A 72,089-nucleotide genomic window follows, 5' to 3' on the forward strand; every position below is an offset into this window, starting at 1 on the left:
ATGTCATAATCGGTGGCAAATTAGGTGTCTGAATCGTGAAAATGTCATATTCGGTGTCAAGATCGGTATCTAATCTGTCACTGCCGCTGTTACGGCCTGGGTATAGTGACACAGATTGCTTTTGTCGCAATCTTAACCCGCCTCTAACCCGCCGACCCTTGTTTAAGCGAGTCGGCCCTCCAAAAAATGTCAAGATTGGTTTCTAAATTGTCTAAATCGTAAAAATGTCATAATCGGTGGCAAATTAGGTGTCTGAATCGTGAAAATGTCATATTCGGTGTCAAGATCGGTATCTAATCTGTCACTGCCGCTGTTACGGCCTGGGTATAGTGACACAGATTGCTTTTGTCGCAATCTTAACCCGCCTCTAACCCGCCGACCCTTGTTTAAGCGAGTCGGCCCTCCAAAAAATGTCAAGATTGGTTTCTAAATTGTCTAAATCGTAAAAATGTCATAATCGGTGGCAAATTAGGTGTCTGAATCGTGAAAATGTCATATTCGGTGTCAAGATCGGTATCTAATCTGTTACTGCCGCTGTTACGGCCTGGGTATAGTGACACAGATTGCTTTTGTCGCAATCTTAACCCGCCTCTAACCCGCCGACCCTTGTTTAAGCGAGTCGGCCCTCCAAAAAATGTCAAGATTGGTTTCTAAATTGTCTAAATCGTAAAAATGTCATAATCGGTGGCAAATTAGGTGTCTGAATCGTGAAAATGTCATATTCGGTGTCAAGATCGGTATCTAATCTGTTACTGCCGCTGTTACGGCCTGGGTATAGTGACACAGATTGCTTTTGTCGCAATCTTAACCCGCCTCTAACCCGCCGACCCTTGTTTAAGCGAGTCGGCCCTCCAAAAAATGTCAAGATTGGTTTCTAAATTGTCTAAATCGTAAAAATGTCATAATCGGTGGCAAATTAGGTGTCTGAATCGTGAAAATGTCATATTCGGTGTCAAGATCGGTATCTAATCTGTTACTGCCGCTGTTACGGCCTGGGTATAGTGACACAGATTGCTTTTGTCGCAATCTTAACCCGCCTCTAACCCGCCGACCCTTGTTTAAGCGAGTCGGCCCTCCAAAAAATGTCAAGATTGGTTTCTAAATTGTCTAAATCGTAAAAATGTCATAATCGGTGGCAAATTAGGTGTCTGAATCGTGAAAATGTCATATTCGGTGTCAAGATCGGTATCTAATCTGTTACTGCCGCTGTTACGGCCTGGGTATAGTGACACAGATTGCTTTTGTCGCAATCTTAACCCGCCTCTAACCCGCCGACCCTTGTTTAAGCGAGTCGGCCCTCCAAAAAATGTCAAGATTGGTTTCTAAATTGTCTAAATCGTAAAAATGTCATAATCGGTGGCAAATTAGGTGTCTGAATCGTGAAAATGTCATATTCGGTGTCAAGATCGGTATCTAATCTGTTACTGCCGCTGTTACGGCCTGGGTATAGTGACACAGATTGCTTTTGTCGCAATCTTAACCCGCCTCTAACCCGCCGACCCTTGTTTAAGCGAGTCGGCCCTCCAAAAAATGTCAAGATTGGTTTCTAAATTGTCTAAATCGTAAAAATGTCATAATCGGTGGCAAATTAGGTGTCTGAATCGTGAAAATGTCATATTCGGTGTCAAGATCGGTATCTAATCTGTTACTGCCGCTGTTACGGCCTGGGTATAGTGACACAGATTGCTTTTGTCGCAATCTTAACCCGCCTCTAACCCGCCGACCCTTGTTTAAGCGAGTCGGCCCTCCAAAAAATGTCAAGATTGGTTTCTAAATTGTCTAAATCGTAAAAATGTCATAATCGGTGGCAAATTAGGTGTCTGAATCGTGAAAATGTCATATTCGGTGTCAAGATCGGTATCTAATCTGTTACTGCCGCTGTTACGGCCTGGGTATAGTGACACAGATTGCTTTTGTCGCAATCTTAACCCGCCTCTAACCCGCCGACCCTTGTTTAAGCGAGTCGGCCCTCCAAAAAATGTCAAGATTGGTTTCTAAATTGTCTAAATCGTAAAAATGTCATAATCGGTGGCAAATTAGGTGTCTGAATCGTGAAAATGTCATATTCGGTGTCAAGATCGGTATCTAATCTGTTACTGCCGCTGTTACGGCCTGGGTATAGTGACACAGATTGCTTTTGTCGCAATCTTAACCCGCCTCTAACCCGCCGACCCTTGTTTAAGCGAGTCGGCCCTCCAAAAAATGTCAAGATTGGTTCTCTAAATTGTCTAAATCGTAAAAATGTCATAATCGGTGGCAATTCGGCAGAATTCTATAAACAACATGATTATAGAATTCTGTCTAGGAATAGAATCATAATAGAAAAAATGAGTAAGATAAAAATTACATAAAATATGAAAGGCAACGAGATATACTGAGTAATCAGCTAAAACACTCGCAACAATTCTGTAATGTATTAAGTAATTTGCATTGAATAGATCGGATTGACAGGATAAGACAATGCACAATGTAAGCATCTGCCAAAAGGGATGGACTTCTATGAGAAACTGGCCTCCATTTATCTATTATTTAACTATATTGTTTAACTATTGTTTAACTATATTGAAAGTAGTCACGAGTGGCATTGTGGAGATTGAAATTGTAATTTTAACAACAGTTTCTGGTATTAAAGGTCTTTAGCTTAATTTACTAGCGTTAGTATAGCAAGGGGAAAACAATAAGAAAAACCTTGCCGTCTTATATCTAGGTTAGTAATAAAGAAAATAAACCAATCGTCTCTCCTCCTCCTCCTCCACGGTTGGTCGCATCACTAGGGGTTGCGAAACCATAAAGGAATAATAATGCGCTGCCTCCGAGCTGAAGTGAGCAGCCTATTTAAGGTTTGCTCCACAGGTTCCGATTTGCACCTGGGAAATCTATAGGCTGGAAATTCAGCCAGAAAGTGGGTGAGCCTGCGCAACTTCTCCACCGGCGTCTCGTCCGGCTCACGTGGGTGGTGTAGAACGAAGAGGTTCTCGCCCACCACGTGTTTAGCGAAGTGCACAGTGTCCCACAACGCGTACTTCGTCAAGTCTTCGGGGGGTTCCGAATGCCACTCATCACCGAACGGATCGTACGGCCGGGGATGGAGTTCCTCCTGCACCCTATTGTGCAGGTCCCAGAGACGAAAAACGTCTCCGAACTCCATCCCGTCGACCGGACCGATCCCGTCCGGTTCGGCAAAGAATGTCTCTGCCAGAACCAGGAGTGATGAGAGATCCGTAATGACCCCGTGATCCGACGAACTTGGCAAAATATTGCCACCCCCTTCCTCGAACCGAGAATCTCCCAGCAGGGAAACCAGAACCGAGGAAACGCGCACCGACTCCTCGCTTTCCGTCGGAAGGGTGATCTCGCGGATACCCTTGACGGAAAGAGAGTCGTCGCCAGGCTCCTTTCCTCTGCGGAATCGCCCCCTCAAGTTCCGCCACCAACTCCTCACTTTCTCCATCATCTTCACCCTGCAACAAACAAAAATTAAATTACGTTGTTAATCAATGCAATATAATTTGTATTGCAATTTCAAGCAAGTTGGTTGTCTCAATCTTTCTTGTTTTGCACAATTTCTATATAATCAAGGTTTTAATATACAGGGGAGGGATGCAAAAGTATGTGTACAGTTGTTGTTATGGAAAAAACCATACAGGGAGAATATAGGAAGAAAAAACATTTCTTTTTATGTACAAATTAAATCACAAGTAAATAAGGAATACGAACTAATAAAAGATAATAATACTGAAAACCAAACATTTATATTTCTCAGATTCTCTATTTGTGCATCCCCCCGTCGTGCAATCAATTAAATGGTAAAACGTTTAATGAGAGAAGAAATATACGTAATAATTTAGCCATTATTAAAATAATTTTCTATTAATTTAAGAACAGAAATTCGTTTAAAGGTATTTGAAATGAAGTTGACCAATCGTCCAGTTCTAAATTCGACCGAAACGGATATTTTACGTAATTGTCTCGAGAATTAAATCTTACGTCACGGATTACGTATACATAATAACGAAATAAATTCGAAAATGTAAAAAGGAACGAAATTCCGTTCGCCGCTCTCTCGTAATATTTATTTAATCGAATATTCGATTAATTATGATATTAATTACGATTGGCTTCAAACGAAAATTAGAACATGAAACGGCTAATTGCGAGTTAAGCCTAATTGGAACGGAGCCCCTTTCGGTGGTTTGAATCTTTGCGGATAACCCCGGAACGGACGGCCGCCATATTGAATAAATAAAGGATGCTTACCTGAAGAACAAAAACGGTCTCGAGCAAAAAAAGCAAACAGGCTCCGAAAAGGCACCAGAACACAAGAGCAAAGCGCAGGCACGTCCGCACCCAAGAAAACTGAAACAACAACTGCGACGTTTGCCATTGTCATGTGTTGTAACAATACTTTTTTTCTATTGTTAAGGAAAAAAATAATTTTTTTTAATTTTAAAATAAAATTTTTTAATTAAAAATTGAAAAAACGCTCCGCGAGCGGGAAGGGGGTGCTCTTTCGTTCAGTTAGAATGGGGAAAAAAAAAAAACTCAGCACTGGCAGAAGGCCGGAATTTTCGAAAATTATCGGAGACATTGCGACTATCTATCTCCTTCCCAGCAATATTAGTTAATTATAACAATATACCTGAATTTTATTTGCCGAGTTTTTCTCTTTATTTCGAACGTTTTCAACCTATTTTGATAGGCCATTCTCAGGTTATCATTCATCGTTCCAAAATAGAACCTTCTGTTCGAATTCATCTCATTTGAATTTTTAAAAGCAATGTCAACAAAATTTTTTGTATATTACATAAAATAAAATAAAATAAATATTATTAAACATGCTGTTAACTTAACACAATTACATAACCAATTACACGAGTCTAATATTATTAATAAATTATAACATATAAGTTCCAGTTCATTCCTTATAGATTATTAAAACCCAGTTTTTTCGATCTTGTATTTCCATGCTGTTGGTAAAGCATTGGCATCCTTTGCATTCAGGCAGCGGTTCCTTATTTTACTTTTGTATATCTCTATTTTTTCCATTTCCATCGCAATGGATGGCGAGTGTATCGTTCTGACGATCTTCGCTTCATCCCATTTAACCATTGCTCCGTCTGACTGTGCCATGCTTGCCAGGATCGTCTTATTGAGTCCTTTATTAACACTGTATTTGCGCTCCTTTACACGTACCGCTAGGTTTCTTTTGGTCACCCCTACATATTCTTTATAGACCCCTATTTGTTGGTTTTCAAATGGAATTCTGTACACTCCCGCTTGCTCCTCCACCCTTATTTTGTCCTTATCGTTACCAATATATATAGTATATATATTGGGCGCTCGCTTGTAAATTATTTTTGCGTTCCGATGTATATAGTTTATTAAGCAATGATTAGCCGTTTTATGTTCTAATTTTCGTTTGAAGCCAATCGTAATTAATATTATAATTAATCGAATATTCGATTAAATAAATATTACGAGAGAGCGGCGAACGGAATTTCGTTCCTTTTTACATTTTCGAATTTATTTCGTTATTATGTATACGTAATCCGTGACGTAAGATTTAATTCTCGAGCAGTGGCGTGCCGTCATTGGAAGCGGTGGAAGCGCCGCATCCACCTTCCAATGACCTTCCCTTGTATTTTCTAAAATATAAATTTTCATATTTTGACGTACAAAGTACGTTAAAATATGAAAATTTAGAATTATAATAGTTTGAATTAATTAAAATTAATATTTTATTATAACTGCATTATGTATCTTATTAAAAAATTCTATACTATATGTGAAAAAACGATAACATTGCTATTGTATATTCGAATGTCAGTGGCGGAATGGAAGCGCTTCCGAGACAGCTTTCAAGGCGAGAATAACTGAATGGTGTAAAGCAGCCAGAGGGCATTGGCGCATGCGCTTTACAGAGCACCAACTTCGACCGGTTTAGCTGGTGGAAACTACCCACATGTAACGCTTCCAACGATTCTATCCCTTAGCCACTGGCAGGAAATTATCTGACTAAGTGAATTGGTTAAGATTTAAAAAGTAAAGAGTATTTAATGTAATTTTTATGTACTTTTTTTTGCAAAATTATATTTAATTACAGTATAATTTTTAAAAAATTATAATTATGTTGACAGATTTTCAGACATAAAATCTTTAGAATTTTTATCATTTAGATGTTTTTCATAATATTAAAATTATTAACGATTTTTCCAAGCGTGTTTTAATTCTTTAACTTAATTAAATTTCATGGAAAAATTTTTGATTTATCTAAATTACGTAGCGAATCGCTATATTCGTGTCCGGACTATATTGACAAGTAACTCTTAAACATAAAACATATTATAATTAATATCTATCCGAACAAAGACGCACTAAAAGAATTATATGATTTAATATCATTAATTGATTTAATATCATTTAATTAAAGAATAACCATCTACCAGTGGGTCTGCTGAGCGCAGTTTTTCGACCACGGAACAAATTCATACATTGGCCAGAAACACTCGGTGGGAGGAAAAATTGTCGCTAGCGTTGCTTTCGATAGAAAAAGTGGTTTTAAATACGTCGATGGAGTCGACGACCAGCGACTTTTATGATAAAGTAATTAACGACTTTGCGGAAAAAATCGCCGAATAGAGTTAATTTATAAAAAATTAAAAAACAAGTTTTTCTATCATTGTTTGTATCATATCAATTTATATTAGGTATGTATTACTTGTACTTTAGAACTAAAATACATAAATTGTTTATTTTTGTCATTTCCAGTATTTGTTTAAAACTTTTATGGAAATGTGATGTACCGGACAGGTCTGACCCGTCACGAAAGACGCGAAAAAACGGTTAATTTAGAGAAAAATTTATTAGTTTAAAAAAACAGGTAAAAGTTGTTTGTATCAGACACCCATTGTTTATATCAAACTGCAAGGCAGAAACCATAAATCGCGGAAGGAAGTCGTCCTATGATCGGTGGAATATCGAATTCATCTTCGATTTTGACTTTTCTCACTCTCCAGGTAAGAGTCTCGTTACGTTTAGTAACCAGGGACCAACCACTCGGGAAGCGTGATTAAGGAAGAACGACCAATCAAAATGGATGAAAGAACGGAGATTGATATAATCTCTGACAATCGAGGACATCTCACACTCGGTTAACGTTCCGAATAACCAAAACGCCGTGTGTCAACGCGCAAAAAAAAAAAAAAAAAAAAAAAAAAAAAATACCATTTCTCGTCTATTGTGCCAACCTGTAACCCGGGCCACTTCGGACTTAGACTGTGTCCCCGACTCCAACGGACGAAGTCTCCCCGTGCCTTACAGACTCGTCAACGCCACGTCCCGGGGCCACCTTCGATCGACCATCGAAGAACCACATCGACGCTCGGGACGTCCGAACGGCTGATTGTCCTAAAGCAAACTATTTTGTACATAGTGTGTGTTTATTTTATGTTAAAATAAACGGTTTTTGTCAGATACTTGTAGTCTTTGTCTCTACAGCCACCACCCATGTACGAATGGACCCCAGACCATTACTGACGCGCAATTAACTGATTGCCCCTGGAAGTCGGCTTCTTACAGAAACACAGCTTCCCTCTCATCAAATGTCACGGCACGCCACTGTTCTCGAGACAATTACGTAAAATATCCGTTTCGGTCGAATTTAGAACTGGACGATTGGTCAACTTCATTTCAAATACCTTTAAACGAATTTCTGTTCTTAAATTAATAGAAAATTATTTTAATAATGGCTAAATTATTACGTATATTTCTTCTCTCATTAAACGTTTTACCATTTAATTGATTGCACGACAGGGGATGCAAAAGTAGAGAATCTGAGAAATACAAATGTTTGGTTTTCAGTATTATTATCTTTTATTAGTTCGTATTCCTTATTTACTTGTGATTTAATTTGTACATAAAAAGAAATGTTTTTTCTTCCTATTTTCTCCCTGTATGGTTTTTTCCATAACAACAACTGTACACATACTTTTGCATCCCTCCCCTGTATATTAAAACCTTGATTATATCGAAATTGTGCAAAAGAAGCAAGATTGAGATAACCAACTTCGGAGATACTATAGATTACCACCTATGGAATTTTGGATCTTTGAGTATATATCTGAACTCAGGAGACCAAGACGAGTTCGACGATACCCTACTTTTGGACCGGAGACGAAAAATAATAAAGTTATCATACTTTTTTCCGGCGATCGCGCGATGATAGGAAGTCGCGTCGCTTTCTCCGCTAAGTCGGCTTCGCTATCGCAATCGGGAGTCGCGTCGCTTTCTCCGCTAAGTCGACTTCGCTATCGCAATCGGGAGTCGCGTCGCTTGCCGTTAAAATTGACTTTAGTAGACGTTTCCCCCTTTTTTTTACTTTGTTCAAGAACTACCGTGAATCAATAACTAGTGACGTTTAGCACATGGCGGCCTGCCGGCGGCTCCCCTCCGGGAGGTCAGTCGGGAGCACGAACAGTGGGAACAGTCGCCATGTTCGCTGCCATAAGTAACATTAACCTTGAAGTGAACTCACTCAGCAAAATTAAATCACAAACAACCAAACACCTTGAGTTGCTGAGAAAAATTTAATAAATAACAAACGTTTTCAGCCAAATCTGTTGGCCATCATCAGGTTAAACAAATTCGAATGCAAATACAAAAAGGAACAAAAAATATTTAAATACAAATAAATAAAATAACGGATAAAATATACATATAAGAAAGTAAAAATTAAATATAAATAACAAAAATATATAAAAAATATGTATAGGTTAAATAATAAACTACACGAAACTCTAATAAATGCAAGAAGTGCATTTATCAATAAATTATACGAAATTCTGACAAATACAAGATATGCAGTGATAACACATATCTTGTATTTGTCAGAATTTCGTATAATTTATTGATAAATGCACTTCTTGCATTTATTAGAGTTTCGTGTAGTTTATTATTTAACCTATACATATTTTTTATATATTTTTGTTATTTATATTTAATTTTTACTTTCTTATATGTATATTTTATCCGTTATTTTATTTATTTGTATTTAAATATTTTTTGTTCCTTTTTGTATTTGCATTCGAATTTGTTTAACCTGATGATGGCCAACAGATTTGGCTGAAAACGTTTGTTATTTATTAAATTTTTCTCAGCAACTTAAGGTGTTTGGTTGTTTGTAACATTAACCGAAATGGCGATCGCGCGATGATCGGAAGTCGCGTCGCTCTCTCCGCTCTCGTATCGCGTGTTTAACCCTACTGGAGATGACCATAGTCCGACGTCATGGTTTGCAGACTTTACCGCAAGATGGCAGTACTAGCAACTATGGTGCCGTCTTCATGAAAGCATTAAAAAAGTATGGTAACTTAAAAAGCATGATAATTTTTTTATTTTTCGTCTCCGGTCCAAAAATAGGGTACCGTTGAACTCGTCTCGGTCCCGAGTTCAAATATATAATCAAAGTCCTGAAATTCCATAGGTGGTAATCTATAGTACACCTCCAACTTCTTGCTTGAAATTGCAATACAAATTATATTGCATTGATTAACAACATAATTTAATTTTTGTTTCTTGCAGGGTGAAGATGCTGGAGAAGGTGAGGAGTTGGTGGCGGAACTTGAGGGTGGAAAGGAGAAGAGGAAAGGAGCCTGGCGACGACTCTCTTTCCGTCAAGGGTATCCGCGAGATCACCCTTCCGACGGAAAGCGAGGAGTCGGTGCGCGTTTCCTCGGTTCTGGTTTCTCTGCTGGAAGATTCTCGGTTCGAAGAAGGGGATGACAATATTTTGCCAAGTTCGTCGGATCACGGGGTCATTACGGATCGAATTTTGGATAATGGTGTTTGAGTTGCTGTTAATAATAAGTGGTATTGAATTAAATCCTGGTCCGGTTGATCGTACTCCGCCGCATTCACAGATCCAATCACCGATATCTACTGTGAAGCGACGTCGTTCTCCGAGCGAACCTTCCTTGAAGTCGGCGAAACTGGAGGATTTTTTCTCTTCAAAGACAGATTCAAGTAAGTCCATTCCTAGGGAGATTATTTCATATTTGGACGACCGGTTTGATAAGCTTTTTTCGACTCTAAATGAAGTTGTTACGAGGATTGACTGGTTGGTTAATTTGCATAATGAACACGACCAACGATTAACTCAGTTGGAGGTTAAATTAGAAGAAATTTTTAAAATTAAAGATGATATGCAGCGAAAAAACAGTTTGATTTTGCATTCTATAGACAAGGTGTCGAATGAAATGAGAAAGAAAAATATTTTGATAAAGGGTTTAACAGACGACAATTCCGATTTGAATAGGAAAGTGCAAAACCTGTTTTCTAAACTGATAGGCGAATCAAGGTCAATTTCAACAGTTAAGATAGTGAAATTTAACCGATCAGATACTGTATTGGTGAAATTGCAATCATTTACAGACAAGAAATTAATTTTCGGTAACGTTAGAAAGATAAAGGCACATGATGCATTGAAGAATATACAAATATTTGATGATTTATGTTGGCGTTCAAGACTGAGACGGAAGAAGCTTCTGCCTTTTCTACACGATTATAAGCTGCAAGGCAGGAGAGTTCGACTGTTGGCTGATGTTTTGCAGGTTGGCGATGAGAGATATACTTACGACCTAGATAAAGGAGAATTATTGAAATTTTTTAGTGGAAAATCGATTGGCAAATTCTCAAAATCTTCATTCTCCGATCCGAGCAAGTGTACAGTTGGATTGAAAGTTTCAACATGGAATTCTCAGGGTACCCTCCTGACTAATCTAAGTAATAGTGGTTTTGTTAAACATATTTCTGAAACTGATATTTTGGGATTAACCGAGACTTGGTCTACAGCCCCACTGTGTTCGAGATTTAAAAGCCTTAACTGTAGATTAAAAGTTTTTGAGGTAATGGCTACTAAAAGTTTAGGAAGAGGTAGACCTTCCGGCGGGTTGCTTCTAGGTATAAATGAAGATTTGGGAGAAGTAAATTTGCTGCTGTCATGGCAAAATATAATGGTTGTTAGAGTGAAGTTTAACCGGAAGAGAAATAAAGAACTACGAGAAATGATGGTTATATTGGTATATCTTCATATTCCTATCTTTGAAACTTTAATTGCAAAATTGGAGGATTTGATTTCTGATTATACTCCAGATTATGATCTTCTGCTGATGGGTGATTTTAATGCACGAATTGGTTTGAGTATGGACACTATTTATCATGGGGATGAGATTTCAAACATCCGACTATCAAATGATAAAATTTGTAATAAAAGAGGAAACTTACTTATTGAACTAGTGAAAACTTATAATTTATACATAATAAATGGTCGATATCCTTCTGAATCACTAGCAGACTTTACTTACATTTCCAAACTGGGTGCTTCAGTAATTGATTTAGTGATCCTGAGCGAGAGTCTGGTAGAGAAATTGAATAAATTTTTTATCTCTGAAGATTATATGTCTGACCATCATTTGGTCATTTCTGAAATCTTGATAGACACTGACGAGGATAGAAAATCTAACTTGATTGACAAGAAAAAAGGATTAATCTGGAAAGAAGACAAAGCCAGTTTATATTCTGAAACAGTTTCGGCCAGATATGTAGGTATTGTCTTAAGTGGTGGAATAGAGGACAGTTATTCAGCTATTCTGGATTTGATCAAGTCATCAGCTGAACAATGTAGAATGATAACATACCTGGGAACGACAAAATTACCGTCTTCAGTTTGGTTTGACAGAGACTGTAGAACAGCGAAGAAAATGAAGAACAAGACGCTGAGGAGGTTTCGAATGTCCCGTAGTAATGAAGATCTAATAAAATACTGTGATTCTAGAGCAATCTTTCGTTCTTTATGTAAGACTAAAAAGAAGAACTTTTGGTCAAATATTAGTAGACGGTTGCAGTCTGCGCGATCTTCTGTACGAGCGGCCGGATGGCCGTGCGTCAAGTGGCAGCCTACCGTTCTGGGGACCCGGGATCGAATCCGAACGGGTCGAAAAATCCCCAGGAATTTTTCGGGGTGGTCCGTTCGATATGTCGGGCCCGTCCCTCACCACCGGTCGCCCCATTGTGGGCCTGGCCGAACCCATAATGGGCCTACTAAAAGAGGCCCTCTTAGTGCCCACAGGGCGGAAAGAGTTAAAAAAAACAGGAGAAAGGAATCCGATAATCAAATTCCTCTTCACGACTGGGAACGTTTTTTAGAATATAACTTTTGCCACCCAAGTTCTGATTCAATTCTTGATTTTGATCATGATAATTTCTCTCCTATTTTAGATGATCCAATTTCACTCTCTGAGTTAAAAACTTCAATTCGCAAACTAAAAAGAAAATCAGCCCCTGGTATGGATGGTATAAAAAATGAATTTATTATGCACCTACCTGATGAAATATGTTTAGAATTACTTAAACTTTTTAACAAGATTAAGGAAACATCAAAATTTCCCGAGCATTGGAAAAATGTGTTGTTGCAGATGATTTACAAGAAAGGAGACAAACTAAATCCTCAAAACTATCGTCCAATAGCGTTGTTAAATACCTTTAGAAAGTTGTTTACCGGAATTTTGGCAGATCGGTTGAATCAATGGATAATAGAATTTAATGTTATTTCCCAGTTTCAAGGAGCATTCGTTAGAGGAAGAGGGACTATGTACAACGTCTTTATACTTAATGGTTTAATACAGTATGTTTTGTCAAGAAAAAGACGTAAAATCTATTCGATATTTGTGGATTTGGAAAAGGCTTTCGATAGAATTAATTTAAATATTTTATGGAAAAAGTTACATTTATTAGGAGTCTCAACTCCGTTCATTAAGCTACTAAAAAATTTATTTTGTAACACAAGATATCATGTGAGAGGCAATCTGGCAAATACTAAAGGTGTCATTTCCGGTAGTGGGTTGCCTCAGGGGGAACCTTTAAGCCCCCTGTTGTTTATATTATTTATTAACGATTTACCACAATTGTTTTATACCTTTGAAACTTCGGAATTTGCTCTTGGAGAATCTGTTGATCTGCATTGCTTAATGTACGCTGATGATGTAGTTCTGCTAGCAGATTCAAAAACGGGTTTGCAACGAAAACTTTCTCTGCTAGTTAATTATGCTAAAAGAAATGATCTTACAGTTAACTTACAAAAAACGAAGGGAATGGTTTTTCGCAACGGAAGCAGACTACTTAAATCTGATAAGATATTTGTGAATAATACTGAAATTAGTTTTGTGCCATATTTTAAGTATCTAGGAATACATTTTTCTTCGTCAGGTGCGTATAATCATCATTTCGATTTAATAGCCAAAGACATACAGAATAAAACAGGCTATATGCTTACTCTACAAAAACGAATGAAGCTAAGTTCTGTAAATAGTATCTTTAAACTTTTTGACACCTTTATTGGTTCTAAGATGACTTATTTATTCCCGGTCTGGGGATTGGAGTTTCTGTCTAAACTAGAAAAAGTACAGATGAAATATTTTAAGAGACTTTTTAAAATAGAGCGTTCAGCTTCAAGCTCTGCAGTTCGTCTTGAATTGGGAAGACTTCCATTGGAATTGAAATTCGTCAAGACTATTCTTCTGTTTTGGTCAAAAGTTATGGAGTTACCCTCATATGACTTGCGCCAAATTACTTATAATGTTTTGCTAACAACAGTCAAACCTGATAAGAAAAGTTGGCCTGCTTCAGTTAAGAATATTTTTGATAGCTTGGGCTACTCCTTTTTGTTTTCAACACGATCAGCCTCAATGTTGAGAACTTAAATGAATGTTTTGAAAGGTACTAAATTGAAAGGAAAGATATTAGGATTTCATAAATAGTACTTTTTTTAACTCTTTCCGCCCTGTGGGCACTAAGAAGGCCTCATATAGACGGCCCATTATGGGTTCGGCCAGGCCCGCAATGGGGCGACCGGGTGGTGAGGGACGGGGCCCGACATATCCGAACGGACCACCCCCGAAAAATTCCTGGGGATTATTCGGACCCGTTCGGATTCGATTCCGGGTCCCCCACAGCGGTAGGCTACCACCTTGACCGCTCGGCCATCCGGCCGTTTCATAAATAGTACTAGGAAAATGGTGTTGGGTATCTTGGTACTGGAACAAGTAAAAAGATATTAGATTAGTACAAAAGTACTAGGTGAAACAACACTGGTGCTGCCTTTGTAGCCCCGATTCTGTTACCCGGCGTCGCCGCTAGAGGCGCCTCAATCTAGTTTCGCCGTTCCTTCCACTAGCTCTATTGTGTGACACCACGTGTTTTGTGCCGTCGTTCCTAGTTTACACGTGTGCGAGGTATGGAGTTGGAATCCAAAAAGAATCCTGCACATCTTCACGCGAGAAGGAGAAAAGAGTTTTATTAATAATTTTTTTATCTATAGAAAATAAATAAAGTTTTGTTTTAGTTGTGTATCCTGTCCTTTCGTTATTCAAGCACACTCGCGTGATCTAATACTCGTACATGTAGGTTTAACATTTTACATTGGAGACTATGAATAAATAGTCTCGAGCAAGTTAAATTCCTCCTGATACGCTAACAGCTACTGTTGAGAACACAGTACAGTAATAATACCTCGACTTACGCGAACCCGGAGTTACGCGATTTTTAAATTTTGTCGATTCGTCTTTTGTTTGAGCGCCACGCAACTCTTGATTACTCACTCCCCACACCAATGTTTTTCAACCGGGGTGCCACGGCGCCGCGATTGAGGTTTCGCAAAAGGACCTTTAGGCATTTTCTTGGAAATTTACTTAAGTGTAGTTCAAGATAACTCGTTGTCAGTATTTCGACGAAATTCAATGGACTTAAATTTTGATTTTGAACACGCAGAAACACTATTTTTGCATTAAAATGCTACTTCAAACTGTCAATTCTTAAAAATATTTTCCCGGGGCGGGAGTCCCCTCCCCGGACTCCACCCCAACGTTGTACATAATATTCGTTTTCGCAAAAAATTCATTTGCCCTCCATTAAGCTCCCTTATTCAGATTCTAGATCCGCCACCGGTCAAGGGTGCCGCGACTTTTTATTTTTCAATCAGGGGTGCCATTCAATGAAAAAGGTTGAAAAACACTGCCCCACACTTGTTCAGGTTACATGTTTGGACGTGTCGCGCGGAATCGACGCATAGCTACAATTTATTTTGCGTTATTTATTTCTGTGTTTGTTATATCTACGGTGACTTGAGAGACTCTGTGTCATCCAAACGAAGTAGAACTGATTCTTCTGCATCAAACAAGAATAGAAAAACTTTATCTTTGAAATGTAAAGTTAACATTATTAAAGACTTCGATACAAAAATAAAAGGGATTACAAATTTTCGAAAAATAGACTCCAACGAAGAGCGCATTTCTTCTACAAAACGAGAAATAAAAAAATTATTAGCATGCTACGAGGAAATTTTGCGGAGAAAAAAAATCTTTGAGCCGTCAGACGAACTTGTTAGATTTTATGAAGCCTTCTACATCAAAATAACTTCGGTTTACGATTTTAATAATATAATTTGTTATACATATGTATTATCTAAGATTTTATTAACTCTGCGTTAGGCGCGCGGGGGAATCAACACGTGTGAGCGCGCGGGGTGCACCTGCACCCCGCGCGCGGATTTTTTCAGTAACAACTTTAATCGTGCCGGGTGCAGGTGCACCCGGCATGACTAAAAGTTGTTACTGAAAAAATCAAAATTTTTTTCGCGATTTTTTCGTTTTTGACGTTAGTGGGATTGTGTTTCTGATGTATTAATCAACAATACTACTTAAAATACAGTCAAACTGTTTTTATGCGGGGATAGGACCGCATAAAAGAAAATGCATAAAAAAATCGCGCGAAACTTCACGAGTGGCTATAAAAAAATAGTTTTCGCAACACAATTAAAAAATATTTTTTATGCGGTGAATAGGGACCGCATAAAAAAGTATCACGTAGAAAATAACTCGAAACCGTACGAAATAACTAGGAATTGCTTTTTAACTCCTTGGGCCTTTTTCTGCACACCTAATGGGGAAAAAATCCTCTAAGAATTTTAATTTTTATATTAATTAATTATTTCCACTTAAATACGAATCTAACATTAAAAAGTTAAAAATAATCGCTAAATAATGATTTTATTTGATAAATATAGCTGCAGGAAGTGTTATTTCATTTAACAAGGCGTGAAATTTCACACCTGCAGTCTAAGCTGGAGGGGAGCTAACTTACCGCATCTGTTCAAATATATACATAATATTTATGGTTTTTATGCTATTAAAATAAGAGGGGACCGAAATAAACGTATGAGAAAAAAATTTACTGAATAAAAAATGAAAAAAACCTGCTGATGTCAAGAAAACAACCAATAGAGTTTTTAAAATTTTACAGAGTCAATTATGTTCCAATTTGATTAAAATTTCATATATGGCACAAAAAAAATTCGCACAAAACAAATCGCACAAATAAAAATCGCACAGAAAAAGACCGCACAAAAACAGGTTTGACTGTATATTATTTTGTTTATTTATAACGAAACAAAAAAGTATTACGTTTCGCAAATTTTTCAAAGAAAAAATCGTCAACTTCAAAAGTCTATTTTTCAAACTGTAAACAAGTCTGTTGCTATCTAATCGTTGAATCGTGTTTCCGTATGTGTTTTTTAACTGTTTCAATCATTAAATGCTTTGTCACGAACCCCGGGCCAAAAATATTTCAGTATTTCCAAAAGTACACCCCCCGAAACTCTACAGCGACTAGAGATAAAAAGGCAGATTATTGCCAGATAACATCGATAGTTATCTTCTTTTACACTGTAATTGGTTACTTTCTTTGTCTGTTATTAGATCCATCAGTAAAAACAATTGTCGGTAAAATTCCCGCGAAATGCCACGCCTCCACAGACTACCACTTTGACTTATGTAAACAGTCGCTATAAAATCGCTTGTTTTAATCGTTTTTTTTTTTAACTTCTAATTTGGTAAAAAGAAATTGTTTGACGTTATTTAGACAAACATGTTTTCAAGACAATTTAGCAATAAATATTTCCAGAAACGCCACTTTTCAAACTTTCAATGCTAAGTCTATGGGACACCTTTTTTCCGTTTATTGACCTTAAAAATGTTATTTATACGCCTTCTATGCTCTTATTCGTCATTTGTATTATGACTGATTCGATATCAGGCAATGACCGTTTTTTCAGTACACTAACTCGGGTCCACCCCCTCCAGTGGTCGCGCTAAAAAAACTTCCTCCGTTAGGCGCGCGGGGTGCAGGTGCATCCCATGCATTTTGCTGTTTTTTTTATAAAATGTTTTTTTTTTCCTAGAATTTTTAACTTTTTCAGTGCGATCTTCAGTACTTTGAAGGAAGGTACTGAGGGCATCATTTTTGAGCATTCATTACCTGAAAAAATACACGCGTTTAAAAATGTTTGGGGTGCACCTGCACCCCACGCGCCTTAATGGTAGCTGCTTTTTTTGTTTGAGACTGATGTCATCTGGACAAGTTTATGTTCAATTCCAATAGTTTTGTGAGTAAAATAATGAATTATAACTGAAAATATCTTTGCATCTTTGTGATTGCTACTATCAGTTGCAATTTCTATGAATGAAATATTTTTTTAACCCTTCTACCTGTAATATCTTTTCTAATGAAAAGGATGCCAAACACCTTTAAATCGAAGCTTCTGTCTTGGTTCCGACAGAAGAAATTCGTGTTGCTACCATCGAGTCATTGAAAATTTTGGAGTTCAATTTATTTGGAATTGTGTGGTGCAATACATTTCTCAATTCGAACATTGCTTCCAGTTGATGTAATATTTTTCTTATGACGATCTTTTTCCAGATGTTGCTTTAATGATGTCTTCCCTTTATAAGCAATATTCAGAGTTTGGTTACAAATTGGTCAAAATGCTTCATTCTTGTACAGTACTGTACATAGGTCTAGGGCCTTGGTAAATCTTAGTTCTTAATTATGCCGCTACGGCGAACAGCGCCAGTCTCGGGAACTGTTAGGTTTCCATATTCTAGTATCGAGATTAAAGAAAGACGACCAGACGACAGTGGAAATTTATAGGTAATTTTTTTTTTTTTAAATTACACCCTAATAAATTTTAATATAAATTAGAAATGAAACAATTACTTTTTCTACAGATTTATTTTCAATTTAAAAATTATTTTCTAACCCAATAATTTCGTAACGAATGACGATAAACTTTACAGGAGATGGCAACACTGGTTCGTAAGTAAACGAAGGAATCACGATTCTAGTTTGTTCGTGCTCTGCCGATATTTGATGACAAAAATATATTTATTTCGGAAGAAATGGCTACGACTTCGAATCCAAACCAGTCTTTAGCATCTAAAATCGAAGGATTCGATTTTCCGTTTTGTGACGAAGTGACCAAATATGAGAAAATCGCAAAAATAGGACAAGGTACCTTCGGTGAAGTTTTCAAAGCATGTCACAGACAATCGAGAAAGATGGTTGCTTTGAAAAAAGTTTTAATGGAGAATGAGAAAGAAGGTTTCCCTATAACAGCTCTAAGAGAAATAAAGATACTTCAATTATTAAAACACGAAAATGTCGTCAGTTTATTAGAAATATGCCGAACGAGAGCCAGCAGCTTTAATCGTTTTAAAGCTACTTTCTATTTAGTATTTGACTTTTGTGAACACGATTTGGCTGGATTATTGAGCAATGTTAATGTTAAGTTTTCTCTAGGAGAAATCAAAAAAGTAATGCAGCAATTATTAAATGGACTTTATTTCATACATAGCAATAAAATACTACATAGGGATATGAAGGCAGCCAATATACTCATCACCAAAAATGGAGTGCTCAAACTGGCAGATTTTGGTCTGGCGAGAGCTTTCAGCATTAGTAAGACCGGTCAGCCAAACAGATATACTAACCGCGTGGTCACCCTCTGGTATCGGCCTCCGGAATTGTTATTGGGAGAGAGGAATTATGGCCCTCCCGTCGACATGTGGGGAGGAGGCTGCATCATGGCGGAAATGTGGACGAGGAGTCCGATCATGCAGGGAAACAGCGAGCAGCATCAGCTAACTTTGATCAGTCAATTGTGCGGTTCGATAACACCCGAAGTGTGGCCCGGTGTAGAAAAGTTAGAATTGTACAATAAGTTAGAAATTCTGAAAGGTCAGAAAAGAAGAGTCAAGGAAAGGTTGAAAGCTTACGTAAAAGATCCGTACGCTTTGGATCTTCTCGATCGGTTGTTGACTTTGGATCCGAGCAAACGAATGGACAGTGACAACGCGTTAAATCACGACTTTTTCTGGACGGATCCCATGCCTTGTGATTTAGGTAAAATGTTATCTCAGCACACGCATTCGATGTTTGAATATTCTGTCCAAAGAAGAAGAGTAGTCCAGCAACCTCATCCTGGTCAGGGACCACATCCTAAACCTCTGCAGACTTCGACAACTGATGGCCAGTACCACGATCGTGTCTTCTAATGCATTGACTTAGGTTAATTATAATAACTTAAACTGTGATAATTATGTACTACCTTATAAGCCTTTATATACATGATTATTATTAACATTAAAGTTCATGTTATAAATGTTATTTGAAGTAATTTTTCAAACTTTAATTTTGAATGAAGATTTAATTTATTGTTCCTTTTTAAATTTATTTGAAATGTAACATTCTCCTTTTATTTGCACTAAAAGTTGGGTATTTTTGATCAAACCTCAGGTCTATTTACATTTGCTAAATTAACTTTGTGAACTAGTTTTATTAAAATGTAAACTTTAAATTATCCTAATCATAACTTAGAACAATCTGAACAATTTTTCGAATAATTTCATGTATGCTAAAAGATAAAATAATAACTGAAATGTGTAATGAATATTTATTGACTGTATTGGTTTAGGAGAGAATTTAAGCAGATGATAACATTTCATTGGCTTATAAAATTTTCATTGGCTTATGAAAATAATTCATTTCATGGTACACCATGAAATGAATTATTTTCTGATTATTATGAACTAAATCAGTCTTGATGTGCAATTATAGATTGAATGTATAATTTAATTAAGAAAACTTTTTAGATTATGACTTATTTAAGTTTTGTTTTGACTATTACTACCATTTTGGATTTGCTTTTCATTCATATGAATCTGTTTACGTATGATCTAAAATGGATATGTTTTAGCAATAGATTGAGGATGTAAGACATTTCTTACAAGAAAAACAAATTTTGTAACAATTTTGTAAATTTATATTTTAACATAATCCAAAATATAAATTTTTCATTCATATTCACAAAATATTAATTAAATTTGGTAAACAAGTTGTTTCAAACAGTTCATTGTAAGTTTTGTAGATTTTTGTAGCATATGCTAGATCAGTGATGGTCAGTGGCGTAGCTAACATAACTGGCGCTCGGGGCACAACACTATTGACATCCCCTCCCCCTCCAGAAACACATATAGTTTGTCTTGGAGACTATTTGGGCACCCCTCTGCGAGTGGCACCCGGTGCATGATGCATCACCCTCGCTATACCACTGGTGATGGCGAACCCTGCCCTGACCCATGCCACAATTTCAGATACCCATATCAAATACTTAGAAAGTGTTAGGTTTTTATAAATTATAAAAAAAAAATATTTGATAGATATCAAAACTTTTCACATGTACTGTGAAAGCAGGTTGTAATCATGAAAAGTAATAGCTGTTAATCATAAACATAATAGAAAAATTATCATTAAACAAACAATAGATTTCCCATTACATAAAATATTTGTTTCTGTTATCACATTTTTTTATTGCTTAGAAGTAATACGTGACTATTGTTTTAAAAATGCTTACAAATTTTAATTTGTTTTTTTTATTACTCAAATATTTGATCCATGATTCAGAATTACTAAATTTTGGAATTCAGTTTTCACCCACCTTCAGTAAAAAGTAAAGATAAGAAAAATACTTTTTAATTAATTAGCATCTGAAGAAATTTCTAAGAAAATGGACACTTTGATAAGTTTAGATATCAAAATGATATTAACCCATAAAGACCATTTCATAAAATGTTATGCATATCACAGGACATGCTCTGTACTTCCAAATTTCTTCTTGGACCACTGGTTGGCGACCTCTGCCATAGAGGACATCTATGATGCAGTGGATGCAACTTTGCGAGAGATCATTAATCACCTCATTGATAGTATGCCTAGCCATATAGCAGCCTGTAGGGGCAATATTCATTACTGAATAAACAGGTATCTGTTGCATATCTTTGTTCTTTTAATCATTTGCATATGTCTTTTACCTCTACTGGTCCTGGAATGTGCACATTCTTTCATGGTGTTGCGATTTTGAGGTGTGTACATAAATAAATCATTAGAATGCCAGTACTTTCAAAATGTGCCATATATCATCTGCTATTCCTAGGCTTATATATATAGTAGTATTGTTCCCAATAACAAAGTTAATTATTCAATCGAAAAAAGTAAAATTTTCATATGGCTAAAAAGCATTGTAAAGATGGTTCTGGACTTCTGAACACAATACTTTTATATCTCTAAATTGTTTTTTTTACACCAAATTTGAACTTTAATACAGGAGTGGGTCCAGAAGGGGCTATAGGGATTGTCCTCCCATTGATAAAAATTAAAATTTGAACTTTGAAACATTGTTTTAAAAATATTTAGGATGGCAGATATGGTTTATTGGCCCATCTGCAATACAATTGATGACGATGTGTGATTAGGTCAAAGCTACTAGGCCATGAAGCCCCAACGAGAGTGCTACGAGCAGTTAAGATTTAGCACCATCTAGTAGTAAAATTTTTTAATTTCTGAAGGTACTTGCAAAGTTCTGAGTTATGTCGTGTTTGGTCGTCGTATATTGCAGTCCCCGATTTTACTTTATTCCTTTTGCTGTGAGCCATTGGTTGCTTTGTCCTGCATGTTAATAAAAGCTACTTATTATTCAAATATTTTTAATTTTTTAGTTATTCCCTCCTTTTGGGTTCTTCTGGATTCACTGCTGCTTTCATATACTTTCAGCTGACAAAAATTTTGAGCTATGCAATGTTCTTTCTGCTAGTTCTGCAATGTTCTGCTTTTAGTTTTGGTAATACAGGTACTCCTCACTTTACCACCAATCTGCTTAACGACCACTCGCACTTACGGCCAATCGAGTTTCAACCTGCAATTCGGGGAATCCCCTTTCTCAGCATGAGTGTCGATAAGTGGCGAATGGTGACATGAGCACTAAGCATACTATAATAGGCTTGCACATATTATAATTGTCTTATAGTACTATAAGCTAATAGCATACTATAATAGTCTTTTTATGAATAAATTTGAAGTTTGTTGCATAATTTGTATAATTATACAATGATCCTATATTCCCGGGGCAAGCTCCTCACTTATCGACCAATTCGCTTAACGACGTAGTCAACGGAACTCGGTTGTAAAGTGAGGAGTACCTGTAATCATTTTTTAAAATATATTATATAGTGCACTAATCACACCTTCTCCACTATTATAAGTTATATTTTTAAGAACAAAATATGTAATTAGACAATACAATTTCCAAAGTAATAAACAAAACTTTTCTAATATTTGGAATATTATGGAAAGAAATAATTTTTAAGATTCAGATAAAGTTAAGAATTTTGTATATATCCAATTCTTATGAAGCAGATATATTGTATGCAGAATTGTTTCATTTTGCTCATCCATATGTCTAATCTATCATTTTAAATTACTCGGGTATGGTTTTATATTTTAGTATCTCTTACAAAGATAAATATGTCCAATGTATTTAATTAACATCAGTTTAAATTATTTTAACAAAATGCCCACAACTTTATCTGATGAGAGTCCATTAGATATGGAAATGTGATTTTTTCAAATGATATATACAGGCAATCTCTGACTTTTTGACGTGATGCATGTGTAAAGATGTATATTAAGAAACATGTCTGAAAGTTTATCATATTATAAAGGAAGTTAGAAAGGTAAAAGTTCCAAAATCTCTTAAGGTAGGAAAGTTTTACTTTTCTAGTATATTATAATGCATAAAAATTATTTGAAATGAAAAAACCATAGATTACACAGAAAACAGACAAGTTAATTACAAAATGTGTTGTATAGGAGTAAAAGTTTGTCATTTTTATGATAAAATATTTTTAAATTTGAAGTTTATTTTCCCCTCTGAATTTGAGGAAAAACAAAAAATCGACTTAAATTGATTTTAACAATTTGGATAGAATGTAAATTAGTAATATAAATATTTACAAATTAGTCAATCATAACAAAAAAAAGTTTCAAATACAGTTTTCTCAAACTTCTCAGTATGTTACTGGCTGGTTTCAGAACTAGCTAAATGAATTGTTACCGTTTCAAGTGATTATTTACAAGTATTTTTTAAAATCCTATAACTTAATATTTATGGATTTCATGTATCTACAGATATTTGAATAGCTAGATATACAAGAACAAACCATTACAGATATTTATAGATATTAACTGTACATTTGACAGGATGATTATCATTATTATTTTTTTACTTTTCACTACAAAGTAATTAATTTACAGTAATAAATTAAATAAAATACAAGTATCAGTAGTTGATATTTTATTTAATGAAATTAAATAAATAATCTATTAAGACAAATATTTGTCATATTTCTCATTATTAACCACTCAGCAGTGAGGGACGTATATATACGTCGAGGGCGATCGTGTGGCAGTGGTGAGAGACGTATATATACGTTAAATTCTTTTGGGGGTATCACCAGAATCTAGCCAAAAACTACTGCAAAAAAAAAATTCACATAAAAAATGAATTATGTAACAATAAAAAAAGACTTTTCTTTACTAGACATAACTGTTTACAAATACTTTTTCTAAAACGGAAATGAGAAAAATTGCGTGAAAAAATACTTTAAAAATTTTTCGGGTATATTCTCCACTACTAAGTGATAGAACCATACCTGACTCTCCCACTGCTGAAAGGTTAATTTTATAGTAGGTGATATGTATGAAACACAAATTCTGAAAAATAAAATCTCTTTAAAGAAATAAAAATTACCGTATTTTACGGACTATAAGATGCACTTTTTTCTTCGAAAAATTGCCTCCAAAATTCAGGTGAGTCTTATAGGTATTTTTTAAAAAAATTGCTTAAAAATTAAGGTGCGTATTATAGTCTGTAACGTCTTATAGTCCATAAAATACGGTACTTACAAAATAGGAGTTATCAATTTTCTGTTTCAAAAGTTTTATTTTCATTACTAAACTTGTTTCTAATAAAATTAAATACTGAATAAATTAGGCTTACAAGCAGTGAATAGATTAACAACTGTACATAAATATGTACAAATTTTATTGTACCTATGTATAGAATGAAAACTAATTGACACTTATTTTATATTCATTTTATACAACTGATTTGAAGTAAATGTTAATCTTACAAAAATAAATAACTAATTTTATAAACTCATTTTCCTCAATATAATCCCAAACAGAATTGAGAAAAAAAATATATTTATTTAACTACTATATTATTACTTAAAACAAAATAGAAAATTTTTCAATACATTTTAATTACATTCTCATTTTTACACAGAGAAACAAAAACAATCAGTGTCCACTTTAACACTTACAACAATTTTTATCAAAAAATGTCAATTGCTTCACAGTTTACAAATAGATCGTGCTTTTTAATAATAAAATACTGCAGAACAATGATTTATCACCCATTAAAAATTTATCATTTTTTCTTAATATAGCTTTTAATGTCATTTACAAATAATTTCAGATAATGCTACATTCTATAGAAATTGGTCACAAACATTTCACTTTTTTAGAACAACATCCAAATTATGTAATGTCACAAGAAAAAATAATTTATCACAAACAGCAACTAGACAGTCAAAATAATAAACATATTCAATTTGTCGGTGCCTTGTATTATACTACTATTATAAGATCAAAGTTTATGAAATCAAATTTTTAAACAATGTTTCAGTTAAAAAATCAGCCTTGTATAATATAATTTATGGAATAAATTCAATTAAAAACATGTATGTAAGAAAGTACTACGGCCACTAATATAAAGGAATGATATTTAATAAAATTCCTGCAAATTTTCAGTCAGTGTTCGATCATTGTTAATGTCTTAAATTACATATAAATATATCAACAAATTAAGATAAACATCTTATTGGATTTACCACAAAATAGACATGTTTATCTTTCTCGGGTCACCTAAGATAGGTTGATCAATATTTGTTTTAGCAACATTATTATTATCAAAGCACCTTATCTTGTTTCTTATATGAAATTTTCCTTTAAAAAATCTTACTGGCTGAAAATAGAATTTAAAAACATTCAAATATACAGTATTGTTAGAAAAATTGTTGTGTGGAATGTTAAAGCAAGCAAGAAAGAATAAAAACTTTCTTTCAATAATTACCAATTTTATATTATATATATATAAAAAATAGAAAAATTGTAACGTTAAACAACTATTTATGATGACTAGAAAAATAATTCCAACAGTTTTATTGATTATTAATGAAACAATAATTATTGCAGTTATAAAACTGGCATATTGTATAACAAACTAGTAGTAACAAAAACTCCTTCGTGACTAATATTTTCAACAGTAACCTTTCTTCAATCTATTACTAACATTTTATTCATGAAAATTATTTGGATATATTTTGCAAACAAGTAAATTATTCTTTTAATTTGAGCCACATTTAATAGTATATTTATCATCAAATATATTTTTTTGTCAATACTGATTAAAATATTTCACATGTAAAATAAAGTGAGACATTATCAAAATTTATGAACAATTTTTATAAAAAGAAAACTAATATATGATCATTACATAGTAATTATTAAATATTCAATTTTGAGAATTAAATAAACAATTTTTAATACCCTTGTTATCAATATGAAAATATAAATTATCATCTATTAAAACAAATATATGACTTTAGTATTGAATTATCAGCTACAATTTCTCTCTTTTATTTATTCATATTTATTAATTTATACTTAAAATAATGGTGTTTTCATTTAATATTTTTGCTGGAATTAATTAAGTAAAATATTTTAATTATATCTTTAAATTTGTAACACCAGTCCAGCTGATGAAACATTATCTCCACCACCTCCTGTTTGTAGAACTTCTGTACATACAAGCACAGGAGCCACGCATATTTCTATATCGTCCTCTTCCCAACAAGCAACTGGCTTTTTAGCTTCAAATAAAATTTTTTTTGCATTTTTTCCTCTGCTTGTGGTAAAAGAATCATCCATAATGAGTTTGGCTTTGTCAGCATCAATTTCATCAGACCCACAAGTGTGGCGATGAGCTGTGAGTGCTGCTTTGGCTGCAGCAGACATGGAATTTTTCCAGGATGACTTCTTTTTGGTCATAATGGCTTGGAATGCTAATGTATGGACATGTAGTCGAGTTAATTTTCTTCTTCCATTCACTTCTTCTGTATCTTGTAACAATCTAAATAAGAATAAAATCAAAAATATGGAGTACAAAGGATAAATTTATTTCATTATATAAAGTAAGCAATTAATAATTAATATTAACAGTCAACCAAGATAAAATCAAAATTACTTGATTCTAAGAATTCTCTCATTTGTTCATGAAATAAATGTCAATTAAGAACTATTAAAGAGTTTTAATAAAAGAAAAAATATAAAATTAGAACTGTAAGTGTTTTTATTTAAATAAGAATAATCGTTAATTTATATCTAAGAAATTTAATTTCTCCTTAAATTAAAATTTTTAAATGATCATCACTTAGCTTATTAATTAAGCAGGAAAAAGGCTCAATATGTAAATTTAAGTAAACAAAATAATTTTTTTCGAAAAGAAAGTATTTTCAATTCTTGAAATCAATAAATTCAAAAACTTTGTCATCAATTTTGTTATTATTTGTTTGTAACTTGGTTTCTTTAAACAGAGAGAGATTTACTTTTTTAAAGTGATTTAAAATAAATAAATATTTTTATTTTATTTTGTAAATAAATGAAATAAAACTAAAACTAATTAGAATCATTAATAACTTTAAATTCTAGATCATTGAGAATTTGTGGCTTAATCCATTTAAAAAATTCCATAAATTTCTTCATTGCTAATGAGTCATCAATCATTTATGTATTCTTAACATATAACTATTGAAAAGTTAAATAAATAATTTTGATCTTTAATTCTGCATTGTATACTTAATTCTACTTACCTAAATACATCCCTCATTTGATCTAAAATAATAGCAACTCTTGGATAAGATTCAGAAACAAGAGTAATATTTTTGTACATAATCATGTGATATAAATTTGGAAGTTCTTGTTCATTCATACCTAAGGAATCTGACATAGGAATGATAGATTCAATTAAATCAGACATTAAAGTTTTATCAGTGAAAGATGCCATTTCAAAATGAATCCGTGTTGTTTTAGGCTGACGTGCCAACATATCTCGTACCTTCTGTAAACGGCTTTGCCTTACATCTATAAATGTAAAAAATATTTCATTCATTAACATAAGCAATTTATTAATAATCTTAACATAATGATGTTTGTTTATATATTTCACATAACACACATGCATAACAAAATACTATTTTTAAAATCATATGATAAATGCTTTATTCAGAATTAAAATTACTACATATAAATTACTTCTAAGTGATTTCAAGTTAAAGAGCTTATTTTCAGAATTTCGATAATGATGATAAAAAGTAAAAGGTTAGTTTTTTTTACTAAACTAACAAATATTTACAATTGTAGAAGTAAATATTTATAAAGAAATTAAGGATGTATTCAATCAATCATTCAAGCAAAAATAATTTGTTACTGTGATCATGGTGTTATTATGGAAACGTATCATTAAGTAAAATAACAAAGGACAATATTAATAATATACCCAAACTTTGAAAATTAAATTCAGCATAAAATAAATGGTATAAATATACTAAAGTGCAAATCTTTGTTATACATTACACTCTAGCTAGAATTACATAAATTGAATGTCCGAAATTCTCACAGAAGTTATAATCTAGAATGTCAGTTTCAGTGATATATGAAAATCCAAAAAATGAATTTAAAGAATACCATAACAAAAATTTTTCATCTAGATAATATTAGAAATTTATATTACTTCATTCTTGGGAATAACATTCATGCAAATGCAATAGAATAAGAGAGAGCAAAAATAAGTGCACTGTACACCCCACATTTATAGGAAGCACAGAACATCCAAACATTTTTACATTTTGTTTTAAATTTAAATGTAAAAATGTTTGGATGTTCTGTCATTTAAATGTTTTTTAAAATACGTTCAAAGTTCAGTTACACCTGAAGATGGCCTATTGTATTAGGTCAAAAACGTTAGTGTTTTGATTAAACATCTCTCAGCAAGAAAGGTGTATGGATGGTTTATGAAAATCTTTACTCAGGAATAAGACATCAAATGGGTAAAATTTTCTATTCCATCAAGCTATGCCAATACTTTATTTTTAGCATAAAACCCAAAGAATTGTCCAAAAAAAAATTAGCAAAATTATCAATATTCTTTTATTTTCTAAATAGCTGAAGCATATTCATTGAATTTATAAAACCTCAACATAGAAAAATGCTAGTGAAAAAATTATTTAATTATTTTTAAAATAACTTCTGTTCTTCTCACAAGAAGAAAGCACATTGAAACTCCTCTTGATTGAAAAGTATTTAGCCTTAACCTTGAAAAATGATTCATATATAATGACAGGAAATCCACAAGAATCTTCAGACTTTGATGAATATTACTGAGTCTACAGTATAAACTACTATAGACTCAATAATATTCATTAAAGGTATAAAAACATTGGTTTTGTCAATATCAACAGATAAAAATTCTTTATATTACACATTATTAATGTATAGTTCACTATTTTTCATTGAAAAATAGGATTATTTTTTATATTATAAATATAAAAATATTTATTGAAGAATTTCCCAAGATTTTTCTCATTAGTGTGCAAATATATATCTGGTATCTTTCTTCTTTTAGAAATCACACTTATCTCTGTGGGTCCATAATGTTATATTCTTATTCTTCTGTTATAAATTATATGTAAACAAGTAATTATTTTATGTGACATCATCACAATGCTGGGCTGCAATTTTTAATCATATTTTTAATTTATTTAATTTCAAAATATATGCTCCCCGCCTCAAACTAGTAGTGGCTTGTCCCTGTATATCATAGTTTTCCTTTAACAGTAGAGTTGTGCCAGTCATCTATTAACTGCTTTCAAGGGAAAAGTTTTGAATGGAAACAATGTGACTTCTGGTTTGCATCAGAAGTTCATATATAATTAATTGGGGCCTCTTACCTTTAAGGTTTCCATATCTGGTCTTGGATTTCATCTATCTAACTCCATTCTCAAGATTAAGGAAAAACAGACGGATGGACAACAGTGGAAATTTATAGCTTTGGGCTGCAATTTGATTGCAGCCCAAAAATACAAAATTATTTTCAATATATTTAATTTGTTCTAACATATTCTAACAAGTATTTAAAAAGTGAGTTTTGTTTCACTTTCTATTTATATTACAGGATAATATGCTTAAAATACTACCCACATATTTTCTTGTAGTAATATATAATTAAAACATGACTTTTCACTGATTGAGAAATGTATTATCTTAATAAAAACCAGAACTAAGCTTTCTTCAAAGATCTATATATTAGCACCTTTGCAGTGTTACTAGGAGACAAGATTCTGTTTAAAATTTTTGGTCTTTGTTAACCGATTCATTTGTTTTTAGTATACATGAAATCTAAATAGCCTAAGTAATATCAAAATGTATCTTTTTATTTTACCCGACAAGGCCTCCATTAAAGCTTTTTTATTTTTAACATTGATAAGAATATTAGCGTACTTCTACTTGTTCTTTAAGTTTCTATTTTGTCATCTACTTATAACAAGAAACATTATTTTTCAATAGAATTTTCAGATAATAAATAGATTGAAAATAAACAAGGACATTAGTATTTTATATACTCCTGCTTGTCTAAATCTGATGCTTTAAAACTACTTCAATAAATTTTTTCTGTCAAACTATAGATTTTATATTTTAATAGTATTTTCTAATTCTAAGTCCTAATTCTATTACTTAAAAAATTCATAATTAAATCTATTTAGTTCAACTTTAATATGATGATTTATACTGTTTGATTCATAATCAATTTTTTAATGGTTATGAAAGTTCTTGAAGACATATTCTAAACAGTTCAAAAATTTTTCTAATTTTAAGTAAATATAACTCTTAAGCACAAAGAATGCACTCAAAATTCCTCCATTTTCAATGCATTCTTTTTGCTAAAAAGTATTGCATAAATTCTTTTTAAATATTTAAAATGTTATATTTATTATTATATACATACCCAATGGCAATGGAAAATTATCCATCATTTGAAGACCTCCCACCACCAATAAATTAGGTTTAAATTTATCAAGTTCTGAATCAAAACTTTCTAAAGATATTAATGTGGGATTTTGATGATCATTATGAACTATAAATCTGAAAAAATTATAATCATTTAATTTTACTAATAATATTACTAAATATTTGGAAATAATTAAAAAATTTAATTGAATGTATTCAATGGTAAGATAAAATGTAATTTAAAATAATATAGAGCAAATTAATAATAGTAAACATTTATAAAATACATAGGCAGTACTTAATAAACTGCTCAAATGCTATGGCATTATCAAGCACTGAAAATTAAGTTTTCACATCTTATATTTGATAAAATATTTTAAATTTTTGAGATTTTTTTGATAATATAATAAAAAAAAAAAAAAAATATGTCCATTTTTGATTGTACCATTTTGTCTTTCTGTGTGAAATCTGCTTCTAAATGAACATTTTGTATGAATGAGTGAGTAAATCAAGCAAATGTAATTACTATATTAGATAGGAAAGTTTTCAATAAATCTCATCCTTATTACCTGTGCTTTGTTATTTGTGTGATATCTTTACTTAAATAACATTAAATTTGATGGTCTTATAAACACCTTATTTAATTTTTCTTATATATTTCTATTTCACATATATATATATCAGGTCAGTCCATAAGTCCATGAGCATTTTTATGACCTTGAGAAAAATCTTGTTTTGCTGTTAAAAATGTCAGTCTAATGTGATAATTTTTACACCGAAGTGTTAAATTGGATCTCATTCCTATAATACTGTTCAGAATTGTGAACATTTCAGTTGTTTATTTTCGTTAAAATGGAAGTAACCGACGAATATAAAAGACACGTTTTATACTTTTTATTTGGTGAGAATGCTACAAATGCAGCCAAAAAAATAAATACTGTACATAATCAAATCGTAATTAGTTCAAGGACTGCGCAGAAGTGGTTTGAAAGATTTAAAAACAACGATTTTAGTGTGGAGGATAAGGCTCGTATGGGAAGATCCATCGACTTCGACGACGATGCTCTCTCTGCAGTAGTCTGCACTGTAAAAAAGGCTATTTCTGAATATTTTGATTCAAAACCGAAATCATTTTACGAAGACAGGATTAAAAAGCTACCATCGAGATGGCAAAAAATTGTACAAAATAATGGTGAATACATTATAGATTGAAATAAAATTTAATTAAAATCTTTTGCTGCTTTTTTTGTAGATAAAAATACGCACAAACTTATGGACTGACCTGATATATGTCTTCAAACATCACTTTACATTCATTTGCATGAATGACCAAAGTAACATGACAATGATATCTTTGATCAAACATTTACATCATTGTCCGAACATATTAAGTATTTCACCAGATATAATCTTTTCAAGTGAGTATTGTTAACAATGCCAGGGCATTGACATGATAGTCAATCCTTGATTATCGTTGAATATCAACATGACAAATATGACAATGTTTTTTGTGGTTCTTTTTTTTTCTACAGCATCATACACCTATGATTAAGGACACTTATTTAGTTACATAACACAGGCATACACAATATATTTATTTTTATTTAAAAAAAGTGAATGAATGTAAGCTTAAATAAGGCATAAACTCTAGTGTAATGCCTATATTACTTTTCTATCTCCTGAAGATGATGATATAGGCCTATAAATAAGGTTATAGTCCTTTGATTAATGAATTTTTAAATCATAATTTAAATATGTATATTAAATATTTTCTGTAAATACATACAATAAGAAATTATCTATTATATTTTTGAATGTATAATTAAACAAAACAGTTCCAGTTTGTGTGTAAGTTTTTATGTATAATTAGCATTTAAGAATAAATATATATATTAATATTAATTAACAATATTTTTTGATCTTTAAAAATTTTTTTAAACAAACTTTAGAAATAGAATGCAAATATTTCCTGATAATTTTTTATTCTATCTTAAAAAATGTCCTTTCAATCTATTCTAAAAAGAACTTATTATGCTTCTAGTAATTCTACTAAACAAAACAGCTGAAAATATTAACTGTTCATTGGTACAGTATTCTTTTCTCTGTTCTGTAAATCTTATATCTTCCTCTACAACTGGTAAAATCAGTTTATCTGTTTTCATAACTGTCAAGTTAAGGTGGAAAGATCATACATTAACATTGGCTGCCATGACAGTTTACATCATTATCCAAGCAGCACTGGAGCAAGGAGTGATGACTAACATCTCTACCCTGTACTATCACATCATTGACAAACATAAATGTGTATATGTCATAAATAACTGGCTATTCACTGATTTCATATACTCACATCATTGATCATATCAAACAAAAATGTATATATCTGAAAGATATGAAATGTGAATAAAATTTCAAGTTTGATGCCAAATTTCTCATTAACTGAATCAAAAGATTCTCTGATGTATCAAATAGTTTGAAAAGTTTTTTCAAATGTCTTTTGGAATACTATCTTACTTTTATGAAAAACAAATATTCAAATTCATCTTCATTCTCATTGCATAGTTTATAAAACAACATATTGTTCAAGGAATAGACTTCTTTTTATTATTACTGGATCAAGGATCATTTCTTTATTAAAAAAGTAACCAAAGAATAACTCCTTTATGTAATATTATTAATATAGTTTTATATCTTGATCATAAAAATACTCAAAAATATAGATTTTATATTATAAACATGTATATACTGACATACATGGAAACTACACATTTTTAAAGCAAAACAAATCATCCCAAGAATAAAGTTAACTTTGTTTCAGATTATGTACTTCCTATCCTAATGTGGATACAGGTAATAGTGTTTTTGATTCATTTCTAATTAAAATATATAATTTTCTTATTTAAAGAAATATATGAAAATACTATATTATAATTATATATAATCAGTCTTAAAACAAATGTGTTTTTGAATTCTGCCACATGAGGACACACGCTCGTATGTCTTGGCAGCCATTAAGATACTGTTAATCGTTAGTATAGGTCTGCAATTTTTAATTTTTCACTGGCGACATTGCCTTATAAAATCAGTTCAGGTAGATATTGTGCAGTGGTTGGATGCCATAACAGCCAAAGAGTTCTTTATAAGTGGTTTAAAGCTGTATGCGATACACACAAAAACATGATGCATTGACTGTCAATGTATTCAACCATTCCAGTTACATTCATTTCCATGTGATGAAAATTTAAGGGAACAGGTAACCAGCCACGCATATACATCCAGCTAGATAAATAACTTTACCATCATTAGACACACAAGTCCATACAAAATGATTACTTGCAGATAGGGTTTGTGATGGTTCTACATTTATCTTAAGGACACAAATATTTTGTGACAATTTATCAATTAAAATTTCACCTATTTACCACTTTAAAAATAATTATAAGAGTCAAGACTCCTATAATTAAACATTTCTTGGTAATCATAGGCTTTACTTTTAATATGATATTCAAATATAGCTGGATATTCCAAAGGTGGCCATTCTCTTGTGTTATCATTCCACAATTTTATAATACTAATTGGTGAAAACAACTGCCCATCTGAAAATAAATTAGAAAATACAAGTTTGTAGAAGAAACTATACAAAAATCCAAATACTTTGTCTTAGACTTAATTCTATGATATTCTGTGAATATTTCGGACTACTTTATGAATTGAATGGCGATATAAATATAATCTGATAGATAATAACAGAAAAATATTAATATTATTATAAAAGCCAATTATTTTTTAGAGAGAAAAAAATTAAAAAATAGGATTTAGGTTTTCTTAATTTTATCAGGTTTAAGATATTTCCCCACTATGCAAATAACATGCTTTTTTCTTTACATTAAGGGCTGTCCATAAACGACGTCCACACTAGACGGGAGGGAGGGGTTAAACAGATATTAAAACAATTAAAAAATGTATAACTTCAAGATTTAGTAAATATAATTATTGTTATTAATTAACATAATTCATTTACAGTTTTCTTGCTTTTTTTTTTTACTTTTGCTTCTTTTACAATATCTAGTGTACAATTGAACAAAGAAATGTTAGCAATTTAAACTATTATGCTGCAAGCATATAATGATTAACATCAACTTTTAAAGCATCTGTTAATATAGATAATGAGTTTGCATTATCAGCCACTGTTAAGGCTCAGTCCAAAAAGACAGCTTAAAAATGCTTACAGAATATTTACCTGAAGATAATGTAAATAATATAATGAAGATACTATAGTTATCATTATAAGTATAATAAAAACTCTTGATATATAAAGTAATGTTTTATAAGTGTATTTTAACTTGTATGTTTTGGGACATACTAATTCTAACATTAAATGACTGATGATAATATCCATGATTACAGTAAGTGGACTCTATATTTTCTTTGCTCTTTTACAATCTTGATATCAGTAAAATTCAGAGAAGTTAGAAAAAAATCTTGAATGTGATTTTGCAGATTTTCCATTAAAAATGTTCTATAAAAAAAAAAAAAACAGAAATGACAATTACAGAAAATAAGATCTAGAGAATATTGTGGATGACAGAATTTTTCAGTCAAATTTCTTTAATTTTTTCTGAATTTTTAGCAGATTACATGGACACACATTGTACTGGTAAAAAATTATACTTTTTCTATTTGTGTGTTGGGCACTTTACAGCAGGAGTTAATCACAAATTGTCTAATTAAACAGAGTAATCTTCAGTCATTATGATTTCATAGAATTGAAACAGTTTATAATAAAGATATCCTTGCAATTTCACAAATACGTGGTATCATCATCACCTTTTGGTATAATTCAACTTTCAATATTGCTGAATGCTCATATAAAATATACATGACTGACTATGTTGCATTCATGGACATTTTTATGATATCATTATTAAAGATCCATTTTTCATATTTGTTATTAAGCAATGTCAAGCTTTTTCATTTTTCTAAATAATGAAATACACATCAACATATAATCCAATAAATTCCAACTGGGATAGCAAATATGATATCCATACATTGCATCTATTGTACTAGGTGATTGTAATTAAAGTTGTCCTGGTCAGAGGACTCTATAACTCCAACCATTAAGCTGATTAACACCAAAATTTCTGTACTGTACATGCTATTCAAAGGATGAAAAAAAGAATTTTGCAAAGAAAAATTTTGTTCCAAATTGTCCACTACAGGGCAAATGGTGCTACAGAGAAAATGGCACCATTGCCTGTTCAAAAACAGCTTTAGTCATGTCTTCAATGGTTTCTGCAGTGATAAGCTTTTACTAGGTCAAACTCCTAAGGATCTAGTTGTCTCAAATTGCATTATAATTTCCTCACAGCCTGTGGAAACATTGGTCCACAGCATTGGTCAAGTTCTTACAACGGCAATATTTGCAAACGGCAGCCACAGCATTACCCTGAATTTGGAAAAGAACTTCACAGTTAATGTACACTCCAACAAAGTGATGGCCATTATAGCTGTAGCTGATAAGAATAGCATTCACTAGTTGTCAGCATTTTTATATACAGCCTTGGCTATCAAATGTTAATAATGATATTAGCCCAGTATTTTACTGACTTCAATATTTACAAATATTATATCAATAGTCAATTATTCAATAATATTGAACACCACTAATACATCAGTAGTTAGGTCAAGCAATACAGTTTACCTCACAATACAAATTAGACAGACAATTATTACAAGAATAATATTTAAATGGGCAATTATTACAGGAAATACAGTAATTATAAATATAATGGCTTTTAAATAATACTAAATATATAAAAACTAACAATTAGTTTTACATATATTTAATGTTGTTGTAATTTCTTAATGTTAAACATTTGTCTTTTTCAATTAAAAACCAAATTTGTACACTTAAGATATATATTATTATATATCTTAAATGTACTTTTGTTCATTTTAATTGTTTAAATATACTTTCAAAACTAATTTATAAACTTGAAAATTGCTTTACTCTGTACAGAATAATGTACAGTACTTTTATACCAACTGACTGACAAATCATATATCATGCCGTCGAAAAAATCAGCATAAACTTTTTTGGGGCAATTAATACATTTAATGAAATTATTTAATGATATAGTACTGATGTTTCAATAAAAAAAATGTTTTATTTGCTTTATTATTTATTATAAAATTTTTATTTACAGAAATAAAACTTGAAACAATGTAATTTATTATTTAAAAATTAATAGGGGATATAAATACAGGTAGCCCTCAGTTTACGCTGCAGTTCCATTCCTACAAAAGCTGGCGCAAATCAAATTGACGTAAAATGAACCCATATTTACAATGAGGTATAGGGTTAGGTTCTACATAAGTAAAAACTAAGCAAATAATTTTGTTTATTAATACAATATAATATAAAATACATATATTATAAATTTAATTTTTTAAATGTATTTTATGATAAAATAAAGTAAAATGTTTTTATTAAAAAATTTTAAGAAAAACAAATGATATTTCAAAGTATCGGATCTCTCATATTTTTTGGAAAAAAGTATCCATCTTTAATCGTTTTAATTTTTGTTTTCTTTCATTAAGAATTTCAGAATATGGTCAAATGGATGTGATGATGCTCCTTTTTCCATTTGCACTTCGCTCCCAATCATTGTCTAACTAACAAAGTTCATCTGTCAAACTTTCTATAGTTGAAAGGATACGCTAACCCAACATAGATCTACAGACAAGCGGAGGTGCTGATTGGTCGACCGCCGGCCACCGTAGTGCATATATAAGGTAAGTTTGGGCAAGAAAATTGAAGTTGGTTTTGTCTCGCTAAAGAGAGTTAGATATCGTTTGGCCAATGAGAAGTAGATTTCGTCTCACTAACGATAGTTTGTGATCGCTGGAAGTGCTACTGCATCGTAACATGTTTTCCTGAACAAACTGATACGGGATATGAATTATTTGCATTCATTGGCGCTCTAGATTCGGACACCATTTATTGGATTGTTAAGTTTAATAACTTGACTTGTGGATCCCTAAATGTTTAGTATTTTAATATTAATTTAATGCAAATGTATACATACCCAATATTATTAAACGTGACATTGTACATTCGTTAAAACAAAGAGTTTTATTGAATGTACAATGTCACGGCTCAGTAGATATGTCAACACTAAAACAAAAATCGGTATAACACAGGGAAAATAGGGTAATTACATAGCAAAACAGCAAATTGCGCAGCGGCGTTATTGTGATTCGGCATATATTAAGCTAGCGTAAACCGAGGACTACTTGTATTGTGTATTTATATTTAAAAAATAATAATCATATTAAAAAAATAATCTAACCTGTTGGCTCTAGGAGCTGTATATGTACCCCAGTGTTCTCCAGAAGAATATTCCAATAATAAATGAATATCATCTTTTTCTATTAATGGTCCTGAAAAAATCATATTGCTTGGTAGAATTTTTTTAAGTTCTAATGATAGTTGTGCACCTAGAAGAACATCACATCCTTCTTTAGCAAATCTCAAAGCCATGATAGGTGCATTTCCTCCAACTGTCCATTTTGAATTTTCTGAATTTTTAACAGATTCCAAAATTTCATTAAAGAGAGTTTCATTACTTATATAGCGTCTGGAAAAAAAACAAACTTTTATCAAATCTTTTAATATAATATAATATTTAATACTTATTTGAACATTTATTAAATAATATTAAAATTAAAAATAATATAGCTTATCTCTTTATATCATACTAAAGCTCTGCCTATCTTTGGTGACCAAACCTGGCATTTTGTATCATCCTCCATATTTGACAATACAGCACTTCCATTGGAAAAATGCATATACAAATTTATATTTGAATATACAATAACAATCTTATCATTGTTTTTCACATGTATAGAAATTTGTAATAAAATACATAATGTGGTTATAATAAAATACTAATTTTAAGTACAGTAAGATCGAAAACTTTGGAATATTGGATAGCACGCGGTTTCCTTAGATTCGGAATTCGGACGGTTCGAATTTTTATCCGTTGGGAGGATAGTATTCAATGGAACGGTCGAAAAAGAAAATTTCGCTTGAAGAAGGACCTAGTGAGGGTCCGAAAACGTTTGCGTAACAACTTGGATTGCACCGGTTACAAGGTTTTTCGGGAGATTGGATTAGTACAGTAAGATCCCGCTTAACATGGGGGATGCCTTCCTAGATGACAAAGAACTAAACGAAATAGAGTTAAACGAGGTCAGTAAACAGAGATAAGGGAACACGCGACCAAAAATAAACAAATTTTTACTTTAATTTTAAGTTATTTTTATACTAATTTGTATAATAATATATGTTAAATAACACCTAAACATATGCACATAGAAATGCAAAGTTCATTTTTTGTGACGAAGGTCCTGGCTTTTCTGAAATTCTTGTTTTTTTTTTTTGCAATAAAGTCATAAAGTTTCATTTGTCGCTTTTTCCTTTCTTTAAGCAAATGTCGGTATCAGAAGATTGCATCCAAAATGCCTCATTTTGCTTTTGCATTCCTTTGAAAATCTGGATCGTTCACTATAATTTGATCAACGATTTTGGTTATCATTACCAAACTTTTACTGATGAAATCTGTATAGAAATTCTTTGGGTTCTTCATTTGCAGAATCACTATTTTCCAGTTCTACATGAATTCCTTGTACTGCCAGTTCTTGAAGGTTGTCGTTGGTAAGGCTCTCACGAGAAACCTACAGTAACTCCTCAATATCCTGCTCGTCTACAACTTCTTGCTGTATAGATTAGGTTGAGTTTAGTCAACCTAACAATACACCAATAGGTTCTTCTCATTGAGAATTCTTGGATACCTTCAGCCATAACTTCTTCCACACTCCGTTGGTGTCAGTTAATTTTTGCCAAGCGAAGCCGATATTGCCTACGGCATCCAAGATGTTATATTTTTTCCAAAATTTCACCAAACAAATATAGATTTAAAGAAAGTACAACTTTTTGCCACTTTTTTGATTGGTTCATATTCGTAAATAATCGTATTATACATGAATCAATGAAATGCTGCAATAATTTAAATTGGTGTAAATTTTGAGCTTTTTTAGGCTTCAAGCAGACCACATTATATTGAATCAGCATTAAGCGAGGCAGCGTTAAGCGAAGTCTTACTGTAATTCAAAGTACATTAAAATATGAAAATAGTCACACAATATGTATTTATATTTTAGAAAATACAAGAGAAGCAGTGCTTCCACAGCTTCCACGCACAGCACGCCACTGTTCTAATGATTCATTGTGTAATTGTATGTCCTTGATCTGTTCTAGCAGTTACATAACTTGGAGTATGTTTTGCCAAATAAATAAAATGGAAAACTGAGTAATTAATGTGAGAATAATGTGAGTAATTATTTAATAGATTAATTAATTAATTGTAGAACTATATTGTATTCCTTGGGCCAAGTTTTATCCAATAAATTCTGTATTTTAGACAACTTTTCAATTTATACTATCACATGGTATAAAGATTTTAGTCAAACTTATTATTGCTATTTGTCAAAATTAATAAAGTTATGTTTACATCTATGTAACAATGTTGTGAACAACATGCTGCTACCACTTGATCAACCAACCCTGCAATATTATGTTTGACATCACTTCAAGGATTTGTGAAACAGTTGTCCACTGATCCAATGTCTGTCATTTTTTCAACAAACGATCACAGGATGACACAGTATAAAGTATATCTCAGGATAACACATATGGATATGCTTTAAGTAGCTACAGCTGAGTCTATGTTCACTAGACAAAGTGGTTCATTCAAATGCTATGCAAAATAGTATTTTGCAGTCTATGGTCTAAAAACAATGGCAGTCAAAATGATCATATCTCTGTTCACAAAAATGATACAAGCTGTGGTTCATAATGAGGTAAAAAAAAAATGCCATCTGTAACATTGTTATATAGATGTGGACATAAATTTACAGAGACAGACTGTTACATACATGGCTCAGTAAGTAAGAATAGAGTACAGTAAGAATGATTAATAATTAATTCAAATCACTAATGCTGGAACAACTGATATCAAAACAATACCTTTTAAAATTTTCTAGCTTGGGCTTATTTAAGATAAACAAACGTTTTCAGTTTATTCATAAATTTGTTTTGGGTTTATGAATACTACAACATTAATGTTTAAATTTCAAATATTCAACAAAATAGATTCAAATAGATCATTACAACACAGACTCAAGGAATCAAGGAACACAAATACAATATCAACAATAATAAGTCAACTTTACTTTGAGACAGTTTGCAATGAAGCCCAGTGTGTCCATAGATTATAAAACCAGGGGCTAAAATTATAAAACCAGTCTTGAATAAGCAGCACTTAAAAACACTCAAAACACTGGATATTTACAAAGCAACATAAAAAAATGAATGCATTAATTATAAAGACTCTGATTCCCTTTGCCGTGACAGCAGGTCCTTTTTCCAAACCTTCTGGAAACAATAGGCAGCTTTACACGGAGAAAATGCCAATTATATGTACTTAATTTTATATTCAATAATAATTTTTCAATATATTTAAGTTACACTTTGTATTTTAATTTTTACTTATTTTTATGGACTGAATATTTTAAACTTGAACATTAATGTAGTAGAATGTATTCATCTGTGGAATTTCAGAATGATGTATTTTTTGAATGTTAATGCTAAACCTGAAGCAAGTTTATGAATAAACCGAAAACACTTCTTTGTTTATTTTAAATAAATCCAAGCTGAAAAGTATAAAAGGTATGGTTTTGATGATTAATAATAATTGTAGAGTGAATCCTTGTTAAAAATCTGTATATTTAGTATGTGTTAAAAGTTTTTTTATAAGTGCTTGGATTCATATTTTTTAATTTACCAGAGCATTTGCTGAATCTAAATTATATCACTGAGCTATAATTTTATTAAATATACCAGTTACTATAAAGAAGTAATATTTAACAGGACAACTTATTAATAATGCATAGAAACAGATAACAATTTGGGTTTTATCAGGTGATGAGTGTTACTGATCCTTTGCGTAATTTGTTCTTACGTATTTATGTTGCGAGTTGTTGTAATGTTTAATACAGGTATTTAATTATTTGTTATTAATGATGCCAATGTATTCTTGCTAAATGATTGTTCAATAGTAATGTTTGCATTGTAATTTTCTTAATACCACCAGTAATACTAAAAAAAATAAACTTGTCTGAATTAACTTTTGTTTTCTTACCATTACATTAAGAAATGCTTGATCCAGCTGGATCCAGCGCGGATGTGTTTTTGGTGCAATAAAGTGTTATCTATCTATCTATCTAGCAATTTATGGGTTTTTTTTTAAAGAAATAAAACATTTTTTTAAATACTTAAGAAACCTTTATTATTTAGACTGGTTATTATAAATCAGTAAAACTTCTTACACATTTAGGTAGTAAACATAACTTTGGTTCGGTTTAACACTTGAGATAGAGATAATTAACTTTAAATGTTTAATGGTTTTAGTTAAATTATAATTATAATGTAATCTTTAAGTTAAATAATAGCAAAAGTAATACTACTAATTAATTTATATTAATATATTATAATAATGTAAGGACAGATAATCAGTGGCTAAGTGGCTATCAGTCTTACCAGTTTCCTTATATAGGCTCTACATATCAGTCTGTAGTTATTTATAAGTAATTTAATTATTAGTGTTAGTAAAGTAGTGAGTAAGTGATTAGTAGTAGTCTAGTAGTTAGTTATTATTATCACAATCATGAATTACATACATTCATATCATCATATATCTAAGATACTGATACTCATTAATTTAATTAACTATTTAACTAACTAGGTAGTCTCAGTTTCTCACTAATTTTCACAATAAAATTGCCTAGCCTAGCCCATTAACTACTTATAGAATGAAAGTTAAAAACTCTTACTTAATAGAATTAGAGTAGTAGTTATAAAATATTAGTCTTGTCGAATAAAGTATTTTAAAGGATTAAATAAAATTAAATCAACCACTTCTGTCATTTTTTGTTGACTTTTCTGGAAGTAGGATCTCAAGAAACAGATGGTATTGATGGTGTTGTCTCCCAACCTACTTCTTAATGAATTGCATATATATCCTGCTGCGGAGAAGATCCTTTCTGCCTCTACGCTAGTTGGTTTCAGGGTCACAAAATAATCATAAATCGTTTCATCACGTAATTCATTGACGTCACAACCGACCATAAATTAGAATTATGCACCAGGACTAGGAGAGGAGTTACTTATTTTATTTAGCACGAAGACACTTTTATTTAGCGAGAGCGGAAAATCAACTGGCAATTAGATCAGCAGAGGTAAAAGGGCGGGCAGTGCAGTATAGAGAAGGGGGTGTAGCACGTGCCACACTGAACGGCAACGTCACTCTCGCCGCCAAGCGATAGCGCATGTAGCAAAGCGGCAACGCCGACCATGTAGACTTTTGCGCCATTATTCAGAAAGTTAATTGAGTATTTGCGGATAAGGCAAAAAATAAGAAAGTTATCATATTTTTTTTGGCGATCCCGCAATGATCGGGAGTCACGTCGCTCTCTCTGCTAAGCCTATCGCTTGTTTAACAGGTAGTCCGGCAAGTCGGCCATATATGCCTTCAACAGTGGCAGATGTTGATCCACGAGCACACAGATCATCTACAGTTCGAGTTAAGTCCTTTTCGCACATCCTTGCTAGTTGATCTTGGGGCTACGGCCCCTCAGTCTCGCTATCGCTCGCGGTTAGCTAGTAGTACAAGCTGACCGCTCTATCGCGATCGGGAGTCGCAATGCTTGAACAAAAGGAAAAAAAGAACTGGCGTTTGACTGTTCGTGCTGTTGACAAACTCCCCCCAGGAGGGGAGCCGCTGATTGTTTAACGTCACTAGTTATTGATTCACGGTAGTTCTTGAACAAAAGAAAAAAAAGGAAGTGGCGTTTGACTGTTCGTGCAATTTCTTGCCTTACAGCGTGTTTTTTTTTAAAATTTGTTTGCAGACTTTACTGCAAGATGGCAGCACTAGCAACTACGGTGCTGTCTGTATGAAAGCATTAAAAAAGTATGATAACTTAAAAACTATGATAACTTTCTTATTTTTCGTCTCCGATCCAAAAGTAGGGTATCGTTGAACTCGTCTCGTTCCCTCAGTTCAGATATATACTCAAAGTCCCGAAATTCCATAGATAATAATCTATACTATCCCCAAAAATTTTTTTGTCAATGGGGGTTCAAGCCCATTCAAGGCGCAAACCCATGGCCAAACTCCCAGTGTTTAGGGAATGGAACCGCTTGGGCACTGGTGGACCAGCATGGATCAGTGATGAATACATGTATGTATGTGTGTGTATATGTATTAGACATATGGTAAAATTGATAAAATTGAAATTGATAACATAACTGGGGTATTCATTTTTTAAGGAAAAATTTATAATTTAATAATTTTACAGTAAACAGCGATATGTGTAGCATGTTTTAATTAGCAAACAAGCATTATTCTTTGGATAATGAATTTTTATTTTTATTTTACGCGGAAATAGAGCTAATACTATTAAATTCTCCACAGATAAGAAACTGCTGATAAACACTAAATGCTTAACAATGTCCTTGAAACGTGTCATGTGTTCGAATACATAAATTCTGATACCGAGAGATAATATAAAATGTTAATATGATTTACATTCATATTGTTTAATATATACGTATAAATATTTCAATAAATTGATATCTTTTCAAAGAAAATTTGTATATTGTCATCATTTAAAACTTACTCTGCAGCTGCTCCGTGTTTAAAAAAATAAGCGAAAACTTTTAGCAGTTCTTCCTTGTTTTGTATTGAATCGAAATGTTCCGATAATTCCGGCGCTTCTTCATTTAAAATAATTTCCGAACTCTGAATAACTACGTCTTGACACGATCCAAATCCTAATCCAACTTTCGGTTTATATGTTAATTTAACACTATTTTCTGCTTTTAATAGACTTTTTAGCGTATATTGTAGTCTTTCTCTCAACAAATCATCGTTATATTTCCTATAGTAATAAGCAATTAAAATAAACATTAAACTTAAACTACATACAAACAACTTCGTTGCATTTGCCGCCATTTTCTTTCTCGACGTGAAAACATGCCCTTTAATTTTTTGAATTTTTTTTTTATATATTAAAAAAATTTATTAATATCTTATATATTAAAATAATGCAAATAAATTTTTTAATAATTATATATATCTATATATAATTATTAAAAAGAAAATTTATCTTGATTTTAATTTATATATATTTATCATCCTAATTCTCTAAATTAGCGTTATATTTGATTCGTCATTATGTGTTGATGGACACATGTTCGAGTTGTATGTAGTATTCTCGTAAAATTTTCAGCTGTGATTTGGCCTTGAATCCGTTCCATTATTAAAAATTGGCTGAATTCATAATGAGCATAAGTAAAAGTCCTTTTGGTGCCACAGGACAAAAAATACTGTATTATATTTTGTTCAGAGCATCCTTAAATCTTGCATCAATAAACAGACTTTTGCTACAGTTTTGCAAATTACTGTACGCTAGGTTTGATCCACGATAGGGTCAGCGGCCGGATGGCCGAGCATTCAAGATCGCTCTGGTCGGATCCGGACTGATCGAAAAATCCCCAGGAATTTTTCGGGGGTGGTCTGTCTGGATATGTCGGGCACCGTCCCTTACCACCCGGCTGCCCCATTATGCGCCTGGCCGAACCCGTAATGGGCTTTCTAAAAGAGGCCCTCTTAGTGCCCACAGTGCGGAAAGTGTTTAAAAGAAAAGATCCACAATAGGATCAGTCACCACGAATAAAAATTGAAAAACGATACCTTGAGTGAAATTACCCATGAAAAATCACGAGGATTTAGATCAGATTCTGACCGTAATTTCTCGTAACAGTAAAATTATATTTATCAGGCGAAGTATTTTTAAAAAACGAAATATTATTTAAAGTACATTTCTATTTAAAAACTCTTGCCTTCCAAATTTTTTTTAAATGTAAAGTGGATAGACACTGCAAAATCTTAAAATGGATAAGGCTTTGTTTATATTATTACAGTAGGGTTTACTTGGGCAATATTTACTTATCTCAATCTGTTGACAGAAGTATTAAAAAAATATACAAAATTACTTATAAAATTTGATAAATTTATGTTAATATTTCAGGAAATCTAAAAAGTATATTTTGGCAGCTTAGAGCTCGAAAACGAAACGCAATTTTAAAAATGTTTATAGGAGATTTTATGTTTATTTTTGACCCTTGAATTTATCCCTAAAATATTGGCATGGAGTTTCTCTACAGCCCGTTTATGAACAAACAGTGCATATCGAACGTACTGCACAGCCTCATCAAGAGTAGATGCGGCAAGAATAGTGTTTACGACCAGATTTTGGATGTTATACGACCTTACTTTAAGGCGATACTACATTTATTTGTTTTTATACTGTACTATATTAAACAACATTCAGAAATTTTGGAATAAGGATGTTCACATTTTTTTAGATAGGCCTTCTAGACAGTGGCTAAGCGGCCGGATGGCCGAGCGGTCAAGGTGGCAGCCTACTGCTCTGGGGGACCCGGGATCGAATCCGAACGGGTCGAAAAATCCCCAGGAATTTTTCGGGGGGTGGTCCGTTCGGATATGTCGGGCCCCGTCCCTTACCACCCGGTCGCCCCATTGTGGGCCTGGCCGAACCCATAATGGGCCTACTAAAAGAGGCCCTCTTAGTGCCCACAGGGCGGGAAGAGTTTTAAAAAAAAAAAAAAAAAAAAAAGACAGTGGCTAATCTACCACTCGGGGGCCCCAAGTGCAATCTAGTTTTGAGACCCTTTGCTCTAAATACTAACTTGTAAGTAATACTATCAAATCAATTTAATACTTAATAAAAATACTGATCATTCAATCGTTTCCTTAAAAATAAATCGTTAAATGTCTACATGAAGATGGTATGGTATCTGTGTCTGAAGTTCGCAGAATGTATCTCTTTTTGAAGCTGATAGTTTTCGGAGGCCCGAAGCGCACGATTCTTTGCGTCTGTGCGATGATCCGCGACAGCTCCTACTGTATTTCTGAGAAGTGAAGGTAATGTGACTGGTAAATATACTGTTTACTTGATAGAACAAGAAAACTGATAATATAAAGATGGAAATTAATATGAAAGTTAAAATAAAATTACATGATAATGAATTTTAATGTTTCCAAGTGTTTTATAAATTACATAGAGCTAAGACATAGAGTAGAAAGAATGGAACACTATTTACTATTCCTCAGAAAGCAAAACACAAAAATTGAAAGGAAAAAACAAAACACCTATACTTAATTTGCATAAAGAATATTATATTACTCTTAAAAGTTAATATTCCATTTATGATTTAATTGCATGATGCTTAAATTGGTATGAAGAATGATTTGTTAGGAAGTTCGTATCGATTTTCATCATTTTAATGGAATTTTAATTGTTCTCACAGCGAGTACTTTATGGTTGATGCATTAAAAATATTACAAATAAAACCAGCTTCATGTTATTCAATTATGAGCAATAACCAAAAATAAATAATTGTATCAAAAGCATATTACATTTTATTCCAATCGATAATTCAATATTTATATCGTTCCAACGATTTAAGTGCATCCATTAACTTAATGCTTTTGTAAGCAGTTACTTTTGAAATTTATATGGCTTTATCCATTATCTTAAAATGTAATACAGTAATACCCCGAACTTACGCGATAGGTGGGACCGAGCGATAACCGCGTAAGTCGAATTCGCGTAAGTCGGGGTATAATTTCGGATATAAATACATACAAATTATTTTTAATTGGGGCCGGAGACTAAAGAAAACAATAATTTAGAAAAAAATGTTTAATAAAATCTTAGATAATACATATGTATAACAAATTATATTATTAAAATCGTAAACCGAAGTTATTTTGATGTAGAAGGCTTCATAAAATCTAACAAATTCGTCTGACGACTCAAAGATTTTTTTCTCCCGCAAAATTTCCTCGTAGCATGCTAATAATTTTTTATTTCTCGTTTTGTAGAAGAAATGCGCTCTTCGTTGGAGTCTATATTTTCGAAAATTTGTAACCCCTTTTCAATTGAACTGAGGCCTTCTGTCAAGTTTTCACAGCTTCGAGAATTTTTTCTTTACCTTTTATAATTGTTCTGACCGTCGATTCCGGTAGATCAAACTTCTTTGCCAATTCACAAATTCTTATTTTTGTATCGAAGTCTAATAATGTTAACTTTACATAAGAAAAAGATAAAGTTTTTCTTTTCTTGTTTGATGCAGAAGAATCAGTTCTACTTCGTTTGGATGACATAGAGTCTCTCAAGTCACCGTAGATATAACAAACACAGAAATAAATAACACAAAATAAATTGTAGTTATGCGTCGATTCTGCGCGACACGTCCGAACGTGTAAGCTGAACAATAGTGTGGGGGGAGTGAGTAATCGAGAGTGGCGTGGCGCTCAAACCAAAGACGAATCGACGAGATTTGAAAATCGCGTAGCTCCGGGTTCGCGTAAGTCGGGGTAGCGTAAGTCGAGGCATTACTGTACACGATAAAAATGTTAATTTGAATATTGCGACATAGCTCAATGAAACAGACAAAGCTTTCCCTCTCATAAGAATATATCTAAACTATAAATCTATACACATAGAAAACATACTTTATTCAAAAGATTTTTCGTATATTTGGGATCAGTTATGTCGAAGAACAGAATATGAAAAAGACAAAATTCGAATCCAGGTTGTATACATTCTATCAATACATTGTTGAAATTTTTCTTCTTTTAAATCTATTATTGTTTTCTTTATCCATGTTTGGCATTGATATTATTTGTATGGAAGTCGTAAAATTATTGATAAATTAAAATATCTTGTTTACTTCAACTTTTATTATGATAATTGCGTTTTGTACTTATCTTTTCATTTTTTTTTTTTTTCGAAAAAATAACTTTCCGGATCCGAATGTATATTTCTATGCTGTTGATTATAATATCACTGAAAAATACTTCTTTTCTCTATGCTCATATTTATGACATGGTCAGCTTTTATTATAATGGAAATATTGATTACAGATTTTTCACCTTCATCCTCGTTTCACAAATGCATCTTTATTTGAAATTCTTTTCTGTCATATAAATATATCTCTATTGTTTATATACGCAATTAGTTTTCTTCTCATCTTTCTCTTATTTGTAATAACTCTGTTCTTTCTGTTACACCATTCATTCCAGTGTTTGAACTATTTATTCATTCAGATCGTTGGAAAACTAAACGAAAATGCTCATAAATTTGAAAAAGTCATTAAGAATCACTTTCATTTATGGCTTTTAATTCAGAAGATGAATGTAATTGGACAAATTCTTTTCCCCATAGTCTCTGGCTTTTGTATTTATTTATTTTGTTTTTCTTTATTCGTTGCAATCATGTTTGATTTGGATCCAGCTATGAAAATATTCTGGGTCATTTTGAAGTTGAACGTTAAAAATGTTACCTCATCAGACAGTGCGTTTTCTGCTTACGAGTTCATTTAGTAAGACTAATTTAGAAGATAATTAGGGAAGACATTTTATGCGTAACTTTTTAGATATGATTTCTTTTAGTTTCTATCATTAAACAAAAGTTTGATTTTTAATTTGTAGTGCAAAGTGAGTTCTTAAGATTAAAATTTCATATAATAATTTTCGAGTCGTTGATCGAATTCTTTTGTTATTATAAATATTTTTCGAATTATTCGCAGAAAAACTATTATGGAAAATTGTATGCAATCTTATCCTAGTAACATTTGTATCGTTGGTCTATCAGATCCTATTATTTCCGTATATGAAATTTTCGGATTAAACCTCGCAGAACCTTGTAAATGTCGAAAGAGTAAAATATCCGCCTCACTTTTCTCAATTTACGAAAGAATAATTGAAATATATTTATGGTTCGTTGTAATATTTATTACCGTAATTCTTGTAATCGATGTTCCATGCGCTAGAATATTTCTATTGTTCGAAGAACACGCTTTTTACGGCAAATTCTTGCCATTAACTTGTTCTTTGTACGTTGCGTTGCAATTCAGCATTATAAGAAGGAAAAAGTTCGAATTACATTCCATGTCCAAAAGTAGTTATGAAGGCGAAGAAAAATATTTTGATAAAGTTCAACCATATTTGCGGAATTTGTTTCTGAATCTTGTCTTTTCAATGACATTGATTGCCATTTTAATACCGTTTGTTGGCCATTCATATATTGATTTTGGAGAAAAGTACAAAATGAGACAAATTGCATGTTTGGTCAGTATTCAAATTTGGTTTATGCTTACCTTTATTCATATCGTCTTTGTGTTTGTCATAAGCACACTCTGTGTATTACTCGTATCAAAAAGATTATCTAAAATCTCTTCGGAATTACAAACCGTAAATGAAGCGACAAAATATTATCTCCAAGATCTAATCGAAAAATTTATAGAGCTGTGGGAATTTTTTCAACAAGTGAACGAAAAGTGGGAGCTGCTTTTGCCTCTCATTTACGTTCATTTTGTATACGAAACTTGCTTTGTTTTATACGGAACCATTTTTGCCAAAATGAATCTTGTCTTTCGTCTATTCATGGCTACACTTGCGTTGATATTATTAGGTTTTAGTTTATTAACATCCTGGGGAGTATCAACTTTAACATCAATCGTAAGTGAAAATTAAAATAAATCATTTAGTCTATTTTTTATGAGAATTTAATAATATTCTTTCAGATATACGATAATTTCATCTCTGTGGAAAAATATTTCTCTTCTCCTCTGACGTTAACATATAAATTAAAAGTATAATATCGTACTTTGAATTTTATTTTGTTTTATTTATGTTTTAATTCAAATTATTGATGTTAGGTTGTTTGTTTCATGAAGATATTCGGAGGAATGCCCATTGGCGCATCTGTCGGAGGATTTTTTTTCGTGAAAAAGAACTTCTTGATTCGGGTAAGATCTCAGTTGTTTGTGTAAAGCCAGCTGTTTGCTTGGTATATAAAATATCACGAACGTATAATATTATAACTAAATAATTATAGAAAATTTACAGTAAAATATTTATTTATGCTATTTACAGGCCGCCAGTGGTTTTCATTCGGTATTCTCAACTTTAATTAAACTGACAGGAGTGCTTGATGAGAAGAAATGTACTTCTCAAGTGCATCCAACTATGCGTAGCAACGACACAACTATTTAGAGATATTTAGACTTGTTTCATAGCAGAATTGATCAAAAACACAAAATTCGTGCAAACAATGTAAACACACCTATTTTCTCTAATTCATATGCATGCAATTTCTTTATAAATGCTTTTTATATAATTTGTTAATTTCTCAAAATTGGCAGTTTTGAGAAGTCAATTTCTTGAACATACATGTCATACGATCAGCCAGCTTTAGGCATGATCCATTAAAAACAGATATAAGCAAGTCTCCACAGGACAAAATTATTAAATATAAAAGAAAAATGGGAAAAGTCACCAATACTGTTTAATGTAAAACTTTTAATAGTTAGGAAGTTTTAATTCTGTTCACACAAATGTGTAAGTGTTGAAAACGTTAATGGAAAAATTTTAAGGTCAAAGTTTTTAAAAAGATTACGCTAAATATTGTAAATTTTATTAATTGCAGTTTTTTAAAATAGAAGTACACTGTTTATGTAGTAGTAACTGTCGACAGTAACCCATAGTCTACGAATGTTAATAAATGTATGACGTTAGATATGTGATCGCGAGGATATTGTATTCAATCTGGATGTATTGTGTAAAACTCCGATAAGAAACCTAAGTGAAAAGAGCACAGCAATAAGTGCCGAAATGCATTTGAGATGTCGGAGTTGAATGCTTTATATTATATTGGACAGTTTTACAATAAAATAATGGTCTCAAGTCTCTTTGTGTGATAACCCCTAAAATAACTAGAATATAACAGTAATTAATTAATAAAACAGGGAAGAAGAAGCTAGTCGCTAGACATAGTTTTCTTATTTTTACATTAGTTGACGGGTGATTTCCTGCTTTCCTTTCAACCTCCAGCAACAATTATATTGTTTATAATCCTGAATAATCCTGATCTTGATAAACATATGACAGTTTACCAGTAGTTTCTGATACATTTTTCCAATTATTGTGATATACAGTAGCTAATAAGTTGAATAGATTGCATTTACGATTTACAAAATAATCAAGATAAGTAGCCTACTAAAATTACGAAAAGTATAAAGTAAAAATATTATGAACTATTGTATTTACTCGCATATAAGCACGAGATTTTTATTCATTTATCACAGCTTCAACTTCCTAGCTCGTCCTATACGCGAACGAAAGATTCTTTGCGTTTTTGCAAATAATTTTTGTGAACCGTGTATTGGCATTTTTTACCGTATGCTTACCCTCTTGTATTTAAAAACAAATATTTTATCTGGGTTGTTTGAATCGTTCTTGTATATTGTCAGCAGTAAAGATAAATAGCAATAGGAAAGCAAAACTTTTGAATTTAATTCCAGATTGAAATTCCAAAATCAAACGGGAGCCCGATATAAGTTTTTATCCATTCCCACGTGAAAACAGATAATTATTCGGAAATCAGAATTCGGAGAAACTCATAAGTGTAATCGACGCAGAGTGAATTCGACTGTTAAGAATTGGCAAAAGATTGTCCAGCTTTACGTGAACAAATTGTGTTGTCGATTTTACAAGATTTTTCTTTAAAGTTAGAAATGGCCAGTAATTTTTGCGGGACAATGTGTGCATTTACATTCATTTGATATTTTACTTGTGATTAAACGAAATAAGATTAGAATTGTATTAATAAAACTAATTTTCTTTATTTTGATCTTTAAAGTCACATCTCGTCCTATATGCGAGGTCGTCTTATTCGTCTTATATGCGAGTAAATACGGTATATACGTTTATGATATCAAAAGAACTAGCAAAAAATGATCATAAAACCAAAAAAAAAATAAAAAGGCTTATGTGAGGAGCCGGGGGTAGAGCACCGATCTCTATGCCCCTTCTATCCGCGTCGGATCGGAGAGATCGCTCACTGTGTCACTGGATGACATTCTTCGATTCTCTAGCTTTTCTACTTGTTTAATTAAGCAAGTGGGAGGTTTGCAAATTCTTGCCGTAACTTGTTCTTTGTACGTTGCGTTGCAATTCAGTATTATAAGGAAAAAGTTCGAAGCACATTCCATGTCCAAAAGTAGTTATGAAGGAGAAGAAAAATATTTTGATAAAAACCATTTTTGCGGAATTTTTTTTCGTATGCGATCGCTTTATTCGCGATGGTTGCCATTTCAGTATCGTTTGTTGGCTGTGATATTCTGGTCCCCCCCTTTTTTTCGGTTGTTTAAAACCCTTTTGCTCTCGACGGCACACCTCTGTTCCGTGCACGAAACCGGTTTGGTAGGTACGCTGACTCTCGCCGGAACATATCTGTTCCGGCGTTTTTACTTTAATTTTTCTTGAGAACAATGCATTTTATACGTAAGCAGATTACATTATCGTTTTCTTCTGTTTTTATTCTACATCGTAGTATACTTTTTGGATTTTATTTTTATATTTTTAAATAAATTCGTTGCTTTAGATTTTTTAAATAAACGTACTGCTCAGATAGGAGTGTATCATGTTTAGTATTGAAGTAAATGTGTTTTTTTTCTCTCTGTTACTTTAATTTTTTTGCTAATTTTTGTTATATTACAAAGTTATATAGTTCATTACATATTTCTATTATACTTTTCATGTTTCCTGATGATTGTTTTTTTTTTACGCCAGTTTAAACTCTTCCCGGAACATTTCTGCGCCGGAGTTTTAAATTTTATTTTTCTTGAGAACTATATAAGCAGAACACGCCATCGTCTTCTTCTGTTATTATTTTACATAGTTATTTGTTATTCGTCTTCGATTTTCAAATAAATTTGTCATTTTTGATTTTTTAAATAAACATACTACTTGGATAGAATGGGTCATGTTTAGATTACAATGTAAATATAAATTACAGTGTAATTGTTGTATTGTACTTGGGGAAATGTTTCTAAGACTTAACAATGTGTTTTGCCAGATTACGTAATTAAAAAAAATTACAATTAATTAAGTTTATTTGCCCTAATAAATGTAAATTATTTATATTATTTTGTTAGTTTTTGTACTAATTTATGCTCTTATATATTTGTTATTCATCGCTTTCTGTAATTTATTACATTTTTATTCAATTTTGTTAACTAATTTACCAAATATAATAGCAAGAAATGTTGTAAACAAAAACACGTGTTTGTGACAGGTCACGTGACCGCAGAAACCGCGGCGGCAGGTCAGGTGACGCCATTCTATTTCCTGTCACCTTCCTATGACGTAGAAGCTATTTAAAGTGACAATCGGATCAGCCTTTCATTCGAGGCTGGTGCTAGGGATAGAAAGGAAATAATTATCGTGACACCGATGTCTCAGATTCTTAAAATCATTCTCTTCACTCGGACAAGGTAGGGCCATGCATTTGATCATTTGTTGACAAACACTTGCATTCACGTTGACAATATGGCCGACCTCGTATACATTGTTCGTGCCATATTTACAAATAAAAAAATAATCGATTTCATTATTTGCAGTCACGTTTCTGTAATTAATTTATTTTAAATATTTAAAGATTGACTATCGTAAATGTGTGTGTGTGTTTTTCTTATTTATTTAGTAACGTTATAAACCCGTTATTTTATTTATTAAAATATATTAAACACTAGTAATAATGCGAAACAATGACTAGTAATAATGCAAAATACCGCTTTTTTTCCACTTTCCGAATGCTTATATTGCAGCAACCGCTTTATGCAAAATCTTGAAATTTTCCACAGTACCTAAGAAAATAATTTTCCTTCGAACGACACTAGATATTGGAAAATACCATAGGATGTTTGGGGGCAAAAAATCGATCCCCGAAAATCAAAAACTCTGATTTCTGTATATGTTGTCAGTTAGTGACTTTTTTAGTATCACTAAAAAAGTGACACTAAAACGTGAGTGCACTAGTTTATTGGATCAAATTTCATCCGTTATTATTAAACCCGTCGTGAACGAAATGGTGTACATCGAACATCCATTTCTCAACGAAATAATAAATTATGTGACATTGCCGACCAACTAAAAACAATTTATGTGTAAGTATCTAGTGTACTGTCTAGGTGTTGATAGTAGCGACACTTCCATATAAACAGTTTTTTATTGTGTCTTTTTTTTGTACAATAAGAAACTATTTATATGGAAGTGTCGCTACTATCAACACCTAGAAGACAAAATGACGGCCGGATGTTTGAGTGATTAAGGAAGTCTTAATCGCTCAAACATCCGGCCGTCATTTTGTCTTCTAGGTGTTGATAGTAGCGACACTTCCATATAAATAGTTTCTTATTGTACAAAAAAAAGACAATAAAAAACTGTTTATATGGAAGTGTCGCTACTATCAAGTCTACCGCTCTGAGATCGATTTCGGGCTGTTGAAAAACCCAGGGCTATCTGTACCTGATGTGTCAAGACAGTCCAGCAGCCCAAATTGTGGATCTTCAGAAACCGACGATGGGTAAGATTAAAACGGCCCTCTATAAACAAAACAAAACAAAGAATCACCAGCTGCCATATTGCAAGTGTGGTGAAATATACGATGAGCACGAAGATCTTTAATTAATGATCTTAGGTAAGAGTTAGCAATACTAAAATACGAGCGAGATTTGTGCGCAGATAATTTCTTACCACACTAAATTTAACAGATAAATTTATCACGAAACGATTATTGATGCTAATGTCTGAAATTCTATTTAATCCATGCAAGGTGTGTGATACCAGAGCCCCTTCGGCCGCCAATTTAAAGTCTTTTAATCTTTAAAATTGGCGTTTCCACTTCCCGGGACGAGGACCCAGGGGTTGGATTTGTGGGAAGCGAGTGTTCGGGTTGTTTCATTGTGTCGAATTACACAGAACGTGGCGCTTGACGTGTAAGTGCGTGAGTGCGAGAATTCGAGTAAAGGTTAAACGGTGTATATCTTCGTGTACAGTGATGTTGTGTCCGTGTGTGTGTGTGTGTGTGTATGTGATCGAAGAACGTCTATAAACATGTCTATATCGATTTCGGCAGACGGCATGTCTATAAACAGAAAAACAGTAAATTACGATACGAGAATAAGATGTGTTAAAAAATGAAACGAAAGAGTTCTTACCATCGGAGATTTCGGAAAATATTCACATGTCCACTTGGTCCTCTTCGTGGTGAAGTTTGGGAGGGAGATTCTTCTCCCTCCCAAATGTTCCTACAAAACACAAAGACGGTGAGAAAAGGAAAAGTTGATTCATTCATTACCTAAGATGAAGATTATTACCTTTATCAGACAGTCTTTCCTCCCGAACAGTGTTATAAGAAGAGCGAAGGACCTGACCTAGCCTAGCCTAACCTAACCTAACCTACCCTAACCGGAAGCTCAATCCTCATAACAGCTGTTTGGGAAGAAAGGTCGGCCGAATGTCGCGTCCGGTGAAGAAACGTGTCACGTCCGGGTGGTCACAATCGGGAGTCAAATCCGTTGTCGTCGACCGAGTGTCACGTTCGGGAGACAAGTCCGTGTGGGTCACAACCGGGTAAGAGAGGTCACGTCCGGGAAAAGGTGTGGAGTCCGGGTAAAGTGTCGAATCCGGTAAGAGAGTCGCGTCCGGGTGAAGAAGAGGAAATCGAAGATGATCACCGCCTAGGCCAAGGGAACCGCAGCCGTCCGCAGCAACTAAACCACGGACAGCCCGGTCCCTCAACTTCGGCGGCTCTCTCCTTCGACTCCTCCCCGTTCCGACTTCGGCAAGGCGGTGGCGTCGCCGTCGCGGACGAACGGGCAGAACGCGACCAACCAGAAAATGTCAGCTCGGACGAGTTGTCACTTTCAGCATCCTCCACAGCAAGGTCTGTGGCAGGATGACCCCCGAAGACCTTCGCCAAGTGCACTGGACCCAGGGTGTAGCGTCGCATCATCCCGACTCCGGGAGGATGCCACGCCACGCGCACTTGGGGAAGGTCTTCTTCACCCGCTACCTCTCGCTCGTCGAGCCCCCGCTCCTCCAACGGCACGGAACGACAGACTCGTTCCGCGTCGTCCGAGGAACCCTCTCCCTCCGGCGCCACCGTCTGCCTCCGCCAGAACCGCCTCCAAAGCCGCACCAACGTCTTCATTCTGTAAAAAAGAAAATTTGCAATTAGTCCAGTGAAAACAAAAGCCTAAATTAATATAGACATAGAAATATAACACCTTAATTTGTGGCTGAGAAGAATATATAATTGAAAACACAAACGTTTTCAGCCCGATTAACAGGCCATCATCAGGTCAAAAACAAAATGGAATAGATACGTTCCATGTATAGAATACAAATATTTAAATCAAAATTTAGAACAAAAAAATCTTTAAAAATATCCAAGAGAAACGGAAGAACATATAAAATTAACACAGAATAAAATTGAAAATAAAAAATATCATAAATCTTCCAATAAACTAATTCTAGCTTAAATTAATGCTTAAATTCTTCCGAGAAAAGCAAAATACTCACCGCAGCTGCCTTTTTAAATCTAAAAGATTCGAATCCGAAGCGCAAACGGACGACCATCGAACGATGTGCCGAGATGTCTTCTGGGACCGATTCTCCAAGTAATATTAAATAAATTCTTACGTCTAGGGTCAATATGCATTAAGACTTACCTGAAAAATCTTCAATCTTCTCTGCAAAAGTCCGCAAACCGCAAAAAAACCAACGCAATCCAAGAGCACGAGAAAAGCACGTCCGACCACAACCAGAAACACAATCGAACTGCGAATCGTCATGCGTGACGTTTTTCGAACAAACGTTAAAAGAACGCGTCAACAATGTTCGAATTACGTAAAAATTAGAATAAAAAAATCAATTTTATTTTTTTAATTAATTTATAATTTTTTTTTAAATTTTGCTTCAATCATTTTCTTGTGTTCGGAATTTGATAAATAAATTATCTTCTGCATTTACATGATGCAGAATGTCCAACGTGGAGATCTTTTTCAATTCTACGTCTCGAGGCTTGACCATCTCCGAAAATCGCCCGAAATTCGTTTGAATAAACATCTTTTTCGTCCATTTTCGGCCATGGCATGAAATAAATCAAATTCTTAGGATTTCGCCCAATATTATTTCGCTTTTCGGAAAGATTCCTCGGTCGCCGTCGGGGTTGCGGGTTTCGCGTATTAACGCAACATCAAACTGTATAAAGTTAATATTAAAAATACCGAAAAACCTTTATAATACGGCCGAACGAAAATGAAGTCCGACACAGAGATAAACAGATTGAGCCAGGGAGAAGCAACCATTCTTTCTCCTCGAATTTCTGGCTTTTTAAAGGATCTCTCCCCTAAATTCTTAATTTGATGGATTAATCAATTTGACACCTCGTTCGTCTTGGTCCGCGAGTGTTGATTTAAATTTGAAACTTTCGCTGGTATCTCACGCCATGATATTTTCTTTTCTGACGGCTAAAAATTTTCCTTTATGTCTTCACTACTTAGAACGCGACAATTTTGCTTTCGAAGGAATGCTACATTTATTTCCAAATTTTGTCACGTCTACGAGAGTCAGAATCGAAGCTAGATTTTTCTGATTGACATTCCAAACATTCCAATCCATTAGTTGGTGTCGACCCGTGACCTCAGATTGCTGCAAATTGAAAAATTTGTAGACTTATAAATTCCCACTGTTGTCCATCCGCTGTCTTAACAGCGGTCGCTTACCGGTGGCCCGCTCGCCATTTGCCCCCTGGTCCTAAGCTCATAGGCATCGAATCTCAAGAGACCCTGACAAACGTTACACGGGCCCCCCTTTCACTTGTTAACGTTTATTCCCCACATGGCGTCCAGCCGGCTTTACCGCTGGACTCCCTCTTGCGGGATGACCACTACCCTCGCTTTGTGTGTGGGGATTGGAACGCTCGTCATCCCTATTGGAATAACGAGTGCAACCGCCCAGACAGCGCTGGCCGCACCCTCTTCGATTGGTTCTCATCAGTAGATTTATGCTGTTGGAATTCGGGGGAGCCGACCTACTTCCACCCAAACGGCTCGTCGATAGACCTGACCTTCTGCTCCCCGGACTTATTGGGTTCCGCCTCGTGGCGCCCTTGCGCGGACACATTAACTAGTGACCATGCACTGATCTCTATCACTCTATCCCTCCAGGGCACCCCTAGTCCAACGACTGCCCCACGTCTACATCGTACCGCAAATTGGGATCGGCACTCCAATAATCTTGATCAGCTTTGGACCTCCGGGGATTCACACCCCCGCGGTGGAGAGGTTGTTAACTTGTTAACAATGAAAGTGTTAATCTTCGCTATCGTTACTTTTTGCCCGAGCAACGCTGGCCTTATCCGCTAGTTATATAATAAAATAGATTTACTAGAATATTATTAAATTCGTCATACAATAACGATGACTCCACAGGTTGAATTCGATCTCGATGTGTTGATTTGCGTCATCGTCCTGAAACGGAAAAACATTAAACTTTACATGGTTTTTGAATCATATGACATAACTGTCATCAGAGCGAATCTTGGTTTCATCATCCCCAACAAACCCACGCTTAGAATCGACGGAGTCACATTACTCTCTATGTGAATTCTAGTGAGGGCGATCTGAAAAACGGCGATTATTTTCTTCTTTGTATAATTAAATAATTTACTCACTGTTAGAAATTTTCTTTGCTTTTAATTTTTTTTATAACCCGAGCTGTGCGAATTCTGTCTTCTCTTTCCCTATTAACAAAGAAAAATAAACAATGCTTCGAATACTACTTATTGCCGAAAAATAGAATTATTGTTAATCAATTGTTGACTTTCTTTACGTGATTTTTCAAGGCCGGATGACCGAGAGTTCAGGTGACCTCACAGCTTTCCGGGATGTGGAATCGAATCTGGACGAGTCGAGAAACCCCAGGAAATATTTGACGAGCAGACTGTCCCGGATAGGTCTGGCCCCTCCTTTACCATACGGTTTGACCAAAGCGGTAATGGTCTTGATAAAAAAAAAAGCCCTCTTACTGCCCACACAGAGCGGAAACAGTTAAAAAATAAATGAACATGCTTTTCAAATTCAAAATTAAATCTATTCTATATATTGTATACGTAAAATTGCATAAAATCGTCCCGACACATTTCTGTCACTAAGAAGATAAGACAGTGATCTGGTGAATCGATGAAATCGTTACCAAATTTTTGAACAAGTGAGCAAAGCAACCCGGGGGTAGGGGCGTTCGGCCAAGAGAGGTGCGTAGCGAGTGAGGATGAGAGGATTGGAGGTTGCCCCATCGGCGACACTTTGAGCGAAGTCAGTGGGTGGGACGAGAGGATCAATTCGTCACAAAATTTTTGTTATACAGTAGTCTGTATTGAAAACAAGTAGGCGAAGCAAGTAGGGCCGCCTAGAGCGGCAGGGAGGCTTCGTCCCTACAATCTGTTTACTTTAACCTAGTGCATGGCTAGGAGAAGAGATTCGGTTGCCTTTTCTCTCTGCTGGGCAAAATATTAATATATTCTTGCGCCGTTTCTCATTCTTGTAACATAACAGGTCGAAAACTTAGGAAAAATAAGTAAACATCGAAGAAGTTTTACGTGAAGAGATTAATGAAAACTGGTTAAAAACATTTATAAAAAAAAGTATAAACAAGTTAATTAATTATAAAAGGAAGAAAAAATTATGTATTAATATGTAAATTAGAAGACAAGTAAAAGATAAACGCGAAAATTCAGTAAAAATATGTAATAATACTAATTAATGTAAAAAGTACAATAGATAAGTATTAGAAAAGAATATTTTATTGTATAAAAAAAGCAAAAAAAAAAATTTTAATATGTGAATGACATTAAGAAAATCTGGTGAAAACCAACATCATCAGTGAAGGCTAAGTGCCATTCAGTGCACTATCGGGAAATTTTAACTGTGAATATATGTATTCTAATAAAGTATGTGAATTAGTTACAGTACACATTCTCTAAAGAAAATACTGTAGGTCTATAGTAGAATAAATTGCACTTCCCCACAGTTAAACTTTGCCCCGAATTGCCGTCGTGATAAACCATTTTCACTTTCTCTGATAACTTTAACACCATCTTCTAACCACAGCACTCGAAATTCGTATTTCTGACGTTTTCCAAGAAACTGAAATGAATTTCCTTTGTAGCTAGACTAATTCGTTAACACCCGCGCCTAATTACAAGAGTGGGAGAAGTGCTCGAGGTGGGTTCGAACAAGAGTTTTGACCAATTCATTATATTAAGAGGGGGAAACGTTCAAATGGGGTTTTTTTTTTTTTTTTTTTTTTAACTCTTTCCGCCCTGTGGGCACTAAGAGGGCCTCTTTTAGTAGGCCCATTATGGGTTCGGCCAGGCCCACAATGGGGCGACCGGGTGGTGAGGGACGGGGCCCGACATATCCGAACGGACCACCCCCCGAAAAATTCCTGGGATTATTCGACCCGTTCGGATTTCGATCCCGGTCCCCCAGAGCGGTAGGCTGCCACCTTTACCGCTCGCCATCCGGCCGTCTCGTTCAAATGGGTTGGAACAATACTTTAGACCAGATACATTCGCAGTATTAAGTAGACCAGATACTATAATAAGTGAAAGTAGTAGCTTAGTACAGTTATTGTATGTTGTTTCAGATCAAAAATTGATTTCTGTGGTCGCGTTATACAGGTGGTCGTTTAATACATGTAACTTAAACGAAGACTCTATGCATAAACTATTTACTGCCAGAAACTTTCGTCTGTTTTGACAGTTGACCAATGTAAGTGGTTGCCTAGGCAGTTTTTACTCTATATAATAAAATCTATTAATTAAAAAAATATAGTGGATAATATTTATGACATCGGAAAGCAAGATAATTAATTAATTTTACTGATGTCAAATCCGCGCATTAGAAGTTTAGAATGATTAAATTAATTTGATATAAAAATCCCATTAAAAACAATTAAGCGTTAATCGCGCGTCTTTAAAGGTGTATTAAAATCGCTATAAAATTTTTTCGCACAGGTAAAAACTTCTGAAAAACTTTGTAAACTTTAAGAAAAAAATTTCAAAAACGCCCGATTTATTTGTAACGCTATGTAATCTGCCCGAGTTAACACGGATCCGGGCAGTAAAACCTAAATTAATTAAATTTTAATAAATAATTGGTTAAATTTAACAAGTTGCTTAATTAAACGCATTTGACTGTACATGTAAATGCACTTATAAACAAATTCCAAATTCTTTTGTTGCAATTATCAAGTCTTATATGGCACAACTTGTAATAAAATCATTAGTCATTGCTAATGGAAAATGTTTAATGTACTGTAAAAACAAAAGTTTCCGATTGTGAGGGTTCTCAGGTGCTAAGATTTATGACAGCGATAACAGATGTTACTCATTAGTTGTTCCTAGAATTTCAGACCATTGTTCTTCTTTGAAACATTTTTAAAATTTCTCACATTTACTCTTGCTTTTGTTGGGTGAGGTTGTGTTTTGTGCTGGTTTGCAAAGGTTTTGGATTTTTTCTGCAAAGTTCACAGTTTTGTTCTACTATTTACCAGGTAAGTTTATCATAATCATATCCCCATTTCCCTTATTTCCGCTAATTGTTTTATTTCGCGTAAGGTAAATAAAATGGAATTTTAAATATTGCTTTTTTATCTGATTTTATATTTAAAAAGAAGTGGTGACGTTGTCTTTTCCCTATGTGGCATGTCATTTGAGTATTTCTTAGCCGCGAGATTGTCATTAACCATTCCGAACAATGTTTATTATCTGGTAATGACAGATCTATAAGAAGTCACCCAGTAATTAACGACCATTTCAGATTTATTTCCATTTATGTTAATTATGAAAATTGGTGGTAATTACTATATTTGTTTTTATTTCATCTGTTTTTTATAAGTTACTATTATTTTGTATGAAATGTCACAACAAAACTCTAGAGCAATGTTTCACAAAGTAACAACTTAAAATTAAAATGGGGAATGCCTGGACAAGGGGACCTATTCTGAGTAGTATCGTTAAGCTAACGAATACGATAAAAACCAGTTTCTATCGGAACCACGTGATTCGCGTTTAATCAACTGTGAAAATGCTATTCCGAGCCGTACGTTTCGTTTTCGGTGCCGATAGCCACGTGCGATAACTAAGCTTTTGTTATCGGTCACTCTCGAGCTGCCGTTAGGAACTTAACGAAAGTGAAAACAATATGGCGTCTTTTCGTGTAAGAATGATTTTACTTCACGAGCAATTGGAGAGAGGGGACAGCAGTAACACCGATTAAATTTAATACTCTTTCTTCAACTTCAGTTAATTTTTGATTAACTGAAGGCCCACCTCCTGTTTGAAACGTTGATTTTTTTTATTTGTGAGGCTTTACTTTTAATGTTTGCTTTCCAGTCACTCCATGTCTATGCAAATAATATTTACATTTAATAAGATGTATTGCATTTGACATTTAATCATAATACTAATTCTAATTTGGTTATAAGGTTTATAGAAGTAGAACTTGTGGCAAAATTAAGTTTGTCATTTTATTCTTAATGAATGAATTAAAAAATACATTAATTACTATGAAGTTATATAGAAATATACAAAGAAACTTAGACATACTTTGTATAATTGTAAAATGTTAGCATTATGTAATAATAGAAATCTTTATTTTGTAGATTTTATCTAAGTTTAATGTCGGCTTTAATTCATTAGTTTTAGTATAAAAAAATACATTCTATATACGTAACTTAACAGTAAACTATACACTATACATAAATGACTATCTATCACATAAATTATAATTTTTAAAAACAAATATTTGCTTAACGGATGGGCTGACAAAATAGACCCAGTAATAGACCCAGACATTTTAAAACAAAACAAAACTATATCACTAGCGCTAGTACACGACAATGCTAAAAGCACGTGCTTCGCTTAGAAAATGGCGGGTTGCAGTCACGTGACAAAATACAATGTTAACTAAACTGTGATTGGTTAAAGCGTAATAGCTATCGATAGCATGGAACCCAGACGCATCTCGACCGACTACCCGTAGCGAAACCCACTTAACGTGGAGCACAGAATAGCGATTTGTCTAAGGTTCGTTAACTGCCTTTCGCTAAGGGGACTTATCGAATGTCCCGTGTATCGCTCTCGTTCAGTTATCGGAAGAGCTCAGAATAGGTCACAAGGTCAGGGAATCTGCAAAAAATTTACAAAATGTTAAAATGGACTCTGAGTTTCATAAACTGCACACATTGTGACATTTTAGAATTTATTTTGTTTGTTCATAGAATTTTATACATTTATTTAATTTTTCTTTCCAAAACAGTGATAATTAATTAATGGTTGTTTTTATAATTAAACAAACTATTTAATGACAAAAAAAATATACAAATAATTCATTTATTTTGATCAAAAATAATAATTTTCTACAGAGAAAATAAAAAATATATCAATTTTATACTTTTATAAAGTAATTTATCACCCAATTAAAAATAAATTATACATTTGTTTGTTTTCACTATATTACACCTGTTTTTCAAAAATAGTCAAGCTTAAGCTAGTAATTTCATTAAATATTACTTTATTATCAAAATGTTTAATTTATGCTTTATTTTTACGTCACCATTTACCATTTAGAACATTAAAGTTAAATTTTTAATTTTGTTATTATGTAGTTGAGCGGAGTTATTTTACTGGGGGCATCATAATCAGGTTTTTGCTATGTGAAAGGGTCGTGCGGGTAACATGTTCGGGAAACATTGCTTTAGAGCAGCGTTTCTCAACCTGGGGGTCGCGGTGATATTAAAGGGGGTCGCGAAACAATAATGAAATCATTTATGAGAAAAAATAATTTATTATAAACATAAACATTTTACTCACAATAAGTACACATGTAAAGAAAAGAAATTAATTTGATGGTTGCATTTGTTTTTCATTTAAAATTTTCCCCATACGTGGATCTACGTTGGAAACACACAGAAGCAAATTGTTTTCGAGTGATAAAAGACGATTCCTGTATTTAGTTTTTAGCGCAACCATAGTCGAAAAACTCTTTCCACAGAGATAAGACGTGGCGAAAAGGATTAATATTTTCAATGTTTCTGTGACTAAATTTCCATATTCATGTCGACGAGCGAGCCAAAACGTATTTAAATCTTCAGATGTAAATTGCAGTTGTAGCGTTTTGTCGGCAGACATTTCGATGTGCTGGTCGTGAATCTCAACTGGAAACTTAGCAGCGGCAACATTTTCACTAAACGGATTGAGTACCCATCTCTTTGAGAAATCATTTTTATCTTCCGGGAAATATTCCGTCAACTGAGTTTTTAGTTCACGCAAATGCATCTTCATGCAATCCAAGCTGTGGTGAATAATAGTGTCTTACTCATTCAAATTTTTTTCAATATAATCCAAAGTAAGTGAGAACATATCCAAATTTTTGCTTTGAAGGCGAATAATCCAGATATCAAGCTTCTTAATGAACGCGTGAACTTTGTCTGTTATTAATAAAATGTTTTTATCACGTCCTTGTAAATTCACATTCGAGTCGTTTAAATGCGAAAATACATCAGCTAAGTAAGCTAACAACAACATACACTCATTATTCTGTAAAAACAATGAGAATGGCGTTTGTTTATCCTGGAAAAATATTATTAATTCATCTCGCAATTCCAATACCCGGGTTAACACTTTCCCTCGCGATAACCGTCTAACTTCTGTGTGGAAAGAGAGATTTCTTATTTTTTTCGCCCATTTCGTCGCATAGTTTAGCAAACAGCCTGTTCTGTAACGGTCGGCTTTTAATAAAATTAACCAACTTTACAGCTTCACAAAGAATTTGATTGAGATTTTCCGGCATTATTTTTCGTGACAAGAGCGTTTCTGTGAAGGAAGCAGTGCGTCCATTCCGCCCTTGGTATAAGACGATCTTCTTAATATTTTCATTAATCCACTGTTCTTTCCTGTTATCGCCTTTGCACCATCACTATACACCGCAATACATTTTTTCAAATCTATGTTAGTATAGTTTCTCGTAGCTTCATAAAAAACATCAAAAAAAAACATTGTCCTGTTGTATGACCCGGTACTGTTTCTCAAACAACATATTTTCTTTGATTGATGTGTCCCTATCGAATTCATACCTCACAAAACATAAGAACTCGGTCATGTTTGCTACATCTGTTGATTCATCAAATTGAATACTGAAAAATTCACTCGAACTCACTTGCTGAATTATCTGATCGCAAACATCGGCAGCCATGTCATCGATTCGCCTTGATATTGTGTCCTTAGAAAGCGGAATGTTTTTCAATTTTTTGCTTCTTCCGCACCTATTAAAACACCGACCATATCAATTGCAGCAGGCAATATGAAGTTTTCGGCGATTGTATCGAGGTTTGGACATCTTAGCTACTCTTAATGCTACGAGATAAGATGCTTCAAGTACACTTTTATCAGTATGAGTTAACTTACAAATAGAAGTTTGTTGATTTCTCAAGGTATGTAATTTTCTTTCGAAAAATTTCAATGGTTTGTTTTTATGAGCCGGATGTTTAGTTTCCAATTTTCGAACTAATTTTGATGACTTCGTGCTTTCGTCGGAGAGAACTTGAAAGCGAACGACGCACTGTGGTTTTCCATCCAATGAGGTGAAACCATAATTTAAATAACTGTCATTGTGCAACCTTGTCTTTTACCAACCGATTCACTGGATGTAAATGGCTCACTTCGTTTTTCCACAAATTTATCCATTTCGCATTAGAAATTTAAAAAAAAAACAATTCAGTTTCACGGTTGATTGCACACTAAAATATAAACGCCAGACGCACGGTTCGCATTTCAAACTTAACTGAAGTGGTGCAATCGCCAGCGCTTCTTTTATACTAGTGACAGCACGACTTGTTCAAATGCATCCGTATGCATGTTCAAACATGCTCTGACTCGACGGCCGGATGGCCGAGCGGTCAAGGTTCGCAGCCTGCCGCCCTGGGGGACCCGGGATCGAATCCGGACGGGTCGAAAAATCCCCAGAAATTTTTCGGGGGGTGGTGCATCCGGATACGTCGGTCCCCGTTCCTCACCACCCGGCCGCCCCATTGTGGGCCTGGCCGAACCCATAATGGGTCTACTAAAAGAGGCCCTCTTAGTGCCCACAGGGCGGAAAGAGTTAAAAAAAAAAACATGCTCTGACAGCGAGTATTATAGAAGGAGATCAAATTACAAAGAGCAAATTACAAAATACTGTACTCATCAAGTTGGAACTTGTAAATTGCTCATGTCATACATGCATTTTCATACCCGTCGCTATAAACGCAACGACATAAAATAATAGGAATAGTTGTATTACATTTTTTATACTGTCGGTGTTTTCTTAATGTATAAAATTAGTGCGATGTAATTATATAATATTTAAAAAAATTACATTTATAATTACAGTCAAAATTCAATTAGTAATAGTAAGGCTTACTGTTATTATTCCTTTGGGTGGGGGTCAGGAAATATTAATATTATTTATATTTACTATTTGGGGGAGGGGGTCGCGGAGCTAAGAAGGTTGAGAATCGCTGGTGTAGTGGTTTAAGGCACTCGCCTTGTATGGACTAATACTATTTTTCTTTCTATTTTTAGGTTAAAGAAGACTCGGGAATAAAGAATAATAAAATTTATACTTTCTAACAAATAAAGGTGAAGAAAAAAAGGAACTTCAAAATGAAGCCAGCTAAAATTACAGTGAATCTCCACAAGCAAGGTTAAAAGTAACGAACTCGAAACCCCTTTTGTGAGTAGTAGCGATTTCCTTATTTTTTACGTCCATAATTCTAGTTTTTAGCTCTAACGGTCAGACAAAGTCATGAAAGGAAAGTTTACTTAAACATTTCTAATGTAGAAATAAGCGTTTCATTACAATAATGGATATTCTATAGATTTAATATTTACTTAATCAACAACAAAAACTGAAATATTGGCCCATAATTCTGTTAGATATTTATATTTTATTCAGAATTAATTAAATTCATATATTTTTTATAAAATAGTCACTTAATTTATATTTGACTTTTTAGCATTCACAATAATCCCTTTCCATGCGGTTATACGCCTTTAGGCGTATGTCACGTGACTTGCCGTTAATTCGTGATGCGGCATACGCCTTTAGGCGTAATTATTCAAAAAATTCGATTATTTTGCGTTATATTCGATTTTCCAGCGATCTTAGCTTTGATTCACTCTTCTGTAGATCGATTGACTTTGTTTAAGCCGAAAAGTGTTTTGGGACCACTCCTGGGCCATAAATATTTCGGTAAAATAGACCTCCTACCATTCTACAGCAAATCTTCCCAGTTGACTGAAAACAATCAAAGGGAAACTCCTTCTACAGTTTTATTGGGTATCTTCTGTCTTTGTTGACATTTCTTTAACTAATCACAGACTAGTGAAGGGAAAATTTGCCGCAAAAAGTCCCGTCTTCAACCTTCCAAGTAAAATGTAAACAATCGCAATAAATCCGCTTTTTAAATCGTTTTTTAGCATTAATTAACTAATTTAATGTACTTAGACATTAAATTAGCTAATTCTACAATATTTCGGCTAGTAAATATGTTTTTAAAACTATCTAGCAATAAATATTTCCAGGAAACTCCACCTCCCTATAGTAAATCTATGGAAGATCTTCTTGCTGTTAATTGGCTTTAAAAATTTTGTTTCTACGCCTATTACGCTCTAATTGGTAATTTATATTATGACTGAATTAACTTCAACGAATGAGAGTTTCTTTTAAAACCATTTGGTCGGGATTTTCCCGCGAAGAACCAATCCACGTGATTAAAGTCAGAATGTAAACAAACGTTAAAAGATAGCTATATTCATCATTTTAGAGCCGTACTTCTACTAGTTTTCATGTTATTTGACTTTATTTAGACAAGAAGATTTCTTATCAAAAGCTTCTATCTGAAAAATTTACCGAAAAACTCATTACTTCCGGATATTGCGTAATTGCAGGAAAAAATTAACTAATCGCTTATTTTAGTGTATTATTGTATAAAGCCTTGAAAAAATATAAAAAAGTGTCAAATATTCACTGTTTTAAGCAGAAATATATGATGATAAACTTTAACGTGTTGCTTTACGATAACAATCGACTCCTCTCCCTGCCAAGTAATTAGAGACATAGTGTAAATAATGGCAATAACTTCTCCCTCGCTCTAGCTAGAAAGCTGCGGTTTCTTTTATTTAAAAGAAGACAGATGTATCTAACTAACAAATGTACAAAGTTTAGCGATTTTCTGTAAATTAATTATTTTTTTCTTTTGTTCTTAAGCTTCAAATTGTAATATTATTTTAAATTTCTATTAAACTAAAAATTAAACAATCGTAAACTGTGATATGTTCTTAATCAAACACAAAAAACAGATTAAACATAGCGCGGTTTTGAAACGAAATATCGCGATTTAAAAGTTATCCAAAAACTGCAAAAAATGCGCCGCATGACGAATTCCACTCAATTATTTGCTGTAGATCGCCAGCATGGAAAGGGATAAGAAAACAATTAAATGTCATATTCAACGTAACTCCTGCATAAACGAAGATGTTGTAATTTATATTTTAGGGCTTATGACACACAGCAATCAAATACACAATTATTTACAATTGTAAGAAATTATTTTATAATTCGCAAAATGTAATAAATTGTTCTAAAATTCTTGATTGTTGTGTTTGGTAAGCCCAAAATATAAATTAAAAATACGTTGAATAATAATAATGTAAGGGCAAGAAGCAATGTTCCCTGTAGGCTGCGCGGCCGCGCACGAGAATTTATGTGCCGCGCAGGCGAGCATGCACACTGATTTGAGTTGTTGTCTGCTTATTTCTCACTCTGTCTGCAACATGATTATTGCTACGTATATTTCGATTAAAAATCATTAAATCACATTACATTAAATACTTGACAAAAGATAATATTTTGTATGGAAGTATGTTTTAAAATAAATTTTAATCTCTACTTTATAATTAATTATTTTAATTTTTATAGGATAAAATAAGATTTTATATATATATGCTCAGAAAAATTTTTTGTTCAGAGAAGTACATGTTCCGCTCAGCTAAAAAAAAATTAAAAGGAACATTGGCAAGAAGCAGAGTTATTAATATTAAATGTCATATTGTTTTCTTAAAATTAACAATTTTAAGTAAACAATATTTACTTATTCTCTTAATTTCATCAATCAACGAATAATGATTATCAATATATTAAAATAAATAAAACAATGGGATCGGTTATTAGAATCAATAAAAATTAAAATGTTTAAAATACTTAAACACCACGAGTGCAAATACTCAATTTTCTTCAATACTTTTCAACAATACTTTTATTAAACAATTATCACCATGGTGATAATTGTTTAATAAAAGTATTGTTGTCTGAAAATTTCCGCTTGTCTTGTGTCAACTGCTTCGAAGTCGGAGAAAATTGAGTATTTGCATTCGTGGTGTTTAAGTATTTTAAACATTTTAATTTTCATTGAATAATGATTAGTTAACCTTAAGGTTCTCTGATTCATTATGTTCGCATTAATGTTTTCTGTTAACGCTTAGTCTCAAGATCTTCCGATATCCTTTTGTCAGTCTTACCAATTCATGTTTACTACGGAGCCTTAGATTTATTTGTCTGGAAAGTTTCCTTGCTTTTGGCATTAGTTGACGACGACTTGATTTACTTTGTGATAATTTCTCACTTTATTCACCACTTGCATCTCGATCGGTTATGGAAGGACTGATCTCATTTCATACCAGGGGACCTATTCTGAGCTCTTCCGATAACTGAACGAGAGCGATACACGGGACATTAGATAAGTCCCGTTAGCGAAAGGCAGTTAACGAACCTTAGACAAATCGCTATTCTGTGCTCCACGTTAAGTGGGTTTCGCTACGGGTAGTCGGTCGAGATGCGTCTGGGTTCCATGCTATCGATAGCTATTACGCTTTAACCAACCACAGTTTAGTTAACATTGTATTTTGTCACGTGACTGCAACCCGCCATTTTCTAAGCGAAGCATGTGCTTTTAGCATTGTCATGTACTAGCGCTAGTGATAGGCCAGGAACACACATGCGTAAAATTCAGCGTAAAATCTAGCATAAAACAGAAAACGTAAAGATTTTTCTGAAATTTTGGCTGAAACAGAACTGAAAATAGAGTAGAGCATGTCTCTACTTTTTACGCCGTAAAATTTTTACTCCAAAATTCCTCCAATAAAAAGAGGTCTTTTCTGTGACGTCAAAGTAGACACGTGCTTTTTATTCTAACAATGGCGGCAACGAGGGTTAACCTTACAATTGTGACGGTCTCGAAAAAACAAAAAATAAATGAAATACAGGGGTTTATCGAATCCGTTCGACCACATCAGTGTCATGCATAAAGACACTGTATTTAAACAACGTTTATGGATGGCTGTAAGTTCAAAATTTCAAACAACAGGTAGGTCTTGTAAAATCGATATATAGGCCTAGTATTTAGATCACACGTTCTTTACTTGAATTCGGAATATAAGTCTATTAATTTAAATTTTCTATATTATAGCAGAGAAAGTGGAGAAAACAATGAAAGGTACAAAGGGATAGATAGCCTATATGAGAGGGAAAAGTTAATAAAATTAGCACTGTTAGTGGCAGTGGTGTTTCCTATTCGGCCAGAATTTTTACGTATGTGTGTTCTGGCATAAAAGCGTAAAACAGAAACTGAACTGAAAGCTGATTTCTGATTCAGTTTTCTGCCACACAATTTTACGCATGTGTGTTCTTGGCCATATAGTTTTGTTTTGTTTTAAAATGTCTGGGTCTATTACTGGGTCTATTTTATCAGCCCATCCGTTAAGCAAATATTTGTTTTTAAAAATTATAATTTATGTGATAGATAGTCATTTATGTATAGTGTATAGTTTACTCTTAAGTTACGTATATAGAATGTATTTTTTTTTACTAAAACTAATGAATTAAAGCCGACATTAAACTTAGATAAAATCTACAAAATAAAGATTTCTATTATTACATAATGCTAACATTTTACAATTATACAAAGTATGTCTGTTTCTTTGTATATTTCTATATAACTTCATGTAAGTAATGTACTGTATTTTTTAATTCATTCATTAAGAATAAAATGACAAACTTAATTTTGCCACAAGTTCTACTTCTATAAACCTTATAACCAAATTAGAATTAGTATTATGATTAAATGTGAAATGCAATACATCTTATTAAATGTAAATATTATTTGCATAGACATGGAGTGACTGGAAAGCAAATATTAAAAGAAAAGCCTCACAAATAAAAAAAATCAACATTTCAAACAGGAGGTGGGCCTTCAGTTAATCAAAAATTAACTGAAGTTGAAGAAAGAGTATTAAATTTAATCAGTGTTACTGCTGTCCCCTCTCTCCAATTGTTCGTGAAGTAAAATCATTCTTACACGAAAAGACGCCATGTTGTTTTCACTTTCGTTACGTTCCTAACGGCAGCTCGAGAGTGACCGATAACAAAAGCTATCGCACGTGGCTATCGGCACCGA

At 33.2% G+C, this 72,089-nt stretch overlaps 2 protein-coding genes across 3 annotated transcripts; one reads left to right on the forward strand and one right to left on the reverse strand.

Annotated features, from left to right (window-relative positions):
- Nucleotides 1-18,225: 18,225 nt before the first annotated feature.
- On the forward strand, nucleotides 18,226-19,551 carry LOC136989567 (cyclin-dependent kinase 9-like). The gene has a single exon (XM_067287783.1). It carries the CDS (start codon nucleotides 18,285-18,287, stop codon nucleotides 19,437-19,439), a length of 1,155 nt encoding a protein of 384 aa, XP_067143884.1. The 5' UTR covers nucleotides 18,226-18,284; the 3' UTR covers nucleotides 19,440-19,551.
- A 4,970-nt stretch (nucleotides 19,552-24,521) lies between these two features.
- Nucleotides 24,522-44,570, reverse strand: LOC136989627 (ADP-dependent glucokinase). 2 transcript variants are annotated; one of them, XM_067287852.1, is made up of 5 exons: nucleotides 44,520-44,570; nucleotides 37,761-38,048; nucleotides 30,404-30,540; nucleotides 27,213-27,483; nucleotides 24,522-26,473 (listed from the first exon to the last, which is right to left on the reverse strand). In XM_067287852.1, the coding sequence occupies exons 1-5, from the start codon at nucleotides 44,567-44,569 to the stop codon at nucleotides 26,077-26,079; spliced, it is 1,143 nt and encodes a 380-aa protein (XP_067143953.1). In that variant the 5' UTR covers nucleotide 44,570; the 3' UTR covers nucleotides 24,522-26,076. The 2 variants fall into 2 exon arrangements, with proteins under 2 accessions (XP_067143953.1, XP_067143951.1); XM_067287850.1 differs by having other exon boundaries at nucleotides 44,212-44,562.
- Nucleotides 44,571-72,089: the final 27,519 nt, after the last annotated feature.

The sequence above is a fragment of the Centruroides vittatus genome, unplaced genomic scaffold (assembly GCF_030686945.1).
Source record: "Centruroides vittatus isolate TY-2023 unplaced genomic scaffold, ASM3068694v2 scaffold_712, whole genome shotgun sequence".
Classification (NCBI taxonomy): domain Eukaryota; kingdom Metazoa; phylum Arthropoda; class Arachnida; order Scorpiones; family Buthidae; genus Centruroides; species Centruroides vittatus.

Coding starts and splice junctions, on each gene's coding strand:
- LOC136989567 (XM_067287783.1), top strand. CDS start 18,285: ATGGCTACGACTTCGAATCCAAACCAGTCTTTAGCATCTAAAATCGAA.
- LOC136989627 (XM_067287850.1), bottom strand. CDS start 44,546: ATGGCGGCAAATGCAACGAAGTTGTTTGTATGTAGTTTAAGTTTAATG. Junction 27,484..30,403: donor TAATTTTCCATTGCCATTGG/GTATGTATATAA, acceptor TTACATTTATAG/ATGTAAGGCAAAGCCGTTTA. Junction 26,474..27,212: donor CAAATGAGGGATGTATTTAG/GTAAGTAGAATT, acceptor ATTCTTATTTAG/ATTGTTACAAGATACAGAAG.